This window comes from Thalassophryne amazonica, chromosome 3, assembly GCF_902500255.1.
Source record: "Thalassophryne amazonica chromosome 3, fThaAma1.1, whole genome shotgun sequence".
Taxonomy (NCBI): Eukaryota; Metazoa; Chordata; class Actinopteri; order Batrachoidiformes; family Batrachoididae; genus Thalassophryne; species Thalassophryne amazonica.
Genome location: NC_047105.1, coordinates 125,928,170 through 125,989,117, shown reverse-complemented (window position 1 = coordinate 125,989,117; position 60,948 = coordinate 125,928,170). Strand labels below are relative to the sequence as shown.

Sequence of the window (60,948 nt, the reverse complement as noted above, 5' to 3'; positions counted from 1 at the left end):
AAATGCAGTCCAAAAAAAAGATGCTTCTGTACAGTCTGGCCGGTGTGCGCATCCGTGCACCAGACTGCAAACCGAACCAAACTACAGGTTCCTGGACAGTCACCTCTGTGCTTCTTCTTGCTGGCATTATTTCTTCTGTGGGTTTACAGTCATTTTGATACCGTGATCCAACTTTTAACTTTGTTTTCATTCATTATTTGACTGCAAAATCACTCTTTAATGTGCTTGCATTTTGCGTAAATGCTCGTCTTGAGTACGAGTCATTGCATTAGTGTGCACACAGTGGAGTTCATCTGATCCATTATAGATTTAACAAGATGTTAAATCTATCATAAACATACTTTTACAGCTGCTTATAAAGAAGGAATGAACATGCAACTGTTTTACCAAGCTATTACAATAAAATTATTATAAATACTTACCTTTTAAGCTGTTCCAAATGCATTCTCCACCTCAGCACACAAGAGAGACTGTTATGGTCGGGAGGAGGTGAACCAAGGGACAAGGGGAACCCCTAGATGCAGGACAGCCGAGGCGATGAGAGTGGCGTTAAAGCACAGTTTTATTAGTGATAAGAAACCAGTCAAGCACATCATGTGGTAACAAAACTCAGAGTCAGGAGTCCTCTTCCAAATCCTGGTGAGGGCAACGGAGGAATACAACTGCACTGCTGGTAGAAGCTCCAGGGGAATGGTCACCAGAACAGGGGCCCCCTTCCTGTAAAGGGGAGTGCGCTAAAAAGTCTTTACATAAAAGAGTGAGTACCAAACAGAATAAACAGAGCCAATGAATATCTTTGCTGCTTGGAGTATATTTCCAAAATGAACCACCAAAGTGAACCAAGAGTATTTCTGGTATACAAAATAATGTTCAAACAGATATCAGTATTCTCATTCAAAACCAATTTCCAACAAAAAGTCTTTCTTGTTAAAGAGTGAATTAAGATCCAAAGTGCAAACCAATATTTAGTCACGCCCCAAACATGATCCCAGGAGACAGAGGACAGGAAGCACTCAGGCTGCAAAGTGCTAACCTTTCACGCACAGACAATCAAACAGAGACAGTGGACCTGCACTGAAGAAAAGCCAGAGTCACTTTAAGTAGCATGTCTCATCAGATACAGGTGCAGACCAACCAAGGTGTAAATGATGCCTAATTATGTGTAGGGACAAAAATGAGCACTAGATAGAGGTAAAGCAAAGACAGACTAAGAACTGTGAGGAGATAAAGGGTCACTAGAGGGAAGCAGAGAGTGCTAAACACTGAAAGGTAATAAAGGGCCAATGCAAAGAATAGAAGACAAGAAAAAGGGTGAAACTGACAAGGAGTGATAGAGCTGGAAATGACTGAGAAGAAAATGACAAAAACTACTGAGACAGACAAAAGGTGGGAAATGCAAAGAATGTTAGACCAGAAAATGGGCAGTGGTGGGCACAGATAACCAAAAAATTAACTTCAATAACAGATAACTGAAAAGTTATCTTTGATAAAGATAAACCACCCAAAAATGTATCGGAAGTTACAGATAATAAATAACCGATAAATTCCGGTGTTTATTGGACATTTGGAGTTACTAAAGAGCTGAAATTGATTTTTAACACAAAAATATCTGAAGAATAAGCAAGAATGTTTGACCATGCTGTGCCCTGCAGGAAACAATACAGATATATCAACTGTTTACTAATCATAATTATTTTTTCTTTCAACATTCTGCCCCTGCTGGAAGCTCTTATTTACAACAGCGCTCCCACCACAGAGCCACACCAAGAACAACCATGAGACCACCTCTCTATCAATTTCAACACGCCGGTCAGGCGGAGGTCTTGAAAAATAAAGTCATACTAACTTATGGTTTTTTTTTAAATACTGATAGAATAACTCCATTAATGTCAATTCTGTCATTTGTACAAAGTTAAAATATAACATATATCTTTTAATGTTGAATAAGGCACTAATTCTGAGGTTTTGTAACAAACAGACCACAAAGCATTCTGGGTAAAAGTGCTAAACAGTGATTGGTTCAGTAATCCATTATGTAAACCAACATGTTAATGTGACGTGTGTCATGTGTTGGTTTAAAGATAAATGTGCTTTTGTAAAATATTCCATTTTTCTTTGTAAAAACAGGCATTTTTACAGAGCCCTGGAAGTGTCATCGCAATTGCATGTTTTAAAATTTTTATGATGTTGTAAAACGTGCACTCAATATTAGTAAGTAAGTAAGTAGTAAGTCCCTTCGACTGCTCCCTTGTTTGCACTTGGGGTCACCACAGCAAATCCAAGGTGGATCTGCATGTTGAATTGGCACAAGTTTTACGCCGGATGCCCTTCCTGACACAACTCCACATTACATGGAGAAATGTGGCAGGGGTGGGATTTGAACCCGGAACCTTCTGAACTGAAACCAAGCGCATTAACCACTTGGCCCCCACCCCTGCATTAGTAAGTAAATTTATTTATATAGTGCCTTTCACAGACATAAGGCCATGTACACACGTTGTCGGGTATTTGTAAAACCGAATATCTTACCCTTAAAAAAAAATCCATCCACATCGAATCGTATAAATGTGTTGTAATTAGTCTGCCAAACCTTTGGGTGGCGGTACTGATTAAAATTCTATCCAATCAGGAGCCTTATTCTCTTGTCGTCACTTCCACAAAAACTAAAAACATGGCGCCAACCTCGTTCGTGTGGACCGATAAGGAGTCGGAATTACTTCTAACCGTAGTTTTAGAATACAAAGTTAACAAATATATATGCACACAAAAAGCGCCTGGACAATGGACAATACCAACACTTTGAGAGCAGCCATGTACCCAGACGTTTAATACTGCCATGAACACTCCTGGCCAGTAGATGGCAGTAGCGGCCTTGAAAAAATGTCAAACAAAATTCCAGATAATCCGTGTCTGCTACATTTAAGATGTGTGGAATTTAACAAACGCAAATACATTAACGTCTATAAACCCAGAAAATATATTCACGAGAGTTTTAGGCACTAGAGTTTAATGCTGTTATCTGTGGACCCTGAACAGAGTGTCTGAAATGCATTTGTCCTGTCGTGAACGTCTGAGATTACTTTATGCTACCCATAATGCATTGCTGCCTGGCACAGCATGTGCTCACAAAACCTTAAAAATTAGCACATTACTTTAAAACGAAAACATATATCTGATATTTTCACTATATAAACTTCAGACATGACAATAATTTTAAATAACTTGTCTAAAATGAGTGGTTAAAATTTGAACCATAAGTTAAACATGTATGCGTCTGGATGACTTGGTGACATTGCTGTTATATTAGTATGGTGTTAAAGGTGATGGCTTTTTTTTTTTTTGTTCGCCAGTTCGCCTTTGTTTTTAGATGATAGAGTGGTTTCTGTTTGTAGAGGGTGGAACAATATGTCTCTTAGGAAACTTTTAACAGGTAGGTCTCAACAGCTTTAATAGTTTGAAAAATGTTTTTCACTGTTCAGCTTAGTTTAGTATGTTATCGGTCTAAAAGTTATCGGACGGTAATTCAACAGAAGATAATTAGGCTGATGATGGTTTTTAAATTTATCTAAAAAGATAATCCGGTAATGAAAACATTATCTTCGATAATTATCTGTTATCGGATTATCGGAAGTGTGCCCACCACTGAAAATGGGTGATACAAGACAAGAGGCTGGGAAATATAAAGATAACCTAAAGAGATGGAAGAAGACAGATCAGAGCTGGTAACAGATTAACAAAGAGGAGACCAGAACCCCAACACTGACCGAACCACAACAGAGACAGGAAAAACAGGGTCCAGATGAAACAGTCCTTTTTGATTCCAGAAGAGATTAGAGGTGTTTTTAACTGCCAAACTCTGACAGAAAATGATTAGTCCGCAACAAAATAGTTATTTTATATACAGCGTCTGGCGAACAAAGGAGGTGGAAATGTAGTGCGCATGAGGGCTGAGCCAAAATAGCCTGTCCTGGCCTCGTAGCCACCAGGTGCTCGGGTAATGGGCTTTTAACAGCCTTGTCCTCACCACAACATGCCTCTAAAATCCTCATTTTTCCTCATAATACCTGCTACACAAACTGCCCCACGCTGTTTGTGTACGCCACGCTCAGAGATGAGCCTTTTTAGCTGAATATTCTGCCTCTAAGAGCCTCTCAGAGTCACTAATCTCCCACGATTGTTGAATAACTGGACTCGTACCAAAAAAAGAAAAAAAAAATGCTACGTGGCTTATTATTCATCCTTCATATTCGGTGGGATCAGGGCTTAAATGAATAATGCAACTTTGTTTGTGTGTCTTGAAAAGTGCTCTATAAATCCAAGTCATTATTATTATTATTATTTTTATAAAATCACCACACTGGGAGGGATGAAGACCAGTGGCGTCATTAGGCCTATTTTCGGGGGGCTGAAGCACCCCTAAAATATTTTTAAGCCCCCCTAAATAATTTGGTGTTTATTACTATTATTATTATTATTATTTTTTTTTTACAAAAAGTGCTGACAGATTCAATATAATGTGGCTAGAATATGAGTGTAAATAAATAATCATATAACCTCTCATTATTAACTTAAATAGTTGAGTGGATTCACATTCCTGTGAATCCACTCAAAGCCACAATGTCTTTTTTCCCATGAAAAAAGTCTGTTATGTGTCGACGCGGATTGAGGAGCGGACCTGCGTCTGACAGAACCCAGCGCTAAAACAACCAGAAAGCGGTTCCAATAACAAAACAATTTAATTTTTTTCCCCTTTTGTGAAATACAAAGTGTACAAACTAAAACTGTGTCAGTCTGGCGGAGTGAAGGACGGCACGCTCTCCAGCGCCCAAAAGGATCGAAGCCCAACACTTCTGGACCCACGTTTACCGCCAAACACCCCCCAGGTGGACACGACAAACCGACTCTGCGAAGGATAGAAAAGGTGAGGTAAGTCAGCAGCTACAACTAATATCCTTCAAAGGCACACACTATCAGCAACACATTCAGGTCTGAATTTAAACTTTATGTAAATGAGCAGCTTCTCACAACAGGTGGAGGATCATCAGTCCGCACGCCACGGCAGTGAGAAGCGAGCTGCACAATTATCATCAATGTTCAAATATACTGCGTAACAAAATACCAAGTTACTGTTAACAATTATTCAGACAATCAATCACCTCTGATGTGTGCTGACAGCGTGTGTCCCTCACCCGTCCTCCTTCACAGGCACGATGTGTCAAACCCAGGCGCGGTCCTCAGCGTCTCACAAACGAACATCACAAGGTCGAGTTCCTGGCAATTCTGCTTGAATCACACATGGCTTAAATGCAGAATGCCATCTCATTATCTGCTTCAGCTGAAAGTCTTTAAGGTTGCACGTGAGCATCATCCACAGGTGCTGCACATTACGTTGATGAGGGTGAAGGACTCTTCTGCCAGCACCTTCTCCACAGACAATAAATCAGTTTGCATACCACCTGGAGAGCAAAGAAAAGAAAAGAACACCCAAATGTCCAGCCAAACCCCCCCAACACACAACAAAGTCTACATTAATAAAACTAATTTACATTGTTGTGTAAATTCATGTAGCCTAAATTCATTCAAAGCCACCTCTTTTTTTTTCAGTGAAAGAAAGTCTTGATTAATGAAAGAAAAAAGGCACATAATCTTTTCTGAAATCCTGTTTGAACAGCACAATGTTTATTTTCCAGAGAGAGAAAAAAATTCTTACCAGTTCACTTTTCCCGTTTATCTTTCAGGTGTGTTGATGAAGCCAGCAACAATTCCACGGATTCTTGTCCTTATCGCACCTTTTCAAAACGTCTTTCTCGCCATCTTCGCTCTGTCTGATGTCGCTCCGTGACACAGACATGCTGCGAAATTCTTCTTTTAAAAACTTGAAAGTTCTAAAACTGTGCGATGTCCACATGCTACGTTTAGCACCACAGGATCTAACAAAATAAATAAATAAATAAATGAAAATGGATCCCCTCCAAAGTAAACACTTATGAATAACCATGACAATAGTGACAACCCCACATCTAAAGTCACTGACAGAAATAAACCTTAAAACAGTGCATATTATGAACAGAACTTAAACACATTCACATACCTGTAACAATGTTGACAGCAAAAATAAATTTGTGGTCAAAGGTGCTCGATCTCCACATCACCAGACCTAACCAAAGAAAGCAATTTAATGTAGATCTCACGTGGAGATAAAATGGTCCCTTAAACAACACACCCACTGGAAATCAGATTTTTTTGCAGCTCTCACAACTCACTTTACAGGTTAAAATGCATAAAAAAAAAAACCAAATTTCATTTCTTTACTAACACTATAAAAGAGACAACTGTTCTGTGCACTCAAACCGTTATGTTAACTTTATGGCTCACAATATGCTGAACTGTTATGAAAAGGTCAATTTTTCAAGTTACATGTTTTTATTGCAAACTAGTTTGAAATTGTAGTACACATATATTTCTTTCATAAACCACAAAGCTCAAGATAACTCATTAACTATTAACTTTAAAAATTTCACTTTTCCATTATGGAAAAGTGAAATTAATAAGAGTATGGACCCTTGCAGATGTTAATTTTGACGGACAATTCTCAGGTTGTTTTCAACTTGTTATAATTTCTTAATATGTGTATCTTTTATACAAATTGACAATGTATATCGCAGAATACATATTTCAAAGTAGAATGCCCATCTAAGTGTAAATGTTAGCTATAGTTTATGTGACTTTTAACCATCTATATCTCCCACTTGGTTTTGACAGACGGCGTAACATCCGCAAGGGTCATTTTTAATTTAATTTTTGTGTACTTAAAATTGACTCAAGGGCCTTTTATTTACTTTTAATTTTTCATTTCATGGAACGCACAATGCAACTGCCTTGAGGTTGGTTTGAAAAAAATATGACCTGGTTGAAAAAGTGAGGGCCAATTGTGTTATAATATGTGATGAAAAAAAGTGGATTTTCCAAACTTCTTTTCAATTTTTCTTTATTTTATGCGCAACAAAATACACTCAAATTGCATACTATATATACATTATTTACATTAGTGTTAACAATAACAAACATTTCTATTCAACAATCCATATTTAATAAACACATTCATAAAGTACCTCAGGTGTAATATAACGGTTTAGCATATTGTGAGCCAGATTTTATATATATATATATATATATATATATATATATATATATATATATATATATATATATATATTTATTTATTTATTTTTTTTTAAAGCCAAATTTGCCTGACCTAAATATTAGTAATATTAGTAGTAGAGTACATTAATATTACTTTAATTCAGTTAACTAAGTAATTTTTTTCCAGGGCTTGAAATCGCAACCATTTTAGTCACATATGCCCAAAATGTAATCTATGCAACTTCAAAACATTTGGGAGCAAACAATTATTGTGTTGTGAGTGAAAGTCATGGCATTAGCCTGGATGCTGATCAGTTATTAATTCAATTCATGGTGTTTCAATGTATCTTGAAGGACCAGGCAGAAGAAGATGCTGAGGGAGAAAAAGATCAACAGGTAAGGTCAAGTCAGAGAGCAAGTGGATCCAGAGATGGATCAAGAGGCAGAGGAAGATCAAGACATTACAGAGAGAGAATGAGAGCAAACAGACCAAGAAAGTTATCAAGCAGCTGCAGCAACTCACTACACTACAGGGTTTGATTTAGGTGATAAAGACACAGGGCCAGACAGGTAAAGCTGAAGAACTACCCACAAGATAGTTTTGGTACACAGAAGCGAGCATTTCACCACAGCTGGTTTGAAAAGCACAACTGGTTAGAATATTCAGCCAACCAGGATTCAGCTTTCTGCTTCCCATGTAGAGTGTTTGGCAAAAACATCAAACATAGTATAGATAGTTAGTAGATAGTTTCAGTGTTGTATAGTAACGAAGTAAAAATACTTCACTACTTATGTACGTTTTGGGAGACTTCGTACTTTACTTTTTTTTTAATTCAGCTTACTTTCACTTTTACTTCACTACATTTCCGACCTTAATTGCAAACTTCTACTACGATACATTTTCTATGCGCCGTTACTCATTACAAAAAAAAACAATTAAAAAAAACACAAACACACACACACACACACACACACGAAAAAAGTCTTGTTTCAACCAGAGACACCACTGGTTTGCTCACCATCCTGTGCCTGTCCAGGGGGCTAAGCCTCCCCTGTCCTTAAAACCTAGTGACGCCCCTGCTAATGGAGCAAAATGGGGGCTGATCACGAAATGGAGCAGACTGACCCAGTGGCTGAAGTTTTATCTCTTGAACACCAGATGGCGCTTCTGCTTCGAATACATCAGACTGACAACCGCCCCAGATACTGGCCAGTGGCCACCATTTTGGAGTGAGCGTTCCCGCTCCCAAACGACCAATAGGACAGCAGTGCTCGCGCCACGTACACTCCCAAACTTGCCCAAAGTGAGGCCCACTAACGCTGACGTCAGCGTCTCAACCACCAACCAATCACAGGCTAGGAGAGAGAGAGAGAGAGAGAGAGAGAGAGAGAGAGGTCAGTATCTGGCTCAATTTATAGCAAAACAAAGGCCAAACAATTGAATAAAAGTGCTTATTTGGACTCAGTACAGAATTGCAATGGATTTTGACATTTTGGATTTAACATAATTTAAGTGTGTTTTCCAAATTAATTTAACATCAATAACTAAGAAATTTAGTATCTTTTACAATTTCACTTTCATCATCATGTACTTTTAAACAAGCTTCTACTTGAATTTCAAATCTAAATACAAATACACTTTGTTTTGCCAAAAATACCTTATAAGATACTCCTCCAGCTGTTTATGGCTGGTCAAGATCTTCCTCCCCAGGGTGCGGCGGGATATCGATGTTTTGCTGGGGTTCAAGGTCTTGACCAAACTGACGAACTTGGGGGACTCCACAACATGCAGCGGCAGCATGTTGCATACGAAGAGGTCCACGATCTTAGAGTCCACCAGACTGGCGGATGTCAGCGCCAGCAGCCGACTGAGCAAAGGCCCCCTGAATAGTAAGCTGGAATAGCTGACTTTGTTTTGCGGGTGGCTGACCACATGAAGACTGTTTGCTGCTAGCTGACGAACGCCTCTGTTTCCCACGTGAAGAGCCGGTCTTGATCCTTTCTTCAAATTGGATTGCATGGCCTGGGTGGTTCATCTTCACGTGGGACTTTAAATTGCAAAGGCTGGTTGGGTCCCTTAATTGTTATCTCCTCTGGCTGACACAGGACATACTGGAAAAAAGGATGTTAGCGTTCTTCTTGTCCACTGATTGGAAGACAAAGAAATCCTCCAGGTGACGCCACGGGTTCTGGACCTCGTGGCAGGCCTGGGCCTCAGCTTGAGCTGCTCCAGATACCTCCCCACTCGATCCAGGCTCCTCCTGGACGTCATCCTCAGGCCGTGGAACACAAACAATGTTTTCCTCACTCATTTTCCAAAAAACACTGTAAACTCAGAAAAGCAATAATGCTGGCTCGCTTGTTCACTCACTACTAGTCACGTCCGAAATGCAACGCACGCTGCAAGACTAGTTACTGAGCACGCGGCTTCTAATGTTGACGTCATCAGCCAGCAACAGCCAGTCAGAGCATGCGCAGAGCACAGTGAAGTTTTTATTTTGTAATTTTGTTTTTATCTATTGATATAATGTATGTTAAAGACCATTTCTATAAAAAAAAAAAGTAAATCGCAGTAGTCACAGTTTATCTCTGTATAACGTTACCCATGTTGCGTTCAATGTGACTGGTAAAATTTACAACTCTGTCAGGCTGTGAGAGCGCTCACGTCTGTTATTATGAATTTATGTGGAATTGAATGTTGTACAAAAGCTTCAGATAACTGTCGCTGAGATAGATGATGACTGGAGCGCAGTTTTAAGCAGAAACGAGGCAATAATCTATGAACTGTTGCTGAAGCACTGAAATGACGCACGTGCAGTGAAGGCACAGTGAGAGTGCCGTCCCCCTTCTGAGCTCCTCTGACAGCGGCCTGACTGTTGCAGACAGCCTGGAGCCAGGAACTATTTTAGCTGTTTACAAACCTTTTTGACTATTAAACCTTACTCACTTCACCATCAAAAAAAAATGTTATCGGGCTGAAAGTTATCGGAACTAAATATATCGGAAGATATTTGGTCCGATAATGGTTTTAAAACTTATCTGAAAAGATAATCCGATAATGAAAACGTTATCTTTGATAATTATCTGTTATCGGATTATCGGAACTCTGCACACCACTGCCTTTGGGGGGGTGCCGGCAAAGGACGTCGCGCAAAGGTCTGCAGCCGCCGCTGTGACGCCTTTTGTTCCTCAAACTGGAGGGTGTTTAGCAGCTGACTTCCAAATGACTGGGGTTGGCCTCATTAGGAGAGAGGCGGCTTAAGACGGCGTCAGTCCACACGGCTCATTACACAGACGGACCAAAGGCGTCAGGGAGGAGAAGTCAGTATGACAAGGAGCAAAACTCTGAGTGCAGAAGAATTGCTTACTGATTTTCTGTGGAGCTGCAAAAGAAGATTCAGCTCATGACTTCAGAATAAAGTCAGCGTGTTTTATCCCAATGCCAGGAGGAGTAACACCAGCAGGCGTTTTCAGGTGACTGCCATCAAACCGCTAAACCCAGAGGTGTCACATGACTTTATTGCATCATTCATATCTGTACGTGCATTCATAATCAGGATGACCTAATCAATCAGAAATCCATCATAATTGTGAACACTGTGGGTCAGATTTAAAATTCAAACATCACATTTAAAAGAAAAAAAAAAACATATTTTAGTGCAGAAAACAAATTCGTTTATCATAAGAATCTTTCATTTTATGATATAAACACCAAAGTTGGCACAATGGTACTTCCTGGTCCACTTTTTGCAAAAAAGATATCAACCACTTCCGTTTTCAAGATGGAATGTGTATTTTCATCATATATTTGCTCAGTCTTGGTTTATTTTCAATATTGTATCTTTTAAATATTCTATACTGAGCACTGGGGGGTTGAACATTAACTTCAGGCAATATTTTCACGCTTTTTAGATGGATTGTGTATGTTTTTACAGTTTTTGCCAACTGCTTAAACACAAAAAGCAAATGTTTAGAGGAAAATGTCAAATCCAAATCTTTTCCGAATAATAGTTAAAACACAAAGTGAAAAAACCTTAAAGACATTTTCTGCTTTGCATTTTGTTTGCAATTCTTCAACACCATTGTTGCAGAACATTACACACAGTTTCCGACATTAGACACTTAATTGAACTCTACAGTACTCTCTTTCTTTAGGTATTTGTAAGAAATTTCTATTTCTTTGTAAAAAAAAACAAAACAAGTAAATAACACGTTTTGTTGCTAAATACTGCAACTTTCAACTCTTGTTTGAGAAAAAGTAAATAAAAAGATTTTGACTTCAGTGTTTTGTATTTTTTGTTGAAGCAGCAGGAACTGGGAGACTAGTCAGGATTGAGGGAAGATGAATGCAGCAATGTACAGAGACATCCTGGATGTAAACCTGCTCCAGAGCGCTCTTGACCTCAGACTGGGACAACGGTTCATCTTTCAGCAGGACAATGACCCTAAACACACAGCCAAGATATCAAAGGAGTGGCTTCAGGACAACTCTGTGAATGTCCTTGAGTGGCCCAGCCAGAGCCCAGACCTGAATCTGACTGAACATCTCTGGAGAGATCTGAAAATGTCTGTGCACAGACGCTCCACATCCAACCTGATGGAGCTTGAGAGGTGCTGCAAAGAGGAATGGACCAAACTGCCAAACTGCCCAAAGATAGGTGCACTAAGCTTGTGGCATCATATTCAGGAAGACTTGAGGCTGTAATTGCTACCAAAAGTGCATCAGCAAAGTACTGGACACAGTCACACTTTATAGGTGTTTGTACAGCTGACAGCATCATTCTGACCTCAACACTGGACAGATAACACAAAATTAATTCTCCACCTCTAATAAATCTTCAAAGAGCATCACTGCAGATTTTAAATATCTAAGGACAGACTGGTAGGTTTTTCATGGTGTTTATTGTGGACTGTATTTTCTGCCAAGTATTTACCAAAAAGGTAAAGGTACTGTGAGTGCTGTGTGGAAGACGAGTCTAGAAATCTTTTTCACTGAATACTGGCATTCCTCAAGGATGTGTTCTGTTCAAAGCGTGTCTGGACTGTGACATTGGTTGGGTCGTGGAAACCAGCAGTCTAAGTGCTTTTGTTGGCAAGGACAGTTTGAACCACCCTGACCAAGATGATGCTGTGATCTTCACAGAACCAATCAATGGGTTGTTGAGGGCATCACTGTGGCCACAGCAGCGAGCAGACAACAACAAAATTCATTTTTACCTACAACAAATACTGAAAGAACATCACTACATATCAATCAATCAATCAACTTTTTTTTTATATAGCGCCAAATCACAACAAACAGTTGCCCCAAGACGCTTTATATTGTAAGGCAAGGCCATACAATAATTATGAAAAACCCCAACGGTCAAAACGACCCCCTGTGAGCAAGCACTTGGCAACAGTGGGAAGGAAAAACTCCCTCTTAACAGGAAGAAACCTCCAGCAGAACCAGGCTCAGGGAGGGGCAGTCTTCTGCTGAGACTGGTTGGGGCTGAGGGAAAGAACCAGGAAAAAGACATGCTGTGGAGGGGGGCAGAGATCGATCACTAATGATTAAATGCAGAGTGATGCATACAGAGCAAAAAGAGAAAGAAACAGTGCATCATGGGAACCCCCCCACAGTCTACGTCTAAAGCAGCATAACCAAGGGATAGTCCAGGGTCACCCGATCCAGCCCTAACTATAAGCCTTAGCGAAAAGGAAAGTTTTAAGCCTAATCTTAAAAGTAGAGAGGGTATCTGTCTCCCTGATCTGAATTGGGAGCTGGTTCCACAGGAGAGGAGCCTGAAAGCTGAAGGCTCTGCCTCCCATTCTACTCTTACAAACCCTAGGAACTACAAGTAAGCCTGCAGTCTGAGAGCGAAGCGCTCTATTAGGGTGATATGGTACTACGAGGTCCCTAAGATAAGATGGGACCTGATTATTCAAAACCTTATAAGTAAGAAGAAGAATTTTAAATTCTATTCTAGAATTAACAGGAAGCCAATGAAGAGAGGCCAACACGGGTGAGATATGCTCTCTCCTGCTAGTCCCCGTCAGTACTCTAGCTGCAGCATTTTGAATTAACTGAAGGCTTTTTAGGGAACTTTTAGGACAACCTGATAATAAAGAATTACAATAGTCCAGCCTAGAGGAAATAAATGCATGAATTAGTTTTTCAGCATCACTCTGAGACAAGACCTTTCTGATTTTAGAGATATTGCGTAAATGCAAAAAGGCCAGTCCTACATATTTGTTTAATATGCGCTTTGAATGACATATCCTGATCAAAAATGACTCCAAGATTTCTCACAGTATTACTAGAGGTCAGGGAAATGCCATCCAGAGTAAAGATCTGGTTAGACACCATGCTTCTAAGATTGTGGGGCCAAGTACAATAACTTCAGTTTTATCTGAGTTTAAGAGCAGGAAATTAGAGGTCATCCATGTCTTTATGTCTGTAAGACAATCCTGCAGTTTAGCTAATTGGTGTGTGTCCTCTGGCTTCATGGATAGATAAAGCTGGGTATCATCTGCGTAACAATGAAAATTTAAGCAATACCGTCTAATAATACTGCCTAAGGGAAGCATGTATAAAGTGAATAAAATTGGTCCTAGCACAGAACCTTGTGGAACTCCATAATTAACTTTAGTCTGTGAAGAAGATTCCCCATTTACATGAACAAACTGTAATCTATTAGACAAATATGATTCAAACCACCGCAGCGCAGTGCCTTTAATACCTATGACATGCTCTAATCTCTGTAATAAAATTTATGGTCAACAGTATCAAAAGCAGCACTGAGGTCCAACAGAACAAGCACAGAGATAAGTCCACTGTCCGAAGCCATAAGAAGATCATTTGTAACCTTCACTAATGCTGTTTCTGTACTATGATGAATTCTAAAACCTGACTGAACCTCTTCAAATAGACCATTCCTCTGCAGGTGATCAGTTAGCTGTTTTACAACTACCCTCTCAAGAATCTTTGAGAGAAAAGGAAGGTTGGAGATTGGCCTATAATTAGCTAAAATAGCTGGGTCAAGTGATGGCTTTTTAAGTAATGGTTTAATTACTGCCACCTTAAAAGCCTGTGGTACATAGCCAACTAACAAAGATAAGTTGATCATATTTAAGATTGAAGCATTAAATAATGGTAGGACTTCCTTAAGCAGCCTGGCAGGAATGGGGTCTAATAAACATGTTGATGGTTTGGATGAAGTAACTAATGAAAATAACTCAGACAGAACAATCGGAGAGAAAGAGTCTAACCAAATACCGGCATCACTGAAAGCAGCCAAAGATAACGATACATCTTTGGGATGGTTATGAGTAATTTTTTCTCTAATAGTCAAAATTTTGTTAGCAAAGAAAGTCATGAAGTCATTACTAGTTAAAGTTAATGGAATACTCAGCTCAATAGAGCTCTGACTCTTTGTCAGCCTGGCTACAGTGCTGAAAAGAAACCTGAGGTTGTTCTTATTTCTTCAATTAGTGATGAGTAGAAAGATGTCCTAGCTTTACGGAGGGCTTTTTTATAGAGCAACAAACTCTTTTTCCAGGCTAAGTGAAGATCTTCTAAATTAGTGAGACGCCATTTCCTCTCCAACTTACGGGTTATCTGCTTTAAGCTACGAGTTTGTGAGTTATACCACGGAGTCAGACACTTCTGATTTAAAGCTCTCTTTTCAGAGGAGCTACAGCATCCAAAGTTGTCTTCAATGAGGATGTAAAACTATTGACGAGATACTCTAACTCTCTTACAGAGTTTAGGTAGCTACTCTGCTCTGTGTTGGTATATGACAATAGAGAACATAAAGAAGGAATCATATCCTTAAACCTAGTTACAGCGCTTTCTGAAAGACTTCTAGTGTAATGAAACTTATTCCCCACTGCAGGGTAGTCCATCAGGGTAAATGTAAATGTTATTAAAAAATGATCAGACAGAAGGGAGTTTTCAGGGAATACTGTTAAGTCTTCTATTTCCATACCATAAGTCAAAACATATTTAAAACATCTAAGGACAGAATGGTAAGTTTGTGCTCATTTTGTTCTCCATTATGTTTATCCTGGACTGTATTTTCTGTCAAACATTTACCAAAAGGTAAAGGTACTGTGAGTGCTGTCTGGAAGCAGAATCTCTGAGTCTTTCACATTGAATTCTGGTGTTCCTCAGGGTGGTCGGGTTCTGGAAACTACACTTTAGGTGTTTTGTTTTTGAGGAAAAACTGAACGACGATGCTGTGATCTTTGCACAGTCAATAACTGGATTGATCAGTATATGATAGAGAACTCCGTCTGACACCTTTATTTTTTTAAATCATCGACCCAAAACAAACAACACGTGGCGTCACCGTTCAAGACTTCATCAAATAGTTTGTTTTCACGCTAATAATTGTCACATTCTTATGAGTACAGTGTAAAGGGCAAAGCAGAATAATAGGCTGACTCACGTTTATTGAAAGAGATCAAACTGTTTCTGCACTTTAAGTAATTTATGCGAGAAATGTAAATTTGACACATTTTCTTAATGGAGTTTGGCACTGCGCTGTACGTTGGCTAGATTTAGAAAACTGTCACCGTTACCAGCTTTCTCCAGTCTTACTTCAAGTCACACCGACCTTTTCTGGACCTCAAGACGTCATTGTCCATTGTTGACCCGGTTTGTCTGTCTGGATCTGAAGTGGGTTCGTTTCCAGTCCGGATTCAGGCCACAGTTTGTAAGAGATCGAGTCCCTGACAGCTTTGACAATAAAACCCGTGAAGGAAAATAAAAACTCCATGTCAGCAAGTTTAACTAACTAGGACTAAAGCTTCCATGACTGTTTAAAAGACGCTGCATTAAACTACAGACACAGACCGCTGAGAAAAACTTGTGAGGATTTAAATTCTAAAACAGGAACCGTTTCTGGAAGAGAAAAGTCAAACCTTTTAACCCCAGTGGAGACAAAGTGAACTACACCTGCTACACATGCTGTCAATTTGAATGTTTGTGACAAATTTGGTGCTTTTATGAGAAAATGAACAAAAGGTTCACTATTCCACCCCACTGTCACCTTTTAGTGCTGACAACAGTCCAAATTTATCCAGTACTTAATCATTTTTATTACACCAATCTACAACAAATTTCACAACTAAAGCAAAATTGTTTAACATAAAATTAACCATTTTAAAAAAGATCAATCATTTAATGAGGGAAACAGCTCAGATTTTTAAAACTTTCATTTATTTGGATTTATTTGGGGTTTTTTAAGCTCTTCACCATCAGCATTAGTGATACACATAAGATGATGTCACCTGATGATGTCACAAAGTCCATGAAAACAAAGGATCATATGTCATAAAGTCCTGTGACCTTTAACCCATCACAAAGGACATAAATGCACTTCACAAGTGTTTGTACAGTTGAGGGCCTCACTGTGACCACAGCAGCGAGCAGACAACAACAAAATAAATTTTCCACCTACAACAAATACTGAAAGAGCATCACTACATATTTAAAACATCTAAGGACAGAATGGTAAGTTTGTGCTCATTTTGTTGTCCATTATGTTTATCCTGGACTGTGTTTTCTGTCAAACATTTACCAAAAGGTAAAGGTACTGTGAGCGCTGTCTGGAAGCAGAATCTCTGAGTCTTTCATTCCATGGATTAATAAATGTTACAGTTCTGACTGTGTTGAATGTTTGGTCTCCAAAGTAATGATCAAACATGGTAACTCCATAACATTTAGTCACAGATGGTCCAAACTACCCCTTGTTGGAATCCCTGTGATCAGATAAATAATGTGGTTCACTTTTCAATATGAATGAAGCATTTTAAATGTTGATCCCTTTGTAATCTTTCACTGACCCCTACATGGACACAGCTGCCACCCTGGGATGGCCACCATACATTTTTGTGGTATACTGAGGCTGGATTGTAGGTGTTGTTTAGTCCCCTGAAGTGGGACTGAAAACCTGCATGGACTATGAAGACAAATATCTTTTTTTTAACTAAACCTGCAGGTAAATTTGAAGGTAAACAATTAACCATGTAATTTTCTGTTATTTATCTCTTTCAGACATCTTCCTTTGAGTCACGTGGTCTGAATCCTCAAATAGACCAAGTGCAGCTCGCAGACATGGAAGCTGGGATGCAGAGGATGAGGGAAGAGGTGGCTGGAGTCACAGAGGCTTACCAGAGGAGTATGGCACAATTTGAGGAAAAGTGCAGGAAGAATTTGGATGCTCAGGAGGAGCAGTACACCAGAATGCTGGCAGCCCAGGAGGAGCATTATCAGAAAATGCTGGAAGCCCAAAAACAGATGACCAAGAAACTGCTGATGGCCCAAGCTGATCAGGCCAAAGAAGAACTGGAAGCTCAAAAAGAACTTCATGAGCAGAAAGTTAAGGAGAAGGAGGAGAGCTTCCAGAAGGAACGAGCTCGACTGGTCCGTGGATTTATGTACAGCAGCATTGCCATCTTTTCTGCCGGATTCATGGCTGCTGCTTGTATTTTTAAACCGTAAATGTTCAGTTGTTTAGATTTTTCCTCATCTGCATTTTGTTCTCCTGACAGACTATGATGCCACATTCCAGTTTCCTTTCTTATTAAAATATAAAATACCAAATGTTTTGCACTGTTTGTCTGTTTTTCTTCAAGACTTTTGAGGTGTTCCCTTTGAACATGTTTCTGGATCCTTGTCCTTCTTAAACAGCACGTGAAACAGTCTGTCACCAACCTCGGCGTCATTATTGACAAAGATTTTAAATTTGACAAGCAGGTAAATGCGGTTGTCAAATCTGGATTTTATCATTTGCTTTCGAACAAGTCATGCACGCTTTTGTCTCCTCTCGTTTAGACTACTGTAATGCACTTTTTATCGGCATCAGCCAAAATGCACGTTCTCGTTTACAGCTGGTCCAAAATTCTGCTGCACATCTCTTAACTGGTAGCAGAAAGCGAGAGCACATCACTCCGGTTTTGGCGTCTCTGCACTGGCTTCCAGTTCGTTTTAGAGTTGACTTTAAGATTCTATTGTTTGTTTTTAAAGCTTTGAATGGACTGGCCCTGACGTACATTTCGGACCTCTTCCAAATTTATCAGCCTCCCCGTGCTTTGCGGTCCGAGGGCCAGGTCCAGCTTGTGGTGCCTGTGACGAGACTCAAAACCAGGGGAGACAGGGCTTTTTCTGTGGTGGGCCCTCAGCTGTGGAATGATTTGACCCTTAACATCCGAACAGCCCCCACTGTAGAGTGTTTTAAGTCTCGTCTAAAGACCCATTTTTATGCTTTGGCTTTTAACACCGCGTGAGTGTGTGATCTGTGTGTGTGTGTGTGTGTGTGTGTGTGTGTGTGTGTGTGTGTGTGTGTGTGTGTGTGTGTGTGTGTGTGTGTGTGTGTGTGTGTGTGTGTTTTTGTACAGCACTTTGGAAACTATGTTTGTGAAATGTGCTATATAAATAAAGGGTATGGTATGGTATAAAGACATTACATATTTTGTTATTAATAATTATTAAGCCATCTATTTATGTTCTTACCAATGAGTAACTAATAAAAACGAAAGCTTTGTAAATGTTTTACAAGTAGTTACTTAAACATTTACGTACACTTTATAAATGCTTTAATAATGCTTTATAGCTTGCAGTTAATATAAAGTGTTACCCTGTTTTTTCATGCAGTTGTTCACAAAGTGGTGATCCTCGCCCCATCTTTGCTTGTGAACGGCTGAGACTTTTGGGGATGCTCCTTTTATACCCAATCATGATACTCACACTGGGCCTCATGTATCAACGTGCGTACGGCGATATTTGAGCGTATATTGGGTGTACGCCAAAACGGCTGCGCTACTTGGCATTTATCAGTGTGGTCGTTGGCGTACGCTGCGCTGAAAATATACACCAGGTCGAGAGGTGCCGTAAATTATACACCAAAATGAACCAGCACTGGAATCCACATAAAAATGAAACTGATCAACATGATAAACAGTGCCATTATACAAATCAATGCATATGTTACATAAATAACACTTTCCTGATGATACTACATAATAATCAATACAAATCCCGCTTTTGCGGGATTGCTGGTCTATTGAGCACGATCCGTGGCCACAGCGCTGACCGCAAAGAAAGCGTTGCTCGCCTTTTTCTCCAGAGCCTGGAGCCAGAGCAGCACTGAGCTTAACTTTATGTGGTGTGATCATTTTAGACAATGAAATTGATAATTACAACTGTAGTTTTGTCATTCCCTTCGCCCGTGCTGCAATCAGGTTTTGTTTTCTCCATTCGTTTGTCACAATAAAATAAATAAAGAAATACATTTTAAGAATAAAGAAATCTGAAAAATTAGGCGTGTCTTATTAATTGAGCCAGCAAATATCCACATGTCAAGAATTATTGACATGTGAAAAGAGAATACAGTGGTCCCTCACTATAACGCGGTTCACCTTTCGCAGCCTCGTCATTTCGCGGCGTTTTTAGTCCAATTTTGCATGCCTTTATTTTTTTACAGTGTTCTGTGTTCTGCGTGTCTGTTTATAAGAATCTTCTCGCCCAGAAGAGAAAAGAGCGGTAACAACTACTCTTAACTGTGTTTGTCACTCGGAAACAGACACCTGCAGCCAGGTGTGAGTGGAAAAAGGCGCGGTGTCAGGACGAAGAGGCGCGATCAGAGGAACTGTGAAATACTGGTCTGTCACTATTAATAATTTCTTATGTGTCCAACCTCGTACGTTGATCGTTAAAATTAAATTCATTAGTTCTAAAAGCCATCATAATTATTTATAGCAAAATGTTCTATTTTTATTTCTCAAACAAATGTTTGGGCCTGAAAACAGTTTGGTCTTATTTTTCTACTAAGGTTTGAACTTTGAGAGTGTTTACACACAAGAGAAAAGTAAGAAAATGTTCATGCCTGATTGAGAAAGTGTATAAAGTGGTTTTACAGCTTTGAAACGTCTATAATAATCGTAAAAAATAACGCTGACTACGTCGCGGTTTTGCGTATTACGGGCTATTTTTAGAACGTAACTCCCGCGATAAACCAGGGACCACTGTAACACTTTTTTGATTATTCTACACCACAATTAATACGACGGCCGCTTTTGACGCTCTATTGGCATGCGTCGTGACTGGTGGAGTTCTTTTTCTTTGCCATCTTCCTGGCTTCCATGTCGTAAAATGAGGGTGTGTCTGAATATTTATGGGCATGTTTATTATAATTATGATTGTTTTCACCCGCCGCATTTATCAAGGTCACATCAGGCATACGCCGGAAATAGGCAGGTGCGCACTGCTTGATACATGTCACGGCAACTTTGGTGTACTTCAAATTTACACTGTAAATTTACGCCACTAGTGCGCAACTTTGATACATGAGGCCCAATTAGTGTCCTCAAAACACTTATTGAGTGTTGTTAGAAGGAGAGGTGATGTAACACAGTGGTAAACATACCACTGTCCCAGGATTTTTGAAACATGTTGCAGGCATCCATTTCAAAATTAGCAAATATTTGCACAAAAACAATACAATTTATCAGTTTGAACATTAAATATCTTGTCTTTGTGGTGTATTCAATTGAATATAAGTTGAAGAGGATTTGCAAATCGTATTCTGTTTTTAATTTACATTTCACACAACGTCCCAACTTCACTGGAATTGCGGTTGTACACACACACTGTGTGTGTGTGTGTGTGTGTGTGTGTGTGTGTGTGTGTGTGTGAGAGAGAGAGAGAGAGCGAGAGATGCATTCATGGACTTTTTGGTAAGATATGTGGCAAATGAATGAAGTTATGTCAGATCTTTGTCTGGGAATCCCAGATTCCAGTACAGGGGTTACACTTGTACTGCTTCTGGTTAATGATCACCTTAAAACTGATGACATCATCGTACAAAGGTCACAGCCACAGTATAGAGCCCGTTCTGTGTTGTCAGTCTTGGTAGCTAAAGCTGAAGCAAGTAGACATTTAAGGATTACTATGGTGGTGATAACAGAGTTTCAGAGTAAGTGCTTCCACTCAAACACTTCTCTTCTCAAAAGTCTTAGTGTGAAACTGGACGTCTTTCAGCACCCAATAAAGCGCGAGTTTAGAATGATAATCTGTGAGCTCAGGCTTTGTGTCACAGGGAAGAGACCTCACTTCAGGGGCGTAGGTTTGCATATGGACCATAGGGACAAGTCACAACCAATATTTTGGGATGGCAAAATAGTCCCTACCAATATTTAGAATTTTTTTTTATATAACAAAATCATTCACTATTTTTTTGCGAACTCGATACTATAATTTTAGTCGTCACGTTTTGTGTTTTCGACGTGCCAGAGTGACAGGGTTACCCATGTTGCAATTTCATTAGCTCACGTTCTTCTCACATGGACAAACAAAGCGCATCTCGTGGCAGGCAGTGCTTCATTTGTAAAGTGGGAGGTCCCAGAGCGCAGAGGATGGGTGGCTCCGGTGCAGTGTTGCCAGATGTACGATAATTATCGTATTTGTACGATAGTTTTGCCCTCTGTACGATCAATAATGGGAAAAAATCCAATATGTATTATAATTTCAGTTGGTTGCCCAAACACACATCTCTCTCTGACACCCAAGAATCATTTTGCAGGTGTTGCACTCAGGCGGAATCAAATGCTGGCTTTGGGCGACCGGGACAGTCATTTGAAAGCCCGCCCCCTCTCCATACAAAGTAATGAGTTCCCATCCAATCTTTACCGTGACAGGAAGATTCCCCAACCAACATCTTTTTTTTTTCGAAACTTTATTTCAACAAATGCAATAACAAACGAACAAAACACAAGAGCAAAGAGATATACAAGAAGAATAAAAAAAAGTTCAAGTTCCTTATGGAGGTGTCAACATTTTTTTCTGTGTTCAACAAAATCTGCACAAGTGGCCATGGCATCGGATGACGACAGCGACCTCGAGGTTGAATTCGACTCTTTCTAGTCTGGTAATTAACACGTTTGTGTCCCTTCACAGAAAAAAAAAAAATCTTTCTAGTCTGGTAGTGCATTTGCGTTCTTTTTGTGCCATAGTTTCCCCATTACTATAATTACTGTTTAAAAATGTGACATAAAATTCTTTGTAAATTAAAAAAAAAAACGCTAAAATAGCTACGTTGTATGCGTTTTGTTTGTGTACGATAATTCTCCCAAAATACGATAATTTTGAGGTTTTGGTACGATAGTTTCATATTTCATATCTGGCAACACTGCTCCGGTGCAGAAAAACAAGAAGGGCGGGGGCTTGCGAACAATGCTGTGCGCCACACTTAAAATAAACTGCACACCCACCTTCACAAATGACACTAACACCCTGCCTTTTCCTCAAAAATTACTACATTTATGTTTGCTGTCTGTACTTTTCTGTCACTTTTGCGCTCTTTTTCATACTTTTCCCTAGTTTCAAAAGTCACCGAACGCACTTTACCGTAATATATGCAACATATAGCACACTGTTGGAAAGCACGGGTTCTTGGCTTGCTGTCAGTGTTGAAATTTTTCAGCGTGAGGGCTTACATGAGAATTTACGGTAATGAGAATCAGTGGCGCACTAGTTCCGTGTTTTTCCTCTGCGTTATGACATCACAGGCTTACGTTTACCGTAATACACCCTATATATCATTGTAAAGCCCTTTTTTTTGTTGGCAAATTAGGTTGCCAGATACCTACAACTGCATTATTGATGAAGAGAATAGATTATACATCTTGGTTGCAAAAACTTTTTTTTTGTTAGCTCCACAAGTATTTTTTTTGTTGTCTTATTCTCTCAGGTGTAGGCCTATAGAATAGATTCGTGATTTTGGGTTTGTTATTTAAGGTATTTCTTTGTCTGCCTACACACTTAATAATGTAAATAAAGTGTTAAATTATTCAGCATTATGTCGTCATATGTTATGTATTATGCTGTACTTGTGCGTCTAATGGTATGAGTGGCTTAGGGGGTGGTGGTGGTGGTAGGCAGGGGGGCGGGGGGGTGGTATTGTCCCTACCAAAGCTGAGACCAAACCTACACCCCTGCCTCACGTGTTCAGTAAAGAGGAGGGGTGGTGAAGTCTACCACAGGGAAAGTAGGACCCTCCCCCAGAAAAAAAAATCCCATGTGGATCACCTTTTCATGTATGTTTTTCACCAATAATGTGTAATAGTGTATTAATGCATTGCTTTTTTAATACTTATTTCTTGATTCATAATGTGGTATGTTGGTGTGTGGTCTACCTTTAAGGTGGATGGCGGACGGTGCTTACCTGGCCTTGAAAGCCAGTGCGCGCACATTGCGCGTCATACACACACCACCTGGAGTGGGTTCCAGGTGGTGGCACGCTTGTGTGCAATGCTGTTTGGGCAGGTGCCATGCTAAACGCTGCGCATTCCAGGACAGAGGTCTGGTCTGTGGGGGATTCCTTCATGGTTGAGTGCGTGAGGTTGGATATGCGCTGTGGGTCCAGGGCTGTCTACTGTGAGTCTGGGTTACGGGACCTTGTGGTTAAGTCCATCACGGCTCACTCTCCTCCTCCTTCTCATGCTGTCTGCGTGTGCGGTCGCCTCCACTGGCAGGCAAGAGGAACCATGGTGTGCAGAGCGCACATTTGAGTCGCCCCTTCCTATTAAGGGGCCGTTGCTTCATCCACATTTCATCGGCTGCCAACAGCTGTGTATATTGCTTTGCAGAGGGCGTCCTCTGTGGGTGCTGATATGGTGGGGTGAGGGGTTTATTCCTCCTCGGCTGAATTTGATGCTTGTTTGGTTGTTTTTTGTGTTTGGTTTGTTGTTTTGGTTTGCAGTGGGTTTTTTTTTTTTTTTTTTTTTTAATTTGTTTTTTTTGTCTGAGTTGGACCCTTGCTCACCCAGCATTAATTTGGTTGAAGGTGAATAATTTAATTTGGTTAAGTGCAATATAAGATCTGGTTGAAAGCTGAATAAGGCAGTTCTGTGCAATATAAGGTGAATGTGAAAAGCAGTACTATGAAATGTGAAATTTGTAATGTAATAATATGTAATGTAAAGGCGTTTGACCACAAACGTTTTGTGGCTCTCAAGCAGATTCAGTTCTAAGTCTTGCAGATAGGAATCTGCTCTGTGTTGAAGGATAAGTCTCACCAGACTTCAAGATCAGTGTTTCAAGGACCATAGCTCTTAATCTAGGCGTAATGTCAGAGTTCTTTCACAACTTAACCCTAAAAGTTTCTGAGAGTTGTATTGGAGTGGCCATTAGCCATAGAAGGAGGCGTTTCATAGCTGAGGGTTCTCAATAAACCATCGTACTGTACAGATAGATGAAAATTCTAAGCTGGTCTTGAGACTACTGTAGACAAGAAGACATTTGTTAGAACAGTGTTTCTCAAACTTTTTCACACCAAAGACCACTTAACCAACAGAACAATAAATAAATAAAATCTCACAAACCACCTAACTCCCCAAATATTCAAAAACTCTGACAGTGTATTACAACAGTATATTGCTATCTATTGAACTTTGGAGTTTGGAGCAGTTTGAGAAACACTTTTGAAGTACACTCAACAAAAATATAAACGCAACACTTTTGGTTTTGCTCCCATTTTGTATGAGATGAACTCAAAGATCTAAAACTTTTTCCACATACACAATATCACCATTTCCCTCAAATATTGTTCACAAACCAGTCTAAATCTGTGATAGTGAGCACTTCTCCTTTGCTGAGATAATCCATCCCACCTCACAGGTGTGCCATATCAAGATGCTGATTAGACACCATGATTAGTGCACAGGTGTGCCTTAGACTGTCCACAATAAAAGGCCACTCTGAAAGGTGCAGTTTTGTCACACAGCACAATGCCACAGATGTCGCAAGATTTGAGGGAGCGTGCAATTGGCATGCTGACAGCAGGAATGTCAACCAGAGCTGTTGCTCGTGTATTGAATGTTCATTTCTCTACCATAAGCCGTCTCCAAAGTCGTTTCAGAGAATTTGGCAGTACATCCAACCAGCCTCACAACCACAGACCACGTGTAACCACACCAGCCCAGGACCTCCACATCCAGCATGTTCACCTCCAAGATCGTCTGAGACCAGCCACTCGGACAGCTGCTGAAACAGTCGGTTTGCATAACCAAAGAATTTCTGCACAAACTGTCAGAAACCGTCTCAGGGAAGCTCATCTGCATGCTCGTCGTCCTCATCGGGGTCTCGACCTGACTCCAGTTCGTCGTCGTAACCGACATGAGTGGGCAAATGCTCACATTCGCTGGCGTTTGGCACGTTGGAGAGGTGTTCTCTTCACAGATGAATCCCGGTTCACACTGTTCAGTGCAGATGGCAGACAGCGTGTGTGGCGTCGTGTGGGTGAGCGGTTTTCTGATGTCAGTGTTGTGGATTGAGTGGCCCATGGTGGCGGTGGGGTTATGGTATGGGCAGGCATCTGTTATGGACGAAGAACACAGGTGCATTTTATTGATGGCATTTTGAATGCACAGAGATACCGTGACGAGATCCTGAGGCCCATTGTTGTGCCATACATCCAAGAACATCACCTCATGTTGCAGCAGGATAATGCACGGCCCCATGTTGCAAGGATCTGTACACAATTCTTGGAAGCTGAAAATGTCCCAGTTCTTGCATGGCCGGCATACTCACCGGACATGTCACCCATTGAGCATGTTTGGGAAGCTCTGGACCGGTGTATACGACAGCGTGAACCAGTTCCTGCCAATATCCAGCAACTTCGCACAGCCATTGAAGAGGAGTGGACCAACATTCCACAGGCCACAATTGACAACCTGATCAACTCTATGCGAAGGAGATGTGTTGCACTGCATGAGGCAAATGGTGGTCACACCAGATACTGACTGGTATCCCCCCCAATAAAACAAAACTGCACCTTTCAGAGTGGCCTTTTATTGTGGACAGTCTAAGGCACACCTGTGCAGTAATCATGGTGTCTAATCAGCATCTTGATATGGCACACCTGTGAGGTGGGATGGATTATCTCAGCAAAGGAGAAGTGCTCACTATCACAGATTTAGACTGGTTTGTGAACAATATTTGAGGGAAATGGTGATATTGTGTATGTGGAAAAAGTTTTAGATCTTTGAGTTCATCTCATACAAAATGGGAGCAAAACCAAAAGTGTTGCATTTATATTTTTGTTGAGTGTATTAACATGAATTTAAAATGTGATATGTAACCAATAAAGTCATAGACTGCTAGAGGTCACTCATGGACCACCAGTGATCCAAGGACCAATCTTTGACATGAGCTCTGTTAGATGACCCACCATCTGTGGTCAAGTGAGATATGGACAACTTACAAAAGGATGTCATGTGAAGTCGAAGAGAATGGCCATGACCAGGATGGAACACACATTGCTCCACCTGAATCCAAAGTTTGATGATCATTCTTAGTGTCAGTGGTGGGCACAGTTCTGCTAATCCGCTAACCACTAATTATCAAGGCTAGTGTTTTCATTCTGAGATTAGCTTTTCAGATAATTCTGAAAACCATCAGAAAAAAAAAAAAAATCATTTATCTTGATACCATACTAACAAGACAGCAATATCAGCCAGGTCATCCAGAGGCATACAGTTTTAACTTATGGTTAAAATTTTACCCAAACTAATTCTGGACAATTTATTTAAATTAACATCACATCTGAAGTTTTATAAAGTGAAAATATCAGCTATATGTTATAGTTTTAAGTATTGCACTAATTTTAAAGGTTTTAGTGTGGACATGGTGTGTCCGCAGTGCATTATGGGTCCCGTAAAAGTTCACGACAGGAGAAATGCATTTGAGACACTCTGATCAGGAGCCACACGGATAACAGCATTAAACCCTTTGTATATTGTTCCTAAAACTCTCATGAATATATATTGTCTGGGTTTATAGACTTATTATTGTGTTTGTTTTATGTAAAAATGCCAGAAGAAGCTCACGTTGCTTCTCTTATTTTTAATTGGAATCACTGTGAGCTGCAATCACTTCCTGTCTTCACAACACTGTCTGTCCTCTTTGATCCAGAGTAATACATATAAAATGTCTAAAATTCAGTTTGCATTTATTCAATTCCACACAGATTAAACGTAGCAGACACAGATTATTTATTTGGAATATTTGTTTTAGCAAGTTTTCAGGGTCTCTACTGCCATCTACTGGCCACTAGTGTTCTTGGCAGTATTCGCCCTAATGCCGCGTTCACACTGGACACCACATGACGCTACAAATTTGTGTCCCTCGCCTGGTGATGGACACGCTACCATCGCCTGGTGTGTCGCTCTGCTTGAGCCGCGTTCACACCGGATGCCACGCGATGCCACAAATTCATCATTTGCTGCAGGAGCTGCACCTGGATGACGGCCGCTTTAAGTGGTACTTCCTCTCTCCTGGACCCAGTTTGAGGACCTCCTGTCCCGTCACGTGCACATGTGAACAAAGAAAAAAAAAACTAGATGATGCAGTTGTTCCTCGCTCTCCCCTCCAACTCTCTCATAATTGTGTTATAAACCAGTCACCATTTCTTTTATTACACATCTGTGTAGTTAATAAAATTATCTTCACGGACAATTCGTTCATGCGCGCACATGTGAACAAAGAAAAAAAAGTTGCTGCTACCGCAGCTCATTGCTGTCCCTTAAAACTCTGTCATAATTGTGTTAAATAAAGGACAAAAGGGACATAAGTCCTGCTCACAGGCTAATTGCCAGAGACAGGACATGTCCACATCAAGTATAAACTCCAGACATCTCCACGTCACTACATATCCAGTCCCTGACTGGTCATCGTAGCACGACAAGATGAAAAAGTTCTGATTTTTCAACTTGGGGAAGAGGGCGACGTGACGCGATGCAACGCGGTATCGCTCCACAATGTTGCTAAAAATCGCTTTATTCACATCGCTTTATTCACGTCCATCGCGTCACATTGCGTGGCTTGGACTTTTGTGGCACCACAATGTGTCCTTCCATAGGGATTACATGGCCGCCGTCGTTCACGTGGCGTCTGGTATGAACACGGCATAAGTATTGAGATATCCCATAATCCTTTGCACGCCAGAGAGTTGCCGCAGCCTCTTGCTGCAGCTGATGAAAAGAAATAAAAATGTACATTTTGATTGTATAATGTTCATTTACAATTGTCATCATGTGTTTTCTCTCTGTGCTGTTTAAACCGCAGCAACTCTCTGGCATGCAAAGAATTATGGGTTAGGGTCTGAGTATCTGGGTGCCAGTAGATGGCAGTGTGTTCTATGCATTTTTACCCTGGTTATATCAGACGGTTATCTAATCACAACTTGACTTTTGGATTTGCAAATGGCTTTTTTTGTTTACATATGGAAAAAATGGCATATTTTACAAAAACACATTTGTATGTAAACCAACACACACGTCACATTAACGTGTTTGTTTTTACATTGAATGAGTCAACCAATCAGTGTTAGCGGAGGCTTATTTTACCCATAATCCCTTTGGTATCTGTATGTGTTTGTTATAAAACTTCAGAATTAGTGCATTATTTAAATTTAAAATATATGTGTTATATTTTAACTTTGTACAAATGACAGACTTGTCATTAGTGTAGTTATTCTATCTGGATTAATTTGATTTATAAATCAAAACCATAAGTCAAAACTGCTTTATTTTCCAAGCCCTCTGCCTCACGGCAGAACTGCTGTATGCTGTTAAACAATAATGACTTTTGTTTTGTTTTTGTGACAACCTGGCAGTCAGGCTCATTTTGCTGTGGTAGAGTGGAGCTTAAAGTCTCTCAATTGTTGCACAATACTTAGTAAACAGGAAATACATAGTAAACAGGTGCTTCCAGCAGTGGGCTGAGCGCACAAAGACAGAAGTGGTGATTCATTGTTTGGGTTTGTGATCATGATGTTAAAACTCAATTTTGAAAGTTATCGGTTAGCTGTAGCTTCCGATGCATTTTTGGGTGGTTTATCAGTTTAGCTTTATAAAAGATAACTTTTCAGTTAGCTGCTTAGCTGTTATCGAAGCTAACTTTTTGGATAGCTGTGCCCACCACTGCTCAGTGTTCTCCCAAGTACCTTGCATAGGCTTCCCTAGGAAGGCTGAGACGTGTGATTCCTCTATAATTGGAGCACAGTCCCCTGTACCCTTTTTTAAAGATGCGGACACCACACCTTTTTGCCACTCCAAAGGTTCTGTCCTAGACCTCCATGCAATATTGTACAGACTTCCTTCACTTGGCACTTAGTACCTGTCCCACCATCTAACTACACTGTACTTACACGTGTGGCTGACTGTGAGAGGCTACTTATTTCTTCTTTCTTCTTTCAGTCTGTGTAGCACAACCTATGTTTAACCTCTTCAAAAGCCCCCATTACACTCAAACAAACATAGGTGTCATTCGGCCTGCAGGAAAGGGCAAAGAGGGTTTCTTTGTAACCACAAACTCCACCAAGTGATTGCATTGATGAACTCATCTTGTCTCCTGTTAATCAGTGAAATCACCTGATGGAGTTGGTGGTTACAAAGAAACCTGCACCCTCTTTCCCCTTTCTGGAGTCAGATTGGCACCCATGGACAAAGGCCATGAATACCACACTGCATTCTGAAAATTTCAGCAAAGGCAGTGGGATGTGGTCGTAATGGAAAATGTGCAATTTTCAAGTTCATACTACACCCTTCCTATGTCCCTGCCAGGTTCATCTAACACCTTCAAACTAATTTCTTACCATGTGCTTGATCACGTGCCACCAGTTCCAATGCATTCTCACTACCTTCTTACTACAACCAATCAGCTCACACCTTATCACATGTTTACCATATTCTTGCTGCATCTCTCTGGTCCTTATAAATACTGCACAGTGCAATGCACTTTTTCATTCATTCTGCAGGTTTTCTTGTCTCCACATCTACATTTTACAATTATCTAAAGTCGACAACTATGACCTCCTGCAGGTGAGCTGTGAAAAAAAGCACAATGAGCATTAGGGCCTATGTAGTCGGATTCACTTTTCTCATGTCCACATCCAGGAAGCCTTTGAAACCCAGGATCTTAGTCTTTATTTAGGACAATCATAAAACTAGACATTCTGATTTCGCACTCTGCTTCTCAAGTTCTGCTATAATTTTAAAGATTCGTACATATGCTTAAATTAAGTGCCAAAAAATCAACATACTGTTATTGTAATACTGTTATTTTATTCATATCATTCCTTTGACATAACACATCCAGTGACAAGCATTATTGTTATAATGGTGTTTTGTATGTTTGTCTTCCAGAGATTGGCGTAGGTCTAATGGGATTTGGTGCATTTTTCTTACTCTTTGGAATACTGCTATACTTTGATTCTGTCTTGCTTGCATTTGGCAATGTAAGTAATTGTTCATACATTTGCTCATTATCACAATCCAACCACCACTGGCTTTTCTCAACAACAAAAATCATAGGAGCCTCATGTACAAAGACTTACATGGATTTTCTACTAAAATATGGTGTACGCCAAAACCCTGAAACTGGCGTAAGTATAAAAATATCCTTTGTATATGCTATGTATTTTGGGTCAAGGATGAACACCATCAAAAATAAACATTGATAGGACTAATATTTTTGGAGAAACTATGGATATTAACTAACAACACTGAAGAATGGACGTTGATAATTACATTCTATACTCACACGCCATTCCAACAGGGGACAATAAATCATCTATATATTAAAAGAGTGCATGTGTGTGTGATTTTATTTAGTAAGTTCAATGCAAATATATAACATAATTGTAAATACACTAAAAATACATGCATGACACAAGAAAGTGAAGACCCTTACTTCCATTGTGGTCCATTCAAGAATCAAATGACAAAATAGAATTCATAATAAAATAAAATACTACTACTACTACTAATAATAATAGTGTGTATATGATATCAAGAACCTAAACAATTTATAAATTCATTAAGTCAGTAACTTAACATTAACAAATTATGTAATTAACAGGAAATAAAAGGGCTGAGTTCTTCTATACCCTGTTGAGGTCTAATATTGAGGTCTAAAAACATTCTGGAATCACACACCATTCCAACTCAACAAACTTTGCACAATTTATTATCACCCTTGAAAAATATCAGCTGCCTGTTTTAGAAACACTACCCAGTCTAGAGCCTGTGGGTCCCCACCAGCAACACGCTAGTTGAAAAATAATTGGCTGCAACCTGAAATTTGATTCATGTATATCAAAAATGATCATATTACAAATATGAGATTTGGTTTAATCCATGAACATGCAGCTATTTCTCATTTGAATATTAGACATATGGTTTATGAGTTATAGGTCAAAATGCAAATTTGACAATTACAGCACTATCTATAGGTGGCATACCTCTGCTTTGGGGGCCTGAGTAACTGGGTGTGGTGGGGAGATTTGCTACTACAGTGCCTACATACTGAGAGTGGCGATCTGTCCCACGGTTTTGATTGACCATGTACTGTTTCCAGTGGCAGAGTGATCGTGCACTGATCACATTGTAAATTATACTAACCTCAACAGAGCAGGTTGTTGGATCTGTGGTTTTATTCTCCATAAAGTTTCAAAATGAAGGAATGTTGTGCATATGAATGCAAAAGTCGATCTGAAAATAAAATATATAGATTTCTGTCAGATACAGAAAAGAGAAAAATATGGCAAAATATCAATCAATCAATCAATCAACTTTTTTCTTATATAGCGCCAAATCACAACAAACAGTTGCCCCAAGGCGCTCCATATTGCAAGGCAAGGCCATACAATAACCATGAAAAACCCCAACGGTCAAAACGACCCCCTATGAGCAAGCACTTGGCCACAGTGGGAAGGAAAAACTCCCTTTCAACAGGAAGAAACCTCCAGCAGAACCAGGCTCAGGGAGGGGCAGTCTTCTGCTGAGACTGGTTGGGGCTGAGGGAAAGAACCAGGAAAAAGACATGCCGAGAAGGTAACAGAGAACCCAACTCATGCTGCTTTTCTGTGCGCAGCAACGTGTAAACACACAACCAAAATGTGTTTCAACTAAATAACGCCAGAGCTGTCACAACAGACGCAGTAGTTATCTTCATCCGGGGAAACGGGGCTACAACTGTAACACGGGAAGCTCAGCGACCCGTGCCACAGAGCTCCGCCGTGCGCGTTCACCCATTACAGACACACTCTTGCAGCTCCCGTTTAAACCTCTTATCCGGTCGGAGCGTGACGCGAAGCCGTCGCCAGTCACACTCCACCACGACCCACGGATAAGGCACAAACACAGGAAACACGGCTGCAAGAGAGCACAAATCAGTATTCAGTAATGGGTTCTCAAACACGCACCATCCGGGCGGAGAGCACCCGCAACTGATCCGGATAACTTCTGAACGTCTGCTGCCGCCTTCCCGGCGCGTTACCGTCTCTGCTACCGCTGGGTCCGTGATGTTTGGCCAGAGACTACTGTTATGTGTCGGACGCAGCCCGGAGAACCGACCAGCGTTTGAAGGACCCAGTATAAAATAAGCAGAGCACGGTACAAAGGATAACAGAGTTTAATAAACATAACAGTGATGTGATAAATATAAAAGTGCGCGGTCTGGCGTGGTGGATTGCGGTGCGCTCCCAGCAGCGCTAACGGTCTGGAGCCAGAACCAGTTTGGACCCAAGGACCCCGCCAACACCCCCCAGGTGGCCGCGACAAACCGAGTCTGTGAATGAAGAAATCATCATGTGAGTCCACACTCAACACACAGAGAGAACGCTCAAAGGTGTACAAACAGCAAACACTTCCTGGCTTAATTACTAATCAGCTTCCCACCCTGCAGGCATGGAACACCCTGTTCACAAACTCACTGCAGTGGAAGCTAATTAAAATGACCAACATAACAGCTCAATATAATAAGGTGTGAGGGACACCACATTTACTGACTGTATAAATGTTAGTCACAAAATCTAACGTACCTCAGGAAGTGTGCTGACGAGAGTGAGACCTCACCCCCTCCTCTTTCACAGACCATGCATCAAACCTGGACGTTCTCTGCATCCACTGATGATGAGATGGCTCTCGAGACGACGATCTCACCCGTCTGGTCACAAGGTCGAGTCTCTGGCAAATACACACTGTGTACTCCAGACTTAAATGCCACCATGTTCCAATCCGTGTAGATGCACCACAGCTGTGAGTCCTGACGAGCCGCAGGTGATCAGGGTGAGGTCCTGATAACTCAGCCACACAGCCACTCAGTCCTAAATGCGCACCACCTGGAAGGAAAACCAAAAGACAAACAAAAGACCAACAAAAGCCAGCCAGGCACGCCAGCCACAACAAGAACATCGTCACTCACAAAGCCATTGAGGACACCAACCCACTGCCCATCATGGAGGAGCTGGACACCTAACACACCATAGTAGAGCTCCACAAGGCCATCAACTCGCGAGCCTGTGGCAAAGCTCCAGGCAGCGGCAGGTTATCAAAGCCGGCAAGGATGGCTCCCTCCTGGATCACCTATATGAGCTACCATTACAGTGCTGGGAGGAAGGGACAGTACCCTAGAACATGCATGATGCCAAGATCATCACGCTGTATAAGAACAAAGGGGACCACAGTGACTGTAACAATTACCACAGCATCTCACTTCTCAGCATCATCGGCAAAGCCTTCGCCTGTGTCATCCTCAACAGACTGCAGATCCCTGCTGAGCAGGTGTACCCGGAGTCCCAGTACAGCTTCAGAGCTACCAGGTTGACAATCAACATGGTGTTCTCCCTGAGGCACCTGCAGGAGAAGTGCCAGGAGCAGAGACAACCCTGTTCATGGACTTCATTGACTTGACCAAGGCGTTCATCCTGGTCAGTAGAGAAGGACTCATTGCTTTGCTGCACCAGATTGGATGTCCCCACAGCTCCTGAAGATGATCACATCCTTCCACGACAACATGAGCTGCACTGTTCAGTATGATGGATCATCCTCGGACCCCTTCCCAATTAGGAGCAGTGTGAAGCAGGGATGTGTCCTTGCCACGACCCTCTTCGGCGTGTTCTTCTTCCTGCAGCTGCGCTACTCAACTCAGCTCAACACAACCTTTATTTTTAAACCACGTTTAAAATTACAGCAGTCGATCAAAGTGCTGTACATAATTAAAGAATGGGCATCAAGTTACCCCAATTGTAAATACATAAAATAAAAATAGCAATAAAATTACAACAGGCAATAAAGCAAATAAAAGAAAAAGTAAAATAAAGAGTAAAAAGTAGTAGGAAATAATTTAATTTGATTTAATTTTATTTTATTTATTTACATAGTACCAAATCACAACAAAGCTGCCTCAGGTGCAACACATAAGTAAGGTCTAACCATACCAACCCCTAGACCAAGCACACCGGCAACAGAGGTAAGGAAAAACTCCCTCTGATGATATTGAAGAAGAAAGCTCAAGCAGACCAGACTCAAAGGGGTGACTCTCTGCTTGGGCCATGCTACCAACACACTAGACAAATATACAGGAAATTTTGGGAGTCCATGCTAGTGTCCACGATGGGAGGCCTGCAGAAGAACACACCCATTCCCACCTCTGGATGGAGCTGCACCTCGCAGATAAAAAAAAAGGAAGGAAGCAAAAGACCACAAATAAGGTATAATTTGTCGACATTAATCAACAGGAAAAACAGAAGAAATATGAAAGTAAAATAGAGATGTAATCGTTCATTTAGGAAACACCAGAGGAAAAAAAATTGTTTTTTAAAGAGGCTTTAAAAGTCTCTAGGCACACTGATGATCTAATATTAAAGGGGAGACTATTCCAGAGCCTGGGGGCAGCCGCTGCAATGCTCTGTCACCTCTTGTCTTTAATCTGGTTTTAGGCACCTCCAGCAACAGTTGGTCAGAAGACCTTAAGGCTCTGGTTGGGGTGAAAGGAAAAAGAAGCCCTGAAAGATACACTGGGGCCAGGCCATTGAGGGGTTTAAAGACAATTAAAAGAAGTTAAAAATCAACAAGATAACGAACTTGAACCCAGTGAAGAGTAGCCAAGACCGGTTGGTGTAATGTGGTTGGACTTTTTCTTTCCCGAAAGAAGATGAGCAGCAGCGTTCTGAATAAGATGGAGGCCGTTTAGTAAAGTCTGATCCAAGCCAACATACAGAGAGTTACAATAATCTAGTTTACTTGTGACGAAGGCGTGGATAACCTTCTCAAGCTCAATCCTAGAGAAATATGGCTTGGACTTGGCCAGGAGTGGAGTTGGAAGAAACTTGTTCTAACAACAGCACTGATCTGCTTATTAAATTTAAAATGGCTGTTCCTCATACAGAAGTGAATATTGGAACTCAGGGGACCCAGGATATCAGCAGAGCAGGCTGTGGAAGTGCTCCCACCCCAAACAGGATAACCTCTGTCTTGGATTCATTAAGATTTAATACATTAGCACTCATCCAAGATTTGCCCTCACTCAAACAATCCAATAATGGCTGCATTGGGTCATTGGCTAACGACTTCATTGGCAGGTAAATTTGGACATCATTGGGTAGGAGGGTCCACTTCCTTGGGTCATGGACATGACTTTGTTGACATTCGTTCTTGACAGGTAGGCAGTTCTTGTAGGCAGGAAGGAAGGCCATTAGTTTATTTATTTATTTTTGATCATTCTTTGGTCTCACAGAGCCACAGTGATATTCATAACTCACCATATGACCTATCTATACTTGCTTGAAAAACAGTCCTTCATAATCTTCAAAATTCTGGACTCACAGCCATGTTGACTTTGTGTGCATAGTATTTAGAGCTATGAGAGACAGACACATCAAAACAGTATATAGAGTCTGCACACAGTAACAGAAGTCCTGTAAATAGAACAGAATGATAACTATCAGGTATAACTGAACATTTTCCCTTCTTGTTGTTTTCTTTCTGGCAGATCCTGTTTCTGATTGGTTTGACAGTTGTCATTGGCATCAAGAGGACAGTTCAATTCTTCTTCCAAAGAAACAAGTTTCGTGGTTCTTTCTTCTTCCTGGGTGGTGTGTCTCTTGTACTCTGTCGATGGCCATTCATTGGTATGATGGTGGAGACTTATGGGTTTGTGGTGTTATTCAGGTGAGGAAACCATATTTAACATGAAACAACATGATTTTTGTCGTTTTAGTGCACATTACTTTAGTCTATAAACTAGATCCTCTCACTTTGCAAATAAATTTGCTTCATATGGTGCATCCAGAAAGTATTCACAGCAATTCACATTTTCCACATTTTGTTATGTCACAAAATGGAATAAATTAAATTTTTCTCTAAATTGTACTCACAACACCCTGTAATGACATGAAAAAAAGTTTTTTTTGAAACTTTTGTAAATTTAATAAAAATAAAAAACAAGAAATCACATGTACCCTTTGTTTAATACTTGATGCACCTTTGGCAGCAATTACAGTCTCAAGTCTTCTTGAATATGATGCCACAAGCTTGGTGTATGTGTCTTTGGGCAGTTTTGCCTATTTCTCTTTGCAGCACATCTCAAACTCCATTAGGTTGGATGGTTAGCGTCAGTGCACAGCCATTTTCAGATCTCTCCAGAGATGTTCAATCAGATTCAGGTCTGGGTCTGGCAGGGCCACTCAAGGACATTCACAGAGTTGTCCTGAAGCCACTCCTTTGATATCTTGGCTGTGTGCTTAGGGTTATTGTCCTGGTGAAAGATGAACTATCGCACCAGTCTGAGGTCAAGCGCGCTCTGGAGCAGGTTTTCCTCCAGGATGTCTCTGTACATTGCTGCATTCATCTTGCCCTCAATCCTGACTAGTCTCCCAGTTCCTGTCACTGAAAAACATCCCCACAGCATGACGCTGCCACCATCATGCTTCACTGTAGGGCTGGTCTCTGGTTTCCTCTAAACATGACACCTGGTATTCACGCCAAAGAGTTTAATCTTTGTCTCATTAGACCAGAGAATTGTGTTTGTCATGGTCTGAGAGTCCTTCAGGTTCCTTTTGGCAAAGTCCAGGCGGGCTGCCATGTGCCTTTTACTAAGGAGTGGCTTCTGTCTGGCCACTCTACCATACAGGTGTGATTGGTTGATAGCTGCACCATTCAGAAGTGCTTTCTTCTTTCTGATGATTGTCCTTCTGGAAGGTTCTCCAATCTCCACAGAGGAATGCTGGAGCTCTAACAGCAGAGGTCTCAAACTGATTCCAGAAAGGGCCAAGAGGTGATTTCACTAATTAACTGTTTCCATGTACTCAAAGTGATGTTCATCAGTGAAATCCCCTGGTGGAGAGGGTTGTTGCAAAGAAAACCTGCACCCTCTTGGCCCTTTCTGGAATCATTCTGAGACCTCTGTCTGACAGAGTGACCATCGGGTTCTTGGTCACCACCCAGACTAAGGCCCTTCTCCCCCAGTCGCTGAGTCTAGATGGGCAGCCAGCTGTCGGAAGAGTCCTGGTGAATCTGAACTTCTTCCATTTATGGATGATGGAGGCCACTGTGCTCAATGGGACCTTCAAAGCAGCAGAAATGTTTGTGTACCCTTCCCCAGATTTGGGCCTTGAAACAATCCTGCCTCTGAGGTCTGCAGCCAATTCCTTTGACTTCATGCTTGGTTTGTGCTCTAACATGCACTGTCACTTGTGGGACCTTATATGTAGACAGGTGCTTTTCCAAATAATGCCCAGTCAACTGAATTTACCGCAGATGGACTCCAGTTAAGCTGTGGAAACATCTCAACAATGATCAGTGGAAACAGGATGCAACAGAACTCAGTTTTGAGCTTCATGGGAAAGGCTGTGAATACTTATGCACATGCAATTTCTTAGTGTTTTTTTTTTTTAAATAAATGGGCAAAGTCTAAAAAAAACAATCTATTTTCACATTGTCATTATGGGGTACTGTGTGTAGAATTTTGAGGGGAAAAAAAAGTATTTAATCCATTTTGCGATAAGGCTGTCACATAACAAAATGTGGAAAAAGTGAAGCGATGTGAATACTTTTCTGATGCACTATAAATTCTGAGTTTTAGGATTGGTCTGATTATGCAAATATAATGTTGATAAATTTTGATAACAAAGATAAAATTGATGAATGTTACCTACCTATTTTATAAACACTACCCAATCTAGAGCCTATGCATCCCCTAGTTTCAGTTTGTTTGTGTATTGTCAAATTATAACAAATGTAACATCAAAGCCTAGTACACAAAAAAATGTAGACCGAAGAATATCAGCAAGAGTGAAGGGGAAAGTTTACAAGACAGTAGTGAGACCAGCTATGTTGCACGGTTTAGAGATAGTGGCACTAACAAAAAGACGGGAGGCATAGCTGGAGGTGGCAGAGCTGAAGATGTTGAGATTCTCTTTGGGAGTGACAAGAATGGACAAGATTAGGAATGAACATATCAGAGGGACAGCTCAGGTGGGACGGTTTGGAGACAAAGAGAGGCGAGATTGAGATGGTTTGGGCGTGCAGAGGAGGGACCTAGGGTATATAGGGAGAAGGTTGCTGAGGATGGAGCCACCAGGCAGGAGGAGAAGAGGGAGGCCAAAGAGGAGGTTTATGGATGTGCTGAGGGAGGACATGCAGGTGGTTGGTGTGACAGAGGAAGATACAGAGGACAGGGTGAGATGGAAACAATTGAAAGCGCTGTAACTAGGTTTAAGGATATGATTCCTTCTTTATGTTCTCTAATGCCATATACCAACACAGTGCAGAGTAGCTACCTAAACTCTGTAAGTGAGATAGAGTATCTCGTCAATAGTTTTACATCCTCATTGAAGACAACTTGGATGCTGTAGCTCCTCTAAAAAAGAGAGCTTTAAATCAGAAGTGCCTGACTCCGTGGTATAACTCACAAACTCGTAGCTTAAAGCAGATAACCCGTAAGTTGGAGAGGAAATGGCGTCTCACTAATTTAGAAGATCTTCACTTAGCCTGGAAAAAGAGTCTGTTGCTCTATAAAAAAGCCCTCCGTAAAGCTAGGACATCTTTCTACTCATCACTAATTGAAGAAAATAAGAACAACCCCAGGTTTCTTTTCAGCACTGTAGCCAGGCTGACAAAGAGTCAGAGCTCTAATGAGCTGAGTATTCCATTAACTTTAACTAGTAATGACTTCATGACTTTCTTTGCTAACAAAATTTTAACTATTAGAGAAAAAATTACTCATAACCATCCCAAAGACGTATCGTTATCTTTGGCTGCTTTCAGTGATGCCTGTATTTGGTTAGACTCTTTCTCTCCGATTGTTCTGCCTGAGTTATTTTCATTAGTTACTTCATCCAAACCATCAACATGTTTATTAGACCCCATTCCTACCAGGCTGCTCAAGGAAGCCCTACCATTATTTAATGCTTCGATCTTAAATATGATCAATCTATCTTTGTTAGTTGGCTATGTACCACAGGCTTTTAAGGTGGCAGTAATTAAACCATTACTTAAAAAGCCATCACTTGACCCAGCTATCTTAGCATTAGTGAAGGTTACAAATGATCTTCTTATGGCCTCGGACAGTGGACTCATCTCTGTGCTTGTTCTGTTAGACCTCAGTGCTGCTTTTGATACTGTTGACCATAAATTTTTTTTACAGAGATTAGAGCATGCCATAGGTATTAAAGGCACTGCGCTGCGGTGGTTTGAATCATATTTGTCTAATAGATTACAATTTGTTCATGTAAATGGGGAATCTTCTTCACAGACTAAAGTTAATTATGGAGTTCCACAAGGTTCTGTGCTAGGACCAATTTTATTCACTTTATACATGCTTCCCTTAGGCAGTATTATTAGACGGTATTGCTTAAATTTTCATTGTTACGCAGATGATACCCAGCTTTATCTATCCATGAAGCCAGAGGACACACACCAATTAGCTAAACTGCAGGATTGTCTTACAGACATAAAGACATGGATGACCTCTAATTTCCTGCTTTTAAACTCAGATAAAACTGAAGTTATTGTACTTGGCCCCACAAATCTTAGAAACATGGTGTCTAACCAGATCCTTACTGTGGATGGCATTACCCTGACCTCTAGTAATACTGTGAGAAATCTTGGAGTCATTTTTGATCAGGATATGTCATTCAAAGTGCATATTAAACAAATATGTAGGACTGCTTTTTTGCATTTACGCAATATCTCTAAAATCAGAAAGGTCTTGTCTCAGAGTGATGCTGAAAAACTAATTCATGCATTTATTTCCTCTAGGCTGGACTATTGTAATTCATTATTATCAGGTTGTCCTAAAAGTTCCCTAAAAAGCCTTCAGTTAATTCAAAATGCTGCAGCTAGAGTACTGACGGGGACTAGAAGGAGAGAGCATATCTCACCCATATTGGCCTCTCTTCATTGGCTTCCTGTTAATTCTAGAATAGAATTTAAAATTCTTCTTCTTACTTATAAGGTTTTGAATAATCAGGTCCCATCTTATCTTAGGGACCTCATATCACCCCAATAGAGCGCTTCGCTCTCAGACTGCAGGCTTACTTGTAGTTCCTAGGGTTTGTAAGAGTAGAATGGGAGGCAGAGCCTTCAGCTTTCAGGCTCCTCTCCTGTGGAACCAGCTCCCAATTCAGATCAGGGAGACAGACACCCTCTCTACTTTTAAGATTAGGCTTAAAACTTTCCTTTTTGCTCAAGCTTATAGTTAGGGCTGGATCAGGTGACCCTGAACCATCCCTTAGTTATGCTGCTATAGACGTAGACTGCTGGGGGGTTCCCATGATGCACTGTTTCTTTCTCTTTTTGCTCTGTATGCACCACTCTGCATTTAATCATTAGTGATCGATCTCTGCTCCCCTCCACAGCATGTCTTTTTCCTGGTTCTCTCCCTCAGCCCCAACCAGTCCCAGCAGAAGACTGCCCCTCCCTGAGCCTGGTTCTGCTGGAGGTTTCTTCCTGTTAAAAGGGAGTTTTTCCTTCCCACTGTAGCCAAGTGCTTGCTCACAGGGGGTCGTTTTGACCGTTGGGGTTTTACATAATTATTGTATGGCCTTGCCTTACAATATAAAGCGCCTTGGGGCAACTGTTTGTTGTGATTTGGCGCTATATAAAAGAATTGATTGATTGATTGATTGATTGATTGATCTGCTGTGGTGACCCCTAATGGGAACAGCCGAAAGACAAAGAATAAGTACACAAAAAAAGAAGACCTTAACTTGCCTGACAGGGAAAATAAAACATGATCAATGAACCTGAGAATGGATTTTTTTTAATGCATACCTGACAGCAAGTGTTGTGTCTCTCTGTTGGACAACTCATGATGTGTTGATTTTGTCCCCAGGTCTTTCTTCCCCATCGCCTTTGGCTTTATCCTGTCAGCTGTGAATATACCATACTTCAACACAGTAAGCATACTTTGTACTTTGCTGAGTACAATGAGACTTATTACAGTTTTTAACAAACACTAAGGCATTGAGTTCTGAATTCCTGACACATGGATGATGTTTTGAATGAAATCTTCGGTTTCTTTCAGTTTTTCTCAACCAGCTCCTCAGAGGTCTGATGGGAAGATTTTGGAAGACATTAAAGATGGACTTGCAGAATTCTGTCAGAAACAGTTGAGAAACAAACTATTCATATGTATTTGAATACTCCTAAGTTGCTGATCAGTACAAATATTTATTTTTATGTTGATTCTGTTTTGTGTATTTAATATTCGGGGTTTCCCAAACTGTCACACAGTGTAGACTCAGTGGGCCAATGGACAAAGTTGTCTCCTACCAGGCTGCACTTTGTGGGCATCACCCTGGGACCAGCAAGACAGTCTAAGCAGAAACACCTTCCTTATCATACATAAGTAAAACAAACTGGAAAATATTTTAGTCTACAATCTGACTGCATTACTTAAGTTAGCTGTCTTTTCATTTATTTGAAGTAGAGAAAGAAGAACTATATGACCTACAGTATAAGGCCCTGAGGACCACCAGGCCAGTGTTTATACCCAGACATCTCCAGAGAGGAAGGACAACTGAAAACATGCTACCATTTAGGGGCCAAATGTGCGGAGCTATACTGAACCCGTGTCGTAGACCGAACGGCCCTGCCTAAAAATCGGTCCGCCTTGCCTTCACTGCGTATGTGTCATCAGCCGCGGTTCACTGACTATCACTCGTTTCTGCTTCAAACTGCACTCCAGTCATCACCGGTCTCAGAGACAGATATCTGACGCTTTTGTACAACAATCATTTACACATAAATTCAGCATTATTTCAACATAAAAGACGGAGGAAGTGATCAGAGCGCCGCGGCTACACAAGCTGCTAGCTGTTGCGTTCACTGCACAACCGTCATTTCAAAGCGTCACCGATTATCGCTTCATTTCTGCTTAAAACTGACTTTAGAATGAGTTAAGAGGTTTTACGTTGTCATCTGATGGTTAATAATCACATTAATCTACAATTTATTTCATCAGTTAACCATGTTCACTAACAGATCAGGTACAATCAGAATAAATTAAAAGTTTCAGCCTACAGCTGTCAAAAGTGCAGTTTGAGATGATTTTTTTAAACTGGATTTTTATCAGTTCTTTTAAAGTATGAATTATACACTGACTGGACTGGCCTCTAGCCCAGTGGTCAGTGGGCAAGAGGCGGTGAATGAATAATGATTGAATAAATTTCCACAAAAATATAATTTTGTCATAATGTCACATTGTGTGGATGTTTCTTAATGCATTAATCTTCCCTTCAAAGATACTGGCCTTTGGAAATTGAGTCCAAAGGATTCTGAGTGGGCTCCTACCATAAAAATCATTAAATCAAAATCATTGAAAAAGTGTATTGTACTATGTAGTTGCTTTCTGAAAAAGGCACTTCTCACATACTGAGTGACTGTGTGAGAAGACAAGTGGGGGAAGCCATCAAGACTCCCAGACAACTGAAATATTATGTGTCTGAGGCTACGATTTGAGAAGCTGTGTGTTGTGCTGCAAAAACACACAAAATCAGAGATTAGGACTCAAATGCAGTAAGCAGACCTTATGTTCCAAAAATATTAAATGATTATTACTATTAAGCGCCTTGGGGCAACTGTTTGTTGTGATTTGGCGCTATATAAAAAATTGATTGATTGATTGATTGATTGATTAACTGGCTGTGAGGTTAATAATTCATTTATCATATGGATATATATATATATATATATATATATATATATATATATACGAGGTCTATTAGAAAAGTATCCGACCTTATTATTTTTTTCAAAAACCATATGGATTTGAATCACATGTGATTACATCAGACATGCTTGAACCCTCGTGGGCATGCGAGAGTTTTTCACGCCTGTCGGTTACGTCATTCGCCTGTGGGCAGTCTTTGAGTGAGGAGTCGCCCACCCTCTCGTCGATGTTTTTCGTTGTTTAGGAATGGCTCAGAGACTGCTGCTTTGTTTGATCAAAATTTTTTCAAAACTGTAAGGCACAACTGAGTGGACACCATTCGATAAATTCAGCTGGTTTTCGGTAAACATTTTAACGGCTGATGAGAGATTTTGGTCTGTAGTGTCGCCGTAAGGACGGCCCACGGTGCCTGACGGCGATCTGCGCTTCGAGGCGGCAGCGCTTCGCCGTTTCAAGTTGAAAACTTCCACATTCCGCCTGAATTTTACAAATGGTTTTCAACACGGAGGTGTTTTTCCTGTCGTGGCGCACACAGATTCACCGAGTCGTCACGGAAACGACTCAGCGAATTTGCGCGCACGTCTTTCATTAAAAAATGTCCTTAAACAGTGGAATGTCCGCATAAAGTCCTCATGCCGGCCTCTTCTGAATCTTCTCTGTTCTCTCACGACATCCTGGGTGAATTAAGCCTTAAATTAGGATGTTTTTAGGACGAAACAGGCCGACGACGGCGCCTGGAAGCGCTGCATGACGTCCCACTGCGTGGGAAGTCCTTACAGCGACAGAAACATCCCATAATCTCTCATCAGCCGTTAAACTTTTCACCGAAAACCAGCTTAATTTCTCGAATAGTGTCCACTCGGATATTCCTCACAGGTCCAGAAAAAAGTTTGATAAAGCAACGCGCGCCGTCTCGAGCAGCGTGTGAAACAAAGGAATTCAGCCGAGAGGGCGGGACCACATCTCACTCAAGGCCTGCCCACAGGGAAATGACGTCACCGACACGCGTGAAAAAACTCACGCATGCGCACGAGGGTTCAAGCATGATTGGTGGAATCGCACGTCATTCAAATCCATATAGTTTTTTTTTTTTTTTTTTTTTTTATAAAACTGCCGGTTAGTTTTATAAGATACCTCGTATATATATATATATACACATACAAACACAAACTTACAGTATCGCCTGAATATGAAAGCCGCTGACGGCTCGTAGCCCGACTTGTTCACTTCACCTCCATAAAGAACTTGCTAACAGATGGTCCCGTCGTTAGCTGGTTAGCTTTCAATCTGTGTGTTTTTTCATATGCTGTTTAGATATTTATGGAGTATGTTTATGTCCTACTTGATTTTTCTAATCGTGTCTTTAGCTTCCTGGTTTTGCATCCCTTACTACATGTCCAGTCAGCCCTTCATCCTGACAGAATGCCAGAGGTTGGTCTGGTTCTTCAGCAGGCTCAGGTACATCATAAACATCATCACAGAGAGGGATGTTGCGCCTGGTAATGATGTTGTGCAGGACAATACACGAAAGTATTATGTTGCGTGGTTCCTGTGGTTCCACTCGCAAGTAGTTAAGGCATGCAAGCATCTCTGGGTTCTCTGTTGAAGTTTTGACCTGACAAGGTCTGCAGTGTACTTAATATCAGCATTCCCAAAGCGAAAGCGAGCATACACGTCTTCAGTGGTGTACTGCTCCAGTGGAACCATGGACTCAAAAGGACCTAGTTTCACTGTTGCAGAAACCCATGCCCTGCTGGAGGGTGTAAAGTGCCATTTTGCCTCAATAGTAGGTTCTGTTGTGGGTGGAATGGTGACCAAGAAAAGGAAGAAAGACATTTGCGTAGCAGGAGGTGGTAATGGTAGAAAATATAGATTTTTTTTTTTTTTTTAAATATGCTTACATCCAGTTCAGAGATTGTGCATTGTGTAATTTGGGAGATATTTCATATAGGAAGTGGGTGTCTACCATGACAAAAAAAAAACACCCCATGCAAAAAAGAAAACTGCAATATATACTGTAATTTTAACATCTTTCGAAATATTAGAATGTAATTGTTTTGACTTCATGATTAGTTTTGATGAACCCTGCATTGAACACAACATTCAAGTTTATGATATATAATGCCCCTGACTTGGTAGTACTTGTTTTAGAGAAGTCAAAAAAGCTACATAAGTACTGATATTATTACAGTGATCATGCAATTACACATGTAATTTCAAGTCACAGCATGGCAAGTTGTAGTAAATCAAGTGTCATGGCCAAGCCAAAAACAAGATCTCAGGCTAAAGAATTTGATAAAGCCTTTGACAATGGTTTATGTTTTTAAACTTTTTGAAGAGCATGGCCTCCTCCTAAGTTCTGTTATTCACACAGTGTGACTGAAATAAAACCTTTGACAATGGTTTATGTTTTTAAAGTTTTTGAAGAGCATGGCCTCCTCCTAAGTTCTGTTATTTACACAGTGTGACTGAAAAAATACCTTTGACAATGGTTTATGTTTTTAAAGTTTTTGAAGAGCATGGCCTCCTCCTAAGTTCTGTTATTTACACAGTGTGACTGAAAAAATACCTTTGACAATGGTTTATGTTTTTAAAGTTTTTGAAGAGCATGGCCTCCTCCTAAGTTCTGTTATTTACACAGTGTGACTGAAATAAAACCTTTGACAATGGTTTATGTTTTTAAAGTTTTTGAAGAGCATGGACTCCTCCTAAGTTCTGTTATTTACACAGTGTGACTGAAATAAAACCTTTGACAATGGTTTATGTTTTTAAAGTTTTTGAAGAGCATGGACTCCTCCTAAGTTCTGTTATTCATGCAGTGTTACTGAAATAATACCTTTGTGAAAGAATTGTGTTTATAAAGTTTTTGACGAGCATGGACAAACTTTACACATAGTGGAATAGCCAGATAATTGAAAATAGACCATACTTTGTTACATTCAAGGGGTGGGGTATTTTCAAGATATAGGATTAATTTTGATGCCAAAATGCTGGTATTAATATTGTGAATCATTTCTAAAGTGGATGTATTGAAATTCTGACTTGTTTTTTTACCACCTCCTGCTATACGATTTGAGTGGAAATCACCTACAATGTGAATGCAATGGGGTCTGGCCAGAAGAGGACCCTGAAGCAGATGAAATTTAGGTGAATACACAGATGCGGTTCTGGACATTATTGGAGGTAAGAACTCTAAAGCTCTGCATGTGATGCAAGGTGTTGTTGGGGATGGTGATCCTATGATTGTAGAGGAAAGTGAGCCAGTTCCTCCTAATGCAGAGGAAACATTTATTCTGGATCTCAGCCCTCTTACCGAAGAACAGCCTGGATCCTCACTGGTAGAGCACCAGTCACAGGAGCTCAGAAAAGAGGCTTGAAGCATCTCCTTTGCCAAATAATAATGATGCCTATGAATTACTCCTTAAACGAGGAACTCAAAGAGCAGAAGCACAGATACTCCTGGCAGAGGAACAAATCAAGCTGGCCAAACGGCAGCAAACCAGGGCAAAACTTCAGATCCGCCTCCTAAAAGCAGGGCTTGAAAATGCCGGTCTCTCCTACTGGGATGAAGAACCCTGAACATTCTTTATTTGTTAACTATTTGAAATTTAGCCTTTTTTTTATTATTTATTTAAGACTTTTTCAAAATATCCAAAATGTATTTGTTTATGTATATTTGTTATTTGTTGTGGCTCAGATGAGTGGTCATAAACGAAATCATCAATAGAAGTGGATGTTTATGTTATTTTTGTGTTTTGTCTCAAAATAAAAAACACTTAGTGACCCCATGTTGGCTCTTCTACCTGTTGTTCTTTACATTGCTGGTAGCCCACATTATGGTATGTTGTCCCATTTAGTGCACTGGTAATCCAGATTTGGTACACTGATAAAAGAGAATGTTTGAACCAACTTAAAAAAGTGTTACAATTTGTTAAAAACCTGACTGAATTAAGTTGTTTGAACTTAAGTTTGAAAGTTAAATCAACTCTAACTTACAAACTTAAGTTCAAACAACTTAATTCATTCAGGTTTTTACAAATTGTAACACTTTTTTAAGTTGGTTCAAACATTCTCTTTTTTCAGTGTAATCTTGAAAACTGTATCTGAATCAGGGTGATCCAGTCCAATGTTTCTTTGAAAAACCAGCATAAAAGGAAGACGATTACCAGATCCTAGATAGCAAAAAATGGGATTTCTAAATCCGTATCATTTTGATCCAGATTACATTATTTTAACAACTGGCCACATATTCGGTGGTGTCAAGTGGGAGAAACTGTACAACTCCTCCTGTAAAGGACACTAGTCTGATTCAGGTTCAGTTCCCAGCCGCGGTCGGCACACATGTAGAGCTGAGTGGACTGACACAATGTAGATTAAATGTCTTATCCAAGGACACAGACAGGTAGCATAAGCGGGATTCAAACCCATTGTACACTGTATAGACATATCGGCAGGCCAGTTCCCCAACCACTCAGCTTCGTGCAGCAGATACAGTAGTGTTCACAATAATAGTAGTGTTATGTGACTAAAAAGATTAATCCAGGTTTTGAGTATATTCTTATTGTTACATGGGAAACAAGGTACCAGTAGATTCAGTAGGTTCTCACAAATCCAACAAGACCAAACATTCATGATATGCACACACTTAAGGCTATGAAATTGGGCTATTAGTAAAAAAAAAGAAGTAGAAAAGGGGGTGTTCACAATAATAGTAGCATCTGCTGTTGACACTACAAACTCAAAACTATTATGTTCAAACTGCTTTTTTTAGCAATCCTGTAAATCACTAAACTAGTATATAGTTGTATAACCACAGTTTTTCATGATTTCTTCCCATCTGCGAGGAATTAATTTTGTTGGTTTGGAACCAAAATTTTGCTCGTTTACTAGTGTATCGATTTTGATGGTTGTTTTCCATTTTCTTCCACGCGTCTCTGTTTTTTTTGTCCATTTTAAAGCATTGGAGATCATTGTAGATGAACAGCCTATAATTTTTTGCACATGCGTATAAGTTTTCCCCTCTCCAATCAACTTTTTAATCAAACTATGCTGTTCTTCTGAACAATGTCTTGAACGTCCCATTTTCCTCAGGCTTTCAAAGAGAAAAGCATGTTCAACAGGTGCTGGCTTCATACTTAAATAGGGGACACCTGATTCACACCTGTTTGTTCCACAAAATTGACGAACTCACTGACGGAATGCCACACTACTATTATTGTGAACACCCCCTTTTCTACTTTTTTTTTTTTTTTTTTTTACTAATAGCCCAATTTCATAGCCTTAAGAGTGTGCATATCATGAATGCTTGGTCTTGTTGGATTTGTGAGAATCTACTGAATCTACTGGTACCTTGTTTCCCATGTAACAATAAGAAATATACTCAAAACCTGGATTAATCTTTTTAGTCACATAGCACTACTACAAGTATTATTCTGAACACTACTGTAAGTGAATATTTACTGAGGGATCCTTCAAATGGTGATGCAAGCACCAAATTTGGCACACATACTCCTTAGACATTACTCTTGTAAAAATGCAGAGTGAACACATTAACTTTCAATAGGCAGCCAAGAATTTCAATTTCAATTTATTTTCATTTATATAGCGCCAAATCACAACAGAGCGCTTCACAAAGGTAAGGTCTAACCTTACCAACCCCCAGAGCAACAGTGGTAAGGAAAAACTCCCTCTGAGGAAGAAACCTCAAGCAGACCAGACTCAAAGTTGTGACCCTCTGCTTGGGCCATGCTACATACATAAATTACAGAACAATTCACAGAACAATTCACAGACGAATATACAAGAAATGCTATTGGCGCACAGGACAGGAGGATCGCCAACACGAATACAACTCCCATCTCTGGATGGAGCTGCACCTTAAACAGAGAGAAAACAGAATCAGGCATCAGAAAGACAAACAATACTGTATAATTTGCCAGCATTAAACAACAAGAAAAATAGAGAAATACTAAAAGACTAAAAGACCCAGAATTTAGGTAAAGTTGAGGCCGCAGCCCGCTCCAATTACTAATAAATGAATTGAAAAAGTAAAAAGCATAAAACAAAGCTGTACCAGTATGCTAGCCATATGAAAGGGAAAATAAGTGCATCTTAAGTCTGGACTTGAAAATCTACACAGAATCTGACTTACTGACGCAGGGAGATCATTCCACAGAACAGAGGCACAATAAGAGAAAGCTCTGTGACCCGCAGACTTCTTATTCACCTTAGGGACACAAAATAGTCCTGCACCTTGAGGACGTAAAGCCTGGGCCGGTATGTAAGGTTTAATTAGGTCAGCTAGGTAGGGAGGTGCCAGTCCATGAATAATTTTATAGGCTAGTAGCAAAACCTTAAAATCTGATCTCACTGGGACAGGAAGCCAGTGAAGGGATGCCAAAATGGGTGTAATGTGGTTGTACTTTCTGCTTCGTGTCAAAAGTCTGGCTCCAACATTTTGAAACAATTGCAGACCCCTAATGCTAGACTGCGGTAAACCAGAAAATTGAACATTGCAGTAGTCCAATCTAGAAGAAATATATGCATGGATCAGGGTCTCAGCATCAGCCATAGACAGGATGGGATGAATCTTCGCTATATTTCGCAGGTGGAAGAAAGCAGTCCTAGTAATATTTCTAATATGGAGACCAAAGGACAACGAAGGATCAAAAATTACCCCAAGGTTTCTCACTTTGTCAGTGTGATGTATGACACACAAGCCGAGGCTGAGCATTAACTGGTCAAATTGATGCTTGAGGTCACGCAGATAATCATTGAACCACAGTGACTGTGATTTAGGGGAGCGTGATTTTAACACAGGTGGTGCAATCATGTCGAGTGTAGTTTTGAGCACTGAGTTTAAACTATCCACAAGTCTGTCTACTGACTGGGTATTTGTCAAATGTGACGCTAAGACATCAGGCAGTCTAGCATCAAGTTCAGTCTTAGTTGAGGAGTTGATGCATTGACGTAATGATATATAAGGTTGTTGTTCCACTAAACACGGTAGCGAAACTGTAAACTTAATAAGTGAGTGATCAGACACCACTGATGTAAGAGGCATGATGTCAATATTCATGAGAGCAATACCACGTGCGAGAACCAGATCCAGGGTATTTCCACTAATGCGCGTCGAATCCCGAATGCATTGCCGAAATCCTAATGCATCCACAATTTCCATAAATAATTTGCAGAGGGGATCAGAAAGCTTATTTTTATGAATGTTAAAGTCACCAATGATCAGAATGTTATCTCTACTAGTTGACAAATTAGAGATGAATGCACCAAATTCATCTAAGAATTCAGAATATGGGCCAGGAGGCCCATATACAGTGACAAAGTCACGAGTGACGTGACTAAATGTATATGCTGGTGGGCAGGCCTCATTTAAATGAAGAACAGCTGTAGGTTTAAGCCAGGTTTCACATAGCCCAATCATATCTAAGTGATGATCAATAATTAGATTATTGATCAACAATGATTGTGAGGACAGTGATCTTATGTTAATGAGACCCAGTCTAAGGACCTCAGTGGGGTTGACAGTTGAACTGTTTGGGTTTAGGGGTGGTTCCAGCATATATAAGATGCCTAGAAGTAGGTTTAGGTTTGGGACATTCCATGCGCGTTGTAGGTAGCAGAAACGAAATCTTTGCTATTGCTGGAACAACTACTGGGCCTTCCTCAATTTCAACATCATCCAATATAGTAATGGGTATTAAGTTTGTAAAGCATATCCCTGTATGATTTTTATGGACATGACTATGGAAGCAGGTCACAGTCTCAACTTGTTGAAATTCCCTCCCTGGCAAATAAACTGCACTATCACCATAGCAGATTTTCTGCACTAAATTCCTCGCGAAGCTAATGGATTCCACACCCACATTTGTCATAAGCCTTGCAGGGTCTCTAATCACCTGCTCCATGGCCTGCTGTAGATTCCTAATGTTACCCTCCCTGTAGAGCTCTGTCTGTTGCAGACAAGATGGTGGCACCTTCCCCAGTAGGGTGGAGGCCATCTGGCATCAGCAAGCCACGGCAGCCCCAGAACGAAGGCTAGTTATCAATAAAGCTAAAGCCTTGCTGTCTACAAAATTGCGCCAGCCACCTATTTAACGATGTCAGCCTGCTAAACACCTCATCAGTACCCTGGGAGGGGAGGGGACCAGAGACTATTAATCAATGCCGACACATCTTTCTGGCAAGGTCACAAGTCCTCTCTATGTCCATTTTTGTGACCTCTGAGTGCTTCATCCTGATATCATTGGTGCCAACGTGAATAACTATGTGACTATATCTCATGTCATGTTACTTCATCTGTCTTCCCTTCTGCAGCATCAGCACCCTAAGATGAGATGCAATGTCGGGAGCTCTGGCCCCAGAGATACATTTAACATCAGCTGGCGTCTGTAACCTGACTTTGCGGGTGATAGAATCCCCTATCACTAAAGTCCGGTGTTTCAGCCTGGAGACAGGAGTGGAAGTCACTTGTGGGCTCAGAGAATTCACATCAGGCAAATCCAAGGGGGAGAACCGATTGACAGTTCGCACTGGTGAGTGTGATCAGGGTGTCACAACTGCACACCAAGCCCTACGGGGCTTCCTCCGCCTATCCACAGTCCGAAAGCCATCCTCCACAGCCGGTGTTTCTAAGCTGATGCTAATGGGCTCGCTAGCCGGTCCAACACTAACCTCATCTGGAGTGCCCGTAACATCTAACTCCACTGAGCTAAGAAGCTGCTCTAACGTACGGACACGGCTCTCTAAGAGAGCCACCCTATATTCCAACATCACGCAGGATTTACGGAGGGTGTAAAGTAGGATTTGTAGTGTACTTTGTGCACTAAGAAATTCAAGAATGTAGCCAAGCAAACACGAGCTAACCAATAATGGATAAGCTAACCACTCCTAAGGCTCACACAGACGCAAATTAAAATTCACAGCAGTTACACTGAAGTATTAAACAGGTGAAAAAAACAGCAGCTATAAAATACACTAAACAGTTAATTAACTAACAGAAGTATGAAAAAATGATGGGGTCCGAAATAGCTAATGCAAGCTAGCCGCTAGCGAAAATGCTAGCCGCTCCTAAGATTTTACACAGGAGTAAAATAATTACTTAAAATTCACAGCAGTTCGACTGAAAACGAACAGAAGTATTAAACGGGCAAAAAAGAACAGCTATAAAAAGTAACGACAGGGGGAGGGGAGGAGTCAACCTAGCTAGCGAAAGCTAACCGCTAGCAAATGCTAACTGCTAGCGATTCACAACAGGACTTGTTAAATAATGTTCAGAGTAGGTACAATTAATAATCAGAAGAGTGCTAAACAGAAATAAAAGAAGCGTATACAACCATGTGACGTTCAGAGTAGCATCACAGCAACAAACAATCCATCAGATGCCCCGTCAAGAATGGGTCAATTGAAGAATTACACAAGGGTCAAAATTTAAAAATGCTCCATTCATATTGAAAGATATTCCATATTATTTGTCTGATCATGAAGATTCCAAAAAAGTATAGTTTGGACAATCTGTGAATGAATGTTATGGAGTTATGGGGTAAAAACAGCAAAAGCACTGAGAAAGGTCAATTTCTGTTTGTACAGTGGTCAAAAGTTAAAGTTGCTCCAATTTTGGTAAAAAGTGGTGCAAATTACTGGTTGAGCTAATAGGATTAATAAATGGAATAGTTTTGACTGCATTGCGTGCTTGGTTTGGCAAGTAATGGCTAACAATGTTTCTGTGTAGGCTCTCAGTTGCCCAGGTGGTTTCCATAGTAGAGAAGCTTGAATCTTCGACTGGACTGGGTTGCTTGACGCGAGGACGTTTCGCTTCAAATCGCAGAAGCTTCCTCAGCTAAAATTCTTGCTCTGGAAGTCTGACTTCTGTCTGACTCTTGTAGAGAAGAATAAAACAGAAGCCAACAAAAGCTGGAGTTTTAAACCTAACCAGACCCCTCCTTCTGAGAGGCAGACTGCTATAGGCTAGTGACTAAACAATAGCTCTAATTAGCAACTATTGTGCTGTAGTTAGCACACCTAATGGCAGGACAGCTGTCCCTCTAATGATGGGATGGATGCCTTTCTGATGGTTCCCTTGATGACGTGAATGACTCATTACCATGAACAAAAGACTGAAACTCCTTTGACCTGAGTACCCCATTGTAAACAGGGGATAAAGTGTGTCTCAGACCCCCTCCCCGGTTAAGGCTGGGTTTCAAACGTTTCAAAAAGAATGCCTCCTTGACCCCTCTCTCAAACCATTTCTTCTCTCTGGCTAATATTTTAACTTCCTTGTCCTCAAACGTGTGGTTAGTGTCTTTGAGGTGGAGGTGAACTGCAGACGGAGGTCCACTGGCGCCCTCTCTGCGGTGCTGGTATAGCCTTTTGTGTAAAGGTTGCTTCGTTTCACCTATGTAGTGTTCGTTACAGTTTTCCTGACATCTGATAGAATACACTACATTGCTCTGTTTGTAACTAGGGATCATGTCCTTAGGGTGAACTAATTTCTGTCTCAAGGTGTTAACCGGTTTAAAGTAAACTGGGATTTTGTGCTGTCTGAAGATCCTCTGTAGTTTTTCCCCTACTCCTGCTAAATAAGGGAGAGACACTCCTCTTCTTCTTGTCTCCGTCTCCTGTCTATCTGGTCTCTTTGTTCTCTGGGACTTCTGCACTTTGTCCAGGGACCATCGTGGGTACCCACATACTGTGAGGGCTTTCCGGACACGTTGTTGTTCTTTAGCCCTTCCCTCTGCAGTTGTGGGCACCTGTAGGGCTCTGTGTTGAAGCGTCCTGATCACACCAAGCTTGTGTTCAAGGGGGTGGTTTGAGCCGAAGAGCAGATATTGGTCAGTGTGAGTTGGTTTTCTGTAAACCCCTGTCTGGAGCTGCCTGTTCTCTCCAATCGTAACATCACAGTCCAAGAAGGCTAAATGGTTGTTTCTGGCATCCTCACGTGTCAACTTGATATTGGCGTCCACCGAGTTGATGTGTTCTGTAAAGTCCTCAATCAATCAATCAATCAATCAATCAATTTTTTTATATAGCGCCAAATCACAACAAACAGTTGCCCCAAGGCGCTTCCTCAACTTGCTGTTGCTTGATTTTGACCCATGTGTCATCAACATATCTGAACCAGTGACTGGGAGAGATGCCCGTGAAAGACGTCAAGGCTGTCTTCTCCACTCGCTCCATGTACAGATTGGCCACAATGGGGGATACCGGAGACCCCATCGCACAACCATGAATCTGCCTGTAGTAATTCCCCCTAAACAGGAAATACGTGGTGTTGAGACAGATCTCCAAGAGTTGGCAAATGTGGTCTGGTGTGAGTTTGGTCCTTTCAAGTAGAGACACATCCTCCAGCAGTCTCTGCCTCACAGCTGAGATGGCCTCAGCCGTGGAGATGCAGGTGAACAACGATGTCACATCAAATGACATCATAGTTTCATCTGCCTCCAGCTGTAGGTCCTTGATCTTGTTCACAAAATCTTGTGTGTTCTCCACATGGTAGTCTGAGTTACCCACTAGAGGAGCCAAAATCCACTTGAGGTACTTGGCCAAATTGTACGTGATGGAATCTGTGCTACATACAATAGGCCTGAGTGGCACGTCCTGTTTGTGGATTTTGGGCAGTCCATAGATGCACGGAGTGGCGTCCCCAGGGTACAGTCTGTAGTATGTCTGTCTGTCAATGAGTCCCTCTTTCTCCAGGTTTTGGAGGTAGCTAATGATTTTTTTCTTATAGCCGCTCGTGGGGTCTCTCTTCAGATGTTCGTATGTGTTGGAGTCACTGAGCAAGTTGTTGATCTTGGCCTCGTAGTCCGATGTGTTCAGGACCACCGTGCATCTGCCTTTATCCGCTGGCAGGATAAGGATCCTTTGGTCCTTTTGCAGTGCTGACAAAGCCTTCCGTTCTTCTCCTGTGATGTTGGACGGAGGAGGCTTAGCACTTAGCAGAAGTCAGACTTCCAGAGCAAGAATTTTAGCTGAGGAAGCTTCTGCGATTTGAAGCGAAACGTCCTCGCGTCAAGCAACCCAGTCCAGTCGAAGATTCAAGCTTCTCTACTATGGAAACCACCTGGACAACTGAGAGCCTACACAGAAACATTGCGACCAACTGTGGACATGAGGCCCTGGCACTGGTACGTAAGCCGGAAAAGACTGCTAAAAAGATAGCTAACTTTAGAAACCAGTTAAGATTTAACCTGAGATGCAAACAAAACAATGTTATTCCCAAATGCATGAAGCAAAAGGCACTAGAAGCAGGTCACACAGCAGGAAAGATCCAGCACAAATACCTTAGGAGGATTTTGGGTCTTAGAATTAGAAGGCTTCGTTTTAAAATATTAGACCTCCAAAATAATCTGGATAGTCTACACAAAATGTTAGAAACCTTAGTGGGGGAAGAGGTCCATAATAAGATCACAAAGTTCATAGTTAAAATTCAAATGGCTGAGCATTTAAAAAGTAAGGAGCGGCAAATCAGGAAGTTTCACAACCTCTTAGTGCAGAAAAGGCGTACTTTCAGTGGGAGTATTTTTAAAGATACACCCAGACAAATTAGTGACAACAGGGAAAATTGGATAAAGAATCTCTCCAACAGGGTTCTTACACAGACAGAAAAGGATGTGCTCGCCAAAGGACTAAATTTCTCAGTGACCCCTAAACATATTCTGACAGTAGATTACATCACTGCAGTAGAGTCAGCCATTAAACATAACAGTTTGTCAGAGTCAGAAGCTGGGGACCTCCGACTAAGAGTCACAGCAGTGCTGAACAGTGCTAAGCCTCCTCCGTCCAACATCACAGGAGAAGAACGGAAAGCTTTGTCAGCACTGCAAAAGGACCAAAGGATCCTTATCCTGCCAGCGGATAAAGGCAGATGCACGGTGGTCCTGAACACATCGGACTACGAGGCCAAGATCAACAACTTGCTCAGTGACTCCAACACATACGAACGTCTGCAGAGAGACCCCACGAGCGGCTATAAGAAGAAAATCATTAGCTACCTCCAAAACCTGGAGAAAGAGGGACTCATCAACAGGCAGACATACTACAGACTGTACCCTGGGGACGCCACTCCGTGCATCTATGGACTGCCCAAAATCCACAAACAGAACGTGCCACTCAGGCCTATTGTATGTAGCACAGATTCCATCATGTACAATTTGGCCAAGTACCTCAAGTGGATTTTGGCTCCTCTAGTGGGTAACTCAGACCACCATGTGGAGAACACACAAGATTTTGTGAACAAGATCAAGGACCTACAGCTGGAGGCAGATGAAACTATGGTGTCATTTGATGTGACATCGTTGTTCACCTGCATCTCCACTGCTGAGGCCATCTCAGCTGTGAGGCAGAGACTGCTGGAGGATGTGTCTCTACTTGAAAGGACCAAACTCACAACAGACCACATTTGCCAACTCTTGGAGATCTGTCTCAACACCACGTATTTCCTGTTTAGGGGGAATTACTACAGGCAGATTCATGGTTGTGCAATGGGGTCTCCGGTATCCCCCATTGTGGCCAATCTGTACATGGAGCGAGTGGAGAAGACAGCCTTGACGTCTTTCATGGGCATCTCTCCCAGTCACTGGTTCAGATATGTTGATGACACATGGGTCAAAATCAAGCAACAGCAAGTTGAGGACTTTACAGAACACATCAACTCGGTGGACGCCAATGTCAAGTTCACACGTGAGGATGCCAGAAACAACCATTCAGCCTTCCTGGACTGTGATGTTACGATTGGAGAGAACAGGCAGCTCCAGACAGGGGTTTACAGAAAACCAACTCACACTGACCAATATCTGCTCTTCGGCTCAAACCACCCCCTTGAACACAAGCTCGGGGTGATCAGGACGCTTCAACACAGAGCCCTACAGGTGCCCACAACTGCAGAGGGAAGGGCTAAAGAACAGCAACGTGTCCGGAAAGCCCTCACAGTATGTGGGTACCCACGATGGTCCCTGGACAAAGTGCAGAAGTCCCAGAGAACAGAGAGACCAGATAGACAGGAGACGGAGACAAGAAGAAGAGGAGTGTCTCTCCCTTATTTAGCAGGAGTAGGGGAAAAACTACAGAGGATCTTCAGACAGCACAAAATCCCAGTTTACTTTAAACCGGTTAACACCTTGAGACAGAAATTAGTTCACCCTAAGGACATGATCCCTAGTTACAAACAGAGCAATGTATTCTATCAGATGTCAGGAAAACTGTAACGAACACTACATAGGTGAAACGAAGCAACCTTTACACAAAAGGCTATACCAGCACCGCAGAGAGGGCGCCAGTGGACCTCAGTCTGCAGTTCACCTCCACCTCAAAGACACTAACCACACGTTTGAGGACAAGGAAGTTAAAATATTAGCCAGAGAGAAGAAATGGTTTGAGAGAGGGGTCAAGGAGGCATTCTTTGTGAAACGTTTGAAACCCAGCCTTAACCGGGGAGGGGGTCTGAGACACACTTTATCCCCTGTTTACAATGGGGTACTCAGGTCAAAGGAGTTTCAGTCTTTTGTTCATGGTAATGAGTCATTCACGTCATCAAGGGAGCCATCAGAAAGGCATCCATCCCATCATTAGAGGGACAGCTGTCCTGCCATTAGGTGTGCTAACTACAGCACAATAGTTGCTAATTAGAGCTATTGTTCAGTCACTAGCCTATAACAGTCTGCCTCTCAGTAGGGGTCTGGTTAGGTTTAAAACTCCAGCTTTTGTTGGCTTCTGTTTTATTCTTCTCTACAAGAGTCAGACAGAAGTCAGACTTCCAGAGCAAGAATTTTAGCTGAGGAAGCTTCTGCGATTTGAAGCGAAACGTCCTCGCGTCAAGCAACCCAGTCCAGTCGAAGATTCAAGCTTCTCTACTAAGTAATGGTTAAACAATGTCGGCATCCATTGGATTCTATGACGTGTCATATGCTACCCTGTAACATGATAACTAAGCATGATACATGATGCAAACTATTCCTTTTTAAAACCATATTCACTTTTTACCAAAACTGGAGCAACTTTAACTTTTGACCCCTGTACAAATTGGAATTGACCTTTGTCACCATTCTTGCTATTTTTACCCAATAACTCCAGAACATTCATTCACAGATAGTCCAAACTATAGCTTTTTGGAATCTTTATGATCAGACAAATATGGAATACCTGTCCATAATACTGGAGCATTTTTAAATTTTGACCCCTATATAATTCTTCAATTGATCCCTTCATGGCCGCCTATTGAAAGTTCATGTGGCCACTCAGCATTCTTAAAAGAGTAATGTCTAAGGAGTATGTGTGCCAAATTTGGTGCTTGCATCACCATTTGAAGTATTTTTTCAGTTATCCGCTGCACTATACACAATAAGAGCAACAACAGTTTTTTAAAGAAAATGAATGGTGTATAATGTACTGCACATGTGGGCTTTATTACATATCACATGGACACTGAAAACATAAAATGTAAGCACAGCCAATTTAAAACACATGCACACACACACACACAAGTATAAACAGTCATGGTGAAAATTCTTGTGACTCGATTTTCAAATACATTATTCAGAATATGTTCAGGAAAAAAAACAAACCAGTTTTGTGTTAATGAAACAACAAAATTCTTTTATAAAGTGAAGTTAAAATAAGGTTTAAAATACATGCTGGACACAGTTATTGGCACTTTGATGAATTTACAATAAATCATTATTTTCACACTGCATTTTCTTTACACGTCAGAGGAAAATACTTTCACATTTACAAATCTCAGTGTGTCTTGGATTTCTTTCATAACAATCATTACGAAATACCAAGAGTGTCGTACAATTTGGTAAAACTGGTAAATCTCTGTGGAGAAGGCAGAACTCTAAATCTGAGTGACTGTGCAAGATGGAGACTAGTGAGAAAAGCCGTTAAACAACCCATAAAATGATGAAAAAGTTACAGGCTTCTGTGTTTGTGACTGGAGAAGCTTTGCAGAGTGGAACTTTTGGGGTCCCCCACTGGAGTTGTTTCCCCCACGACCCGATCCCAGATAAGTGGTTGAAGATGAGTGAGTGATGATGATGGTGTGTGTGTGTGTGTGTGTGTGTTTTCAACCACTTCACCGCTGAGGCAGTACCTGTGAACAGCATCAAAACTAAAACATAACTAAAGATAAAAACAAGGTAAAAGTTAAACAAATGGTTTGAACACATGAGGAAGTCAAATATTATACAAAAAATATTACAGCTAAACTTATGAAACAGTAAATAAAACATACAACATTCTAAGTCCCTACTTTAAAATCATTATTTGGCTTTGCACAACGTTAAAACTAGTGGTGGGCACAGTTCCGATAATCCAATAATAATCGAAGATAAAGTTTTCATTATTGGATTATCTTTTCAGATAACTTTGAAAACCATTACCGGACTAATTATCTTCCGATACATTTTTGTCCGATAACTTTTATACCATTAACATGGTAAACAAAAGTTAACAGATGTGTAGTTCCACCCTCTGCAAACAGAGAAGAGCTGCTTCTAAGAGAAACCGACCACTCTATCCTCTGCAGGTAAAGGAGAAGTGATGACCAAAAAAAAAAAAACTTAACCCCATACTGATACGTGGTCAGTATCACCCAAGTCATCTAGAGGCATACATTTTTAACTTATGGTTCAAATTTTAACCAAACTTATTTTGGACAAGTTATTTAAATTAACGTCACTTCTGAAGTTTTATAAAGTGAAAATATCAAATATATGTTTTAGTTTTAAAGTAATGTGCTAATTTTTAAGGTTTTAATGTGGGGCATGCTGTGTCCTTGTGCATTATGGGATAGGGTAATCTCAGTACAGTAATCTCAGTACGTTCACAAGAGGAGAAATGCATTTCAGACACTCTGATCAGGACAACAGCATTAAACTCTAGTGCCTAAAACTCACATGAATATATTCTCTGGTTTTATAGACATTGTTATTGTGTTTGTTTGCTTTCATTAAATTCCATGCATCTTAAATGTAGCAAGTAGCAACACAGATTATCTGGAATTTTGTGTTTGCAAGTTTTCAAGGTCTCTACTACCATCTACTGGCCAGTAGTGTTCATAGCAGTATTCAAACTGAAGCTGGGTTGATGTTTTCAAACAACATGTCGGACTTGTGATTCCAGAAGCAAAACGTAAACAGAAGCTTTTTTTTCAAACTTAATTTACAAAAACTGCACTTTAACTACTGCACATGGACAACACCATTAACATCGCAACATAAAACTATTTTTATATTGTGCCTAAAACTCTCATGAATATATTCTCTGGGGTTATAGACATTGTTATTGCGTTTATTTTATGTAAACATGGGAGAATCACAGGCTGTCTGTGTTTTCAATGGGAGTTGCTGTGAGCTACGCTCACTTCCTGATCATGTCGGTCTGGGGGAAAGTGAAGTTTGCTCTTTAACATCTTGATTATTGTTCTTTACAACACTGTTTGCCCTCTTTGTTCCAGACTAATATACGTATATGTCTGAAATTCTGTTTGCGTTTATTACATTCCATGCAGATTAAACATAGCAGACACGGATTATTTGTTCTAATTGTTTTAGCAAGTTTTCAGGGTATCATGCATGCAGTTTCTTATTAACGTGATGAAAAACATTAAAAAAAAATACATTTTTATAGTATAATATTCATTTACAATTGTAATCATGTGGATTCTCTATATGTTGTTTGACTGCAGCAACTCTCTGGTGCGCAAGGGATTATGGGATACGTCAGTAGGGTGAATGGCAGTGTTCCATTTATTTTTTTGAAAATGCCTTTTTTTACAAATAAAAATGGCATAT

The 60,948-nt window shown here is 40.8% G+C and overlaps 1 protein-coding gene and 1 long non-coding RNA gene across 2 annotated transcripts; both read left to right on the top strand.

The window, feature by feature from the left end:
- Positions 1–1,375: 1,375 nt before the first annotated feature.
- LOC117507557 lies at positions 1,376–10,030 on the top strand. The gene is made up of 3 exons (XR_004559748.1): positions 1,376–1,386; positions 2,705–2,706; positions 9,874–10,030. It is a non-coding gene; the product is annotated as an uncharacterized LOC117507557 (long non-coding RNA).
- Positions 10,031–20,985: 10,955 nt separating this feature from the next.
- golt1a (golgi transport 1A) lies at positions 20,986–41,651 on the top strand. Its single transcript, XM_034167723.1, has 5 exons — positions 20,986–21,104; positions 30,334–30,425; positions 35,963–36,141; positions 41,306–41,369; positions 41,498–41,651. Exons 1-5 carry the CDS (start codon positions 21,080–21,082, stop codon positions 41,525–41,527), a joined length of 390 nt encoding a protein of 129 aa, XP_034023614.1. The 5' UTR covers positions 20,986–21,079; the 3' UTR covers positions 41,528–41,651.
- The last annotated feature ends 19,297 nt before the right edge of the window (positions 41,652–60,948 follow it).

What these genes read in the sequence shown, in the direction of transcription:
- golt1a (XM_034167723.1), top strand. Translation starts at nt 21,080, where the DNA reads ATGGTGGTGATAACAGAGTTTCAGA. An exon ending in TCTTGCTTGCATTTGGCAAT is followed by an intron (nt 30,426 to 35,962) that starts GTAAGTAATTGT and finishes TCTTTCTGGCAG; the next exon opens with ATCCTGTTTCTGATTGGTTT. An exon ending in GGGTTTGTGGTGTTATTCAG is followed by an intron (nt 36,142 to 41,305) that starts GTGAGGAAACCA and finishes TTTTGTCCCCAG; the next exon opens with GTCTTTCTTCCCCATCGCCT.